The sequence below is a fragment of the Glycine soja genome, chromosome 2 (genome assembly GCF_004193775.1).
Source record: "Glycine soja cultivar W05 chromosome 2, ASM419377v2, whole genome shotgun sequence".
Lineage (NCBI taxonomy): Eukaryota > Viridiplantae > Streptophyta > Magnoliopsida > Fabales > Fabaceae > Glycine > Glycine soja.
Window position 1 is genome coordinate 47,606,111 of NC_041003.1, and position 54,222 is coordinate 47,660,332.

At 32.9% G+C, this 54,222-nt stretch overlaps 4 protein-coding genes and 1 pseudogene across 6 annotated transcripts; all 5 read left to right on the forward strand.

The window, feature by feature from the left end:
* Positions 1 to 11,089: 11,089 nt before the first annotated feature.
* LOC114400353 (lysM domain receptor-like kinase 3) lies at positions 11,090 to 16,170 on the forward strand. Of its 2 annotated transcripts, none has more exons than XM_028362796.1 (12): positions 11,090 to 11,958; positions 12,882 to 12,915; positions 13,014 to 13,021; positions 13,168 to 13,329; positions 13,777 to 13,967; positions 14,353 to 14,442; positions 14,554 to 14,647; positions 14,768 to 14,919; positions 15,007 to 15,101; positions 15,309 to 15,444; positions 15,568 to 15,666; positions 15,742 to 16,170. In XM_028362796.1, exons 1-12 carry the CDS (start codon positions 11,331 to 11,333, stop codon positions 15,904 to 15,906), a joined length of 1,854 nt encoding a protein of 617 aa, XP_028218597.1. In that variant the 5' UTR covers positions 11,090 to 11,330; the 3' UTR covers positions 15,907 to 16,170. The 2 variants fall into 2 exon arrangements, with proteins under 2 accessions (XP_028218597.1, XP_028218601.1); XM_028362800.1 differs by having other exon boundaries at positions 11,096 to 11,958; positions 13,789 to 13,967.
* A 1,767-nt stretch (positions 16,171 to 17,937) lies between these two features.
* On the forward strand, positions 17,938 to 23,397 carry LOC114400369 (lysM domain receptor-like kinase 3). Of its 2 annotated transcripts, none has more exons than XM_028362808.1 (12): positions 17,938 to 19,120; positions 19,451 to 19,484; positions 19,597 to 19,604; positions 19,733 to 19,894; positions 20,299 to 20,495; positions 20,896 to 20,985; positions 21,728 to 21,821; positions 21,913 to 22,064; positions 22,155 to 22,246; positions 22,625 to 22,763; positions 22,858 to 22,956; positions 23,057 to 23,397. In XM_028362808.1, exons 1-12 carry the CDS (start codon positions 18,505 to 18,507, stop codon positions 23,213 to 23,215), a joined length of 1,842 nt encoding a protein of 613 aa, XP_028218609.1. In that variant the 5' UTR covers positions 17,938 to 18,504; the 3' UTR covers positions 23,216 to 23,397. The 2 variants fall into 2 exon arrangements, with proteins under 2 accessions (XP_028218609.1, XP_028218614.1); XM_028362813.1 differs by having other exon boundaries at positions 17,942 to 19,120; positions 19,733 to 19,888.
* Positions 23,398 to 36,532: 13,135 nt separating this feature from the next.
* On the forward strand, positions 36,533 to 39,051 carry LOC114400382 (UPF0481 protein At3g47200-like). Its single transcript, XM_028362818.1, has 2 exons — positions 36,533 to 37,199; positions 37,566 to 39,051. The coding sequence occupies exons 1-2, from the start codon at positions 36,630 to 36,632 to the stop codon at positions 38,373 to 38,375; spliced, it is 1,380 nt and encodes a 459-aa protein (XP_028218619.1). The 5' UTR covers positions 36,533 to 36,629; the 3' UTR covers positions 38,376 to 39,051.
* Positions 39,052 to 41,639: 2,588 nt separating this feature from the next.
* LOC114400388 lies at positions 41,640 to 45,170 on the forward strand. Its single transcript, XM_028362829.1, has 3 exons — positions 41,640 to 42,070; positions 43,269 to 44,579; positions 44,667 to 45,170. Exons 1-3 carry the CDS (start codon positions 41,888 to 41,890, stop codon positions 44,892 to 44,894), a joined length of 1,722 nt encoding a protein of 573 aa, XP_028218630.1. The 5' UTR covers positions 41,640 to 41,887; the 3' UTR covers positions 44,895 to 45,170.
* Positions 45,171 to 46,848: 1,678 nt separating this feature from the next.
* LOC114372037 lies at positions 46,849 to 49,316 on the forward strand (annotated as a pseudogene).
* The last annotated feature ends 4,906 nt before the right edge of the window (positions 49,317 to 54,222 follow it).

Below are 54,222 nucleotides of genomic sequence, written 5' to 3' on the forward strand. Positions count from 1 at the left end.
GTTGAATGATTTGTGTGACAAATTAAAAAATTATGATGGTTTCTTACACATTCATCCTTTGTTTAAGAAGCATGTCTGCAATTTTTTTCTAAATACTTTCTAACATTCATACAAATATTTCTAATGTAAACCTCATACAAATTCCCATTTTTTTTAAAAAATAAACCAATAATTAAATTGATGAAGGTATTGTTGGTCAATTGATTCAACTAAAATTGAACCAATAATAATTAAATATTATTCAGAATTTAATTAAAATATATTTATAGTGTAAAGATTTTTCCTGTTAGGGTTAATTTAGTGGTGAGACTTCTGGTCATATGTATATATGTATGAGGTCATAAGTTTGATTCTCAAAATTACCGATGTATAAGAAAAATATTTTAAAGATTTTTTATACTATTGTTTGATCATCAACAATTATATATGATAAAATTATTATTTTATAGTTATTAATTTAAAATCACATTTTTATCATTTTTAATTAGTTGATACATTAAACTCATATTTTTAAAATTACATAATATTTTAAGAAATAAACTAATATAACTTTATAAGAAAATAACGTTAGGAAAAATTTTAAACTAACATAGATGATCGTATTATATGTCTTTAAAATAAAAATATAACAAATAATTAGATTATATATATATATATAGTATAATTTTTTATATATGATCCTTTTATTTTAAAAAATATTTTTAAAAACTAAATAAATTTAAAAATAAACACTAAAAAATATTATTTTTAAATTACTTGAAGCAGGTTTTTTAACATCTATTTTCACGTAATATTGATTAATTTTTAACTTAACTAGTTTGACTATTTTTTTGCTCTTCTATTTTTTAAAATTATATCGCCAGCACACAGTCTAACTTATGTTATTAAAAAATATGAAAATTGTAATAGAGTAGCAGGGATGCTCAAATTAAATGAAGGCATCTATTACTATTACCGTAGCGAGCGCGTAAATGGGTCACTAAAGCAATCATCAATATTATTTTTATGTGTTTAACAAGAAATTATTAAGTGGTTTAAAATTATTATAGATTCAATTAACCAGTGTATGACTTGTGATTAATTTTTTTTCTTATACAATGAAACACTTAAATACATGTTACAAAGAGATTAATTAAGAACATGGATACCTGATGATGTGATTGCCCAATAAATATTTTCTGGTTAACGGATGTTTAATATTAAAAGATGAATTTTTCAATATTTATCTTTGATTTTTTTATGAATGAAAAAAAGAAAAGAAAAATGCGGTGCTAGTATGGACAATGTTAATTGGGAAATGGCAATTGACACTACCTCTCATCGAGCATATCCAACACCAACATATTATGTTAGTATTATGTTACTACTTTATTTATTTATTTTCCAACTACACAATTATTTCACTCAACCATGGTGTTCAAAAATCAACACGCGCACACCAAAAAGGCTATAGCTGGAGCTGGTGGTGCCCTTGGTGGGCGTCCTGTGACCAGAATTACTATGTGCACTTATTCCACCCTTTGTGGACCACAAACCCCACCTTAATTTCACACCAAAACCAAAATAAATCCCTATGGTTTTTGTGTGCATGCAACTATGGAAGTGAGATACATTATACACTCACTGTACACTATATATACTTGTACTGCTTCTTTTTTTTCTTTTCTTTTTTATCCTAACTACCCTACCATTTTGGAGAAAAAACTTTTTAATAAATTGGATGTGAAAATAGAAAAAATGTACGAGAGGTTCTGGGACCAAAATGTTATGTAGGTAGGGTGAGACTAAGAGCATGTGGAGTCTATCATCTTCTGGCAACAAATATTCTTGTGTGTGCACAAGATGGTGGAGTTTTATTAATTATTTGCATGGTTGTTGTGTGAAGTAATGGGTATTTAACACAGTGCATTCAAGGTTTGGGGCCTATGACACCAGAGGAGGTATAATGACTTAACTGTTTGATCTTTGATGAGTGATGAGTCAGTTCATCCCATTTCATTTTCATATATTAGTTTTGAACCCAAAAAACTCAAAAGGGTCCCCCCTCCCCCCCCATCTTCTTCTTCCTCCCGGAAACAAAGCTAATTTGGTACAATTTTAGAACTTGAATTGATGCGAAACCCAAAAAAATCTGTTTAAACCTGTTAGTCAACCATGTGTTCTATATTCTTCTTCTCAACAGTTATTTTTCACGAGAAGACTTAGGCAGAGGAGGACCAAGAAAAAAATGTTTGCTAATATCTGATTGTGGATCCCAAAGTTTGACCAATGAAACCTCAAATCTAAGCAGTGGTTGGCCAAGAAATTGTAACTCGTTTGACATGCAACCGGCTCTGAATTTTTGACACCATTGTTTGATCTTGAGCCATGGAAGAAGCTAAACTATGATTGTATAATAAATAGAAGCATACAATTGTGATCTAAAAAAAAATGGCTTTCAATTGCAATGAAACAGGAAAATGTATGAAACTGCATACACAAACTCTAATTTTTATAATTTATTGTTTCATACTTCTGAAAACTCAAAAATCCTCTCTTTACCTTCTGTACAAGGACTCTCTACCAATCTAGCTAATTAATTAACAATCACCATTTCTAACATGACTTAAAAAATGCAAATTAATTTAATTCTGCTAGCATATATATATATATATATATATATATATTATATTTGTATTTCCCTGTATATAACAAAGAAGGTAGTGAATAAGAAAGAAACCATATCTGATTACACTATATATATGTTGCTGCTGCCACCCAAAATCTGATAGAGGTCAAGCTATCTCTTGTTGTGTAAAGGGTTGGATCCTGTTGGCACTCTGCGTTTCTCAGACATATACTCTCTTTCTCTGCTGCTGCTGATTGGAGAATTCGCCCACGGATGAAAATCTTGCTGGCTTAAAGTTGAAGGGCCTGAGTATTTGATCCTAATGGCTTGAATTCTTGGTGTAAGGAACAGAAGAGTGAGAAGAAAGAACAAGTGGAAATGCTTCATGTTCATAGTTTTTTTTAATAAGGCCTCGGAGAAAGAAAACACAAAGAGATGGAAAATTGGAAATGCAAAGTTTGGTGTAAGCTAGGCTTGTTATGTTGTGTTATATATTTATATGGACAAGGTTAGGTCCAACATGTGCATACTAAATCTGGTGATATTTATGAAAACACTTGTGGTGTTTCCGTGTGAGTTTGGGTGGTGGGGCATGGCCTAATTGCCGTTTGATTGTGATCAAATGGTCAATGATGGATATGGGGATCAGGGGGCCTAGAATGACGGTTGTGGGGTGGTGGTGTGGTGGCAATATTCAATGAGAGATAGTGACAGAGAAAAATGAACACGAACTCATGGGAAGTTCATACATGTGTGTATGTGAAAGCTTGAAAGCAAAGAGAAGGAGGGTCTTTGATTTTTTTTTCTTTTTCTGAGAGTCAGTGGAAATTGAACACGTTCTTCCGTTAAATAGATCAAATGCCGCAGGATATTACACCAGCAGTGTGCTAACCTTTGGGTTATATAAGGGTCTTTGATTTTGCTATGCTATAACTTTTAATTAATTAACTTCTTGGGAGGACCAAAATGGCCCTCTTTTTTCATTCTGAAGGAGTCAAAGCACGCGGCCACGCGTGGCATGCTAGGGGTGTTTTGGTCATGAAAAGTCAAAGCTCGCCGACGCACTCAATTGGCCTTGTAGGAACAGCAAACAATGAGAGGCATGTGGCATTGAAATAGGGCTCCTATCTAATTAATCAAATAGAATTAAAATAATAAACATGTTGAAAGGGACCATACTAGTTATTATGGTTATACACATACACACCTCCATAAGTCAAAAACATATATATAGTGGTGCTATAATAATATAAAAAAAACATACACACCTCCATAAGGTAGGTTAAGTAGATCCGAATTTGCTGGGTCTAAGTCAAAATGTCGATTTTGAAGATTGGTCGATTTTTTAGGGATATATATTGTTTTTGATTCCTCCATACCATGCAAGCTTGTGAAAGGAATTACAATTTATTTTTAAATGGTTTTTTAAATGTTAGAATGTTATTATATTAATAATTTAAAGATGTTTATTGTTAATTTACTCCTTCAAATAAATGAAATATATAGTTATTATATTTATCATTTTTTGTACTAAAAAGTATCCGTAAAATGATAACTACATTAGTCTTTCATGAAAATAAATGGGAGACGTTTTTAAATTTTTGGACTAAATTAATGGTAAAAAATATTTGTAATGATACCATAATCTCTTTAGGAATAGTTTACAAAGTTTGTTCGCAGACTTATTCAGCTAACACACCAATCAAAACCTCTCCCTTCTTCTAAATTATTCAAGATATAATAGATTATGGGTCTCGTAATGCTAATAGTCTTGTATTGAATCATTGTGCCATGTATAACGCATGTAATTAGTATCATATATTTAGACTAGACCCAAAAAAGTAACATTTATATATATATATATAAAAAAAATAGCATGTCAATAAAGAGGAGCACCGATTGTCAATGTTAAATCTAGTGGGTGATGTCTTGCACGGGTGAGAATAGGGAAAGGTCAAAAGGCTTCATCCTGAAGCGTCTTGGTGAAAACTCGTTTTTATGTGGCTTTTTAGCTTTTGGTATAGCAAAAGATGAAACCATATATAATGAGAAGAAGTACTACTTTTTTATGTTTTGTGTTGTGACTTAGCTGTTTTACACTCATAGCTGCAAGCATTCCTCAAAAGGGTATGTATATGCCTTATAGTTAAGGCGGTTAGGTTGGGCGTTAATTCAAGTTTAAATGTTGGAGACAAGTCAATAGTCAAGAATTCCAAAAGGGAAAAATAAAGTGATCGAAAATTAGTAGTTTAGAGAAAGGGATATTGATTTGAAGAAGAAATGCAAATTCCTTGGCGGAAAGTTATTTAGATTATCTAACTAACGAACAAAATGGTAATCCTTCTTTATTACGTTTAGTGGTTTATCATTCTCCAATATGAAGTGGGAGAAAAACGCAAGTCATATATTATGTTCATAAAGTTCAAAGAGAAAAAATATAAGAGGTCAATAGATGCACTTTTTAAGCTTGTGTACGGTTCAAAGCTATCGTTTTCTCATCCAACCAAAGTAAGAAATTGATAATGTGTTGTTGGCACTGAAATTCTGTGGTCGCCCACAAATGCAGATAAACTTTCAAATATGTGTTCATGGGGGCATATGCATTTTTTCACCGACTTTTGAAGGGGAATGACAAATTGCATTATAATATCAATTTTACCATTCTATAGTGTAATAAGAGTAATTAAATCTAACTATACAAGAGGCTACATACGTAGCACGGATAAGCCACGGAAAAATGAAATGAGGTGATATTCCAACTGGAATGACCCCACACAAGGAGTTAATCCATACCATATTCTCTTCTTTTCTTTCCAAATTTTAAGTTCATCGACATTTTTTATTCATAATATATATAACTACTATTCTTGTGTAAGGTCCATTTATGAGTATTATTAGGAACTAGTGAGTGGTTTCATGCTGATTCAAAGTATTATTTTCATAGCTGTCATGTAGAGAAGAATTAAATCTAAATTAAGATATTAATAATTAATAGCTTTCAAATGTATCGTTGACTATTATGGTTTATAATTAAACTTATGTCTCCTCTTGTACCTACCGTCAAAACCCAAGTAAAAAATGCCATTATACATATATAGAACAAATTGCTATCAGTCTTTGGAGTCAATTATTGAACATTTCAGATTTGTACGTAAGTTTAAACCCATCTTAATTTTATAATTAGTATAAGCATATGTGGAGATTTTGTTCTCACATGCAAAGTTAATCAAGTATATATCATTAACTAATATATACTTAAAAAGGAAACTGAAACACATGAATTATAATCTCTGTCTTTCAACCATCTTCTAGTAATTAGATTTTATATTTGTTCCTGTCTAAAAAAAAGATTTTATATTTGTTCATAAATAAGGTAGTACACGAGGTCTAATTTAACTAGATGAATAAAATGTATGAGGGTTATAAATTTTTTAAAATATTATTCACCTAAGGATAAAAAAAAATGAGATTGTACAAGAGTAGTTTAATAAAGAATTGATCTAAACAATCCATCGATGATAACCCTCCCGCTCACATAATAGCATTTCCTTTTTGACATTATACTAACATATAACAGTTATGAGAAGTTAGGAAAAACTGTGTCAATGGGAGGGATATATAGTCTTATGCTATATAAATTAAGGCAATCTTTGTAGAGTTTAAAAAAATAAGATGTAACACATGTAATGTGTTAAATCTCAATACAAGTTGCCTAAAGAACATAATTAATATTTAATACTGTTATTTATTACATGTATAATAAACAATATTTCAAAGGGTCAAAATTATAAAACTTTAAAAATAATTAATTATATTAAAATTCTACACTATATTTATTTGCATATAGAAGTAGATAGTATTATATTAAAATTTACTGTTTTTTTAATTACAATGTTTAGTGTTTATAAGCATAAAGAAACAAATAGTGTTATATGCGTTCAAAACGAAGGTGCTTAATTATAATGTAGGGGCAAAATGTGCAAAGTTTTAAAATTTGATGATAAAATGCGGAAAAAAAAAAAAGATAACAAAATGTGCAGAAAAAAGTTGATGACACTGCTGTTTAATTTCATTATCACATCAATGCTGCATCAGATGTCACATTTTCTAATATTTTTTATTTGCTTGAGTTGGAGATAAATTCGTAAAAAAATGAAAGAACCAAATTCACACAATAACAATAATAAGAGATTAAAAGTGATTGATATTAAAACAAAAACTTATTCATTCATAATCATAAAAAAAATCAAATTAAATCTAGATGTCATAGTGAAAAGAAAGAGAATAGAAAAGGGAAAAATAAAAGTTAGCATGTAATTTAGCTTATGTAAAGCTCAATATCAACTATTATAACTAGACAAATTAAACAAGTTTTAAATATCTTGGTTCATTCAATTTATTTATTCTCTTAACGGTGTATTTAAAATTATGTTAAAATATAGATATATTTTAATTAATAAGTTTAATAGTCATTTAGTGTAAAATAATTTTATATAATTATTTAATCACAATTCATTATTTAAAAGATTTTTAAAATATTTATCTTAAAGTAAATAAATTTATTATATTATAATAGATTATGATGGATAATGATATAAAAAATTTACACTAGTATAACTCTTTTTCTAAAAAAAATGTTGTGCTAGAGTTCCTACTCACGATAATATAATTTATTCATACATTATGAACATATTGATCATTAATCATGTACTCAAACTTCTAATAAGAATTAACTATTCTTTAGAACACATTACTAATATATATATATGCTAGAAAGATTTTAAATTTAAGATTATTCTTGTAAATATATTTTTGATGTAAAGACCAGAGTATTTACATTAATAAAATTTACATAGTTCAAAGAAATCACATTTAAAATTAATAAAATAATATATTTCAACATACTTTTTAATCACCACTAAATTAAATATTTCACTTATTTATCCACACATCACGTAGGTCCATATATCTAGTTATATTAATAAAGACAAACCTAACGTTAATTACTTGCAACTCACAGAAGACCATATATATAATACTTCAATAATTTACTAGTACCAGACTATATTTGATTGATATATTATGCCAACAGTTGTATGGAAAGTCTTATGATAAGATAGGCTGTACATTATTCATCTCGATCTCTAGCTTGAAAGAAATTGCTTTCCAATTATTATTGATTAAAAATTAATACAACCCGGGGCATATATAGTTCATGTCCTTTGAAATTGTACAAATAGTACTCATGTCTCATGCCCAAACTGAGGCACGTTGGCTCAACACTTAGAATACCATATACTTTTTCAATTAGACCTTGCATGATTGGATTACTTGCCCCGATATATATCTGCATCTGCAACAACGTAAAATGGTCCCTACTGTTTGGGATCACACTCTGGCAGAAATTTTAACTATGTTTTGAGTTACTCAATTTAACATTAATGTTGTAATATCTTGCTTCTGAACAACCTTTCGAACAATGCTTGCACAAGCCAGTATCCACAACATGAATTTGAAAGATCATCACATGGCTATTAATCTTCATAAGAAACCGAGAAGCACATAAAATTTTGTGTATTTTTCTTTTAAGACGATTTATTATATATGTAATGTTGGAATTTGAACTCTGAATCACTTTTGTTATTTGTATATTTAAATTCATTCTCAATAAAAATCTTCTATAAATAAATTTGTGTGTTATTATTGTATAAGAAAATCATTGAGAGAGTTTTGGGTGTGGCATCAAGTCCACTAGACCTGAAAGGCATCTTTTACTTAGTGCAGTTGTTTGTGACTGTGTGATCAGAAGTCACTCGAGTGGTTTGTTGAACAGAGTTTACATTCAACACTCTTCTTTAATCTTTATGATGCCAAATTACAGATAAGTCAACCCACTCGGATTGAAGTGCTATTCATATATTTAAGTTGCTGGTTGTTGGCTAGGTTATAAGTTAATTTAGGAGGAATTGCCATGAGTCTAGGCCTAATGCACTTTCACCTAAGCACCTCATTTCATGTCCCCGATCTTCACTATTTTTACTTAAATGGTAGCCATTTACACGACCAAAAAGACTACAAAGAAGATTACATAGAAGAGTTCTTGTGTGGTTAGGTAAGTTTTATCATATTGAATTAATACAATAAATTTGATTATCTAAACAAAATTATTTAAATGAATTCATATTAGTTTGAGCAATTGGTTGATTTTATATGTTTCTCTTGTAATACAAATTAAATCAATTTTTTTTTGCTTGATTCATATATTTATTTATTTATTTTAATCTAAATTAACTCAACCACCTAAACAATTACTTATTTGTAAACTTTCAAATTTATGTATTTAGTTTGCTTTTTTTTTTTGACAAAAACATTATGTATTTAGTTATGCTTACTATTTAGGTTTGTTTTATAAGGCATGTTTTAAGTATAAGGATTACTGAGATATAAAGTCATAAATGTAAAAAAGTTATAAAGTAATTAATAAAATATCAATAGTTGGAATTGATTTCATTTATTTTCTAAATTGAAGAATAAAAAATTATTTAATTTGCAGTGATATAAAACTTAAAGTTCTATTTAACAAAAAAAGATGTAAAAAAGTCAAAATAATATAAATTTACTTTTTTAGTTTTATTTGGTATCCAAACCAAACTAATACGATTAAATATCACAGGTATCATTATTAAATTTTATAATTTTGAGATTATTCTACTTAATTTAATTTTGAACTATTTATATAATTTTAATCAGGCAGTGATTCAAAACAAGGGCATAGACTAGGCTTTAATTTGGGGTTCCAAGTTTGGGCCACATCTAGCCCAACAAAAAGAGCAAATAGAGTTATGAGAATCTGAGAACAAAAGTACAAAACAAAACAAAAACATTTGGGCTTCAATTGGCTTGGATTATGTACTAGGTTTTTTTTTCAGTAATATAAAAATAAAAAAAAGATGTTTGGACTCAGTCCAGGGTATGTAAGTCATCCTTCGGCTCCTGCACTTCCCATATTACTTTTGGAAGCAATTCCGTGTGGTAAAGCGTTTGGGTTGAGTGGCTGTGTGTGTGCACTCTCTTTCACCACACCACTTTGTATAGACCTGTGTGTGGGAAGATGTATACAGTCAAAATGTTCCGTTTTTTTAATATATTAGATGTAAGAATTAAAATAAAAATATCAACTATTAAATTATGAATGGTTAACATTAAAATATGCAAGCTGTGTGAACTTTAATGGAGTCTTTTATGTGATACCATTTTTATTTGAGTGTAAGAACTAAAAGAAAAAGAAAAGGAAAAAGGGAAGGTGAGAGGGGATTAGAAATGTGTGGTCAGGGAGAGCAAAGTGAGTAAAGAGTGATGATGGATGGTTTGCTTTTAAAATGAGAAGATAATGTTGTGTGTATCATTGAATCTGGGATTGGAGAAATGACCTAAGTGTGTGCATATGAGAGAGAATTTTGAGAGTGTGTTGAAAGAGTGGGTGAGTGATGATTGTGAGTGAGGGGGTATATGAGTGAAAGAATATATGCAATGTGTGATGCTGTGGATGATGAAGATAAAATGAGAAAGAGAGAGATAGTTTCAAAATTAATTAATTTAAAAATATTAAAAATTAATGGTTTTACAATAATAAAATGTGGCTTTTGCACAAAAAATAATTGAAACTCATTCTCCATGTAAAAAATTAAGGCTTACCTAGCTGGCTAGCTAGAAAGGAATTAATATGTTCCTTTAAATTTTTTTAATTCAAAATATTGTATAATTTTGCATATGTTTGCAAAAAAATGGTTAAAAGATTAGTTGGTAACAAAAGAGTTTGTAGTTGGTATCTAAAAGTTAATTAAATTATAAGTGTTTGATAAAAATAAACTAGTTGATAAATATAATATTTTTTATATAAATTTTAATTTTATCTTACTGATAAAATTATATCTTGACATATTTATAATTTTGGATTTTTAATTACTTTTAATGAATAAATAAATAAGTTTATTGTTTATCGTTATAAAGATTTTACGTAGTAAAAGGATAAAAATAGCAGCAATTCCCGTGTTGTTTCGTTTTGTGACATTACCCACACGACACGCTCTACATGACCATTGACTCCACCACCTCTTCATTCTGACTCTTCTTCCTTCTTGATTGAATGTATTGTTGACAAACAGCATTCCCTAACTGTGCTTTTTCTCGTCTAGACTTAGATATTTCTTCGTGATGATGCATAGATAATAGACCTCATCCATCTTGGGAATAGTGAAGTACAAATTATGATAAGTGTTACACTCATTTCTCTTAAGTAAGTTTTCCGTTCAAATTTTGTAGATGAAAAAAATTGTGATTAAAAAAGAAGAATCACAATAAAAATGATCCTTGGCCAGCTAAATTCCTCTAAGATTAGTCATCGGCACAATCAATGATATTCAATAAGATGATAAAAAGAAATATCTACCCGTACTTGATACCTATAAAACAGTAAATACATCCTAACCGAACTATATAACATCTTTAAATCCAACATGCTCAATCAACAAGTTAGGCAAAACCACAAAAAGAGTACAAAGTTTGGTAACATTAAGACTTTGGTAAAATAGTACGAAGTTTCAAATTGCGTTTGTATTTATTATTCCTGCCCCCATTTGCGGGTTCAACACGCCCAGATTCTTGATTTTGTGTTCCTCTTGAATAGGCTTGAGTATTCAGAAACTTTGTATTTTACCACCCAATGGAACACAGTTTCAGATTACCAGTTTTCTTCTTGTTATGTGCCTCTATAGCGTTCAGTGCAGAATCCAAGTGTAGCAGGGGTTGTGATTTAGCTCTAGCTTCCTACTATCTATCACAAGGTGACTTGACATATGTATCAAAGCTTATGGAATCTGAGGTTGTTTCAAAACCTGAAGATATTCTCAGCTACAACACTGACACCATAACAAACAAAGACCTGTTGCCTGCCTCTATCAGAGTGAACGTTCCATTCCCTTGTGACTGCATTGATGAAGAGTTTCTTGGCCATACTTTTCAATACAACCTTACAACAGGAGACACTTATTTGTCCATTGCCACTCAGAACTACTCTAATTTGACCACTGCTGAGTGGTTGCGGAGCTTCAACAGATATTTACCAGCTAATATTCCTGATAGTGGGACTCTTAATGTCACCATTAACTGTTCCTGTGGGAATAGTGAAGTTTCCAAGGATTATGGATTGTTCATCACGTACCCTCTTAGACCTGAGGATTCTTTGCAGTCGATTGCCAACGAGACTGGCGTTGATCGTGACTTGCTGGTTAAGTACAACCCGGGTGTAAATTTTAGCCAAGGGAGTGGTCTGGTTTATATTCCAGGAAAAGGTACATTCTTACTTTGCTGCCATGCTTTGGGCTTCTGATATAAGTTCGTGAGGTTTTTGTACTCATTTGATGTTTCATATAGATTAAACTCTAGAGGTGTTAGGAAGTCTCACATTGCCTATCTCAATTCTCGTGCTATAACTTATGAACAAGTTCACTTAATATCAATTGGTTTTAAGTTGAAATCTAATAAGAGGGTACTCTATTTTTAAAATTTGATTTATAGGTAGAACTTAAATGTAGACTAATTATCCATAGCTATTCTAGAAATCTTGGCCTTTTGACCTTTATGTTCATCAGGCAACAAATCATGTCAAATGGGTAATGAGGCAAAAGTTACAGCTGATAGCTTTCATCTAGACGTGAAAAACCACGTCCTTGACGTGTGACCAAACAAGTTATTGTTTGGAGAAAATTTTCTTTTTTAGAAAATATCTCAAAAGCATTATTCACAAGTCGATTAACAAGATTTTGAATGAGTTGCATCCTCATTGATCTAAAGAAATAAGCTAAATTGCAATCTGCATATATCATATCAACGTCTATCTAAGCTAGGATGAACAGTTCATTCTTGACGTAGTTTCAAAGCCACTTACTCGTCTATCATAAATGAAGGAATGCTGTTATGTTGTCATTCTCTTTAGTTACTTTTCCTGTGATACTCGAATAAAGTTATAGTCATGCCACTACCACATTAACTATGGTTTTGGCACTAGTGACGGTGATTTCATTTTTAGCAGTTGGAAAATATGTAACACATTTTGATTTCTGATCATATTCCAAAGTAAGAAATGCATTCAAGAGTAGACTTAATTTATGAGCATCATGCTTATAGCAGTATGGCTGTACCTTTCAACTTGTTTTCAAGAAACTTTAAACTTTGAAACATATGCCTCACATTTTCTTGTTCCTTCACTTTCCAGACCAAAATGCTATCTATGTGCCCCTTCATCTAAGGTGATTCTTTTTACCTTACTGTCCATGCTATTTGACCAATTTTTCATTCTTTAGTAACTTGCCAATCTTAATGGCTGTATTTTCATTTTCCTTTTCAGCTCTGGAGGTTTGACCTTCTCACTCCCCAGAAAGTTGTTTTATTGATGATTGTTTTCATTTGAGTTTGATATTTAAATCAGACACAAGGTAAGGATATCCTAAAAGTAGATAGTAAACATACTTTCAGCTCATATATTGTTTCTACATAAGCAGGTCTTGCGGGTGGTGTTATTGCTGGAATATCTATTGGAGTAGTAACAGGACTTCTGCTATTGGCATTTTGTGTGTATGTTACATATTACCGAAGAAAGAAGGTATGGAAGAAGGATTTGCTCTCAGAAGAATCCAGGAAGAACTCTGCTAGAGTTAAGAATGGTATATGAATTTCTACTTATATTTCATTAAATTCTTCCTTCCCTCCCCCCACCTTTCCCCTTTAAATATAATGCAAAGTGTTTTGAATTGAACCTTTGCCTGATTTGAAATCTCCCCAACAAGTACTAGCATATAGCATCATATTCAGACTCAAATAATCTCATAGCATACTTGGTTATAGGTCTCATTTTTCTTATTCTGCAAGAATAATCTAAAAGAACAAAGTTTACAGTTTGATTCTGTCATTTACCATTTTTCATGAGGATCTTTTCCATTCCAATTTTAGAATTTCTAGCGGCATTAGTGAAGTTTTTATTGCTATTATGAAACCAGTTTTGTGTTCTGGTTGCTCTTGGTCTTCCTCTGCTGCATATAATGAAATAGAAGAAAATCACACAGAGAAAATGAAATTATAGTTAATGATGGGGTATAGTAATTCCTATTTAGTCCCTCTTTCAGATGAAGCCTCTGGTGATTCGGCTGCAGAAGGTGGTACTAACACCATTGGCATTAGGGTGAACAAATCAGCAGAGTTTTCATATGAGGAACTAGCCAATGCCACAAATAACTTCAGTTTGGCTAATAAAATTGGTCAAGGTGGTTTTGGGGTAGTCTATTATGCAGAGCTGAATGGAGAGGTTTGTAATCTCTTTTGTTAGTTTTGACTTTTGATTGCATTTATTTGAAAGAAAAGTTGCATATTCTTCTAGTTATCATGGCTTCATGGGGTTTTCAATTATTATGTAGCATTTATTCTCTGGCTTTTTTACCCCTTTATTTTTAGAGCACGTGCCTCACAAAACTTTGCTGGTTATTCTTTACATATGTGTCTTTTTGACTTCAAACAGCAAATGAATACTTTTTTTTTTCATTTAACACATACCTCAAGAAGCATAAATGTTATGTATGCTGCTAGAGTGCTAGGATAAATCTGCAATTGTTCATATTTTTATCTTTTCCAAGTTTCCCATTATAATAATTATATCTCATGTAGTTATAATGAAGTTCTTTCTAATTAAACAGAAAGCTGCAATAAAAAAGATGGACATACAAGCAACAAGAGAATTTCTTGCGGAATTGAAAGTGTTGACACATGTTCATCACTTGAACCTGGTATTATGTGAAACTTAGAGCATCTTTTTCTTTTTCCTCTTACATTCTTGTTAAATAGAGGATTTCTGCTTTAAAACCTAAATATCTTCCTATTGATAACACCATGTATAGGTGCGCTTGATTGGATATTGTGTTGAGGGCTCCCTTTTTCTTGTCTATGAGTACATTGAGAATGGCAACTTAGGACAACATCTACGTAAATCAGGTTATATAAGCACATAACATGACAAATATCTATGTTCAGCACTGGTTCATTAATTTGATGGATTAATGGTAAAGAGTAATGGCTTAGTGAGTTAACGATCAAGTCAAAGTGTGTTTACAGGTTTCAATCCTTTGCCATGGTCTACCCGAGTTCAAATTGCTCTGGATTCAGCCAGAGGTCTTCAATACATTCATGAGCATACGGTACCTGTATATATCCATCGTGACATAAAGTCGGAAAACATTTTAATAGACAAAAACTTCGGTGCAAAGGTACAGTCTGTTCCAATGACTTTGGATATCTTGTTATGTTTCTATTTGGGATAGTTTGTGAGAGATCCTATGTTATTTTATTTGCAGGTTGCAGACTTTGGATTAACCAAGTTGATTGATGTTGGAAGTTCATCACTTCCCACTGTTAATATGAAGGGCACATTTGGTTACATGCCACCAGAGTATGATGAATTATGTTTCTCTCTTTTATGTACTCATTTATGAATATTTAGAGAATATTTCTTCTTTTGCAGCTCCTTTTACTTTAACATCATTTTTGGGATAAGTTTTTCATTGTTAACACTTAATACGTACATTTCGTCTCCATAAACATGAAAATCAGTTTGCTTCTCATGAGACTGAATTCAATAATACCATAATTTCTGCAGATATGCATATGGCAATGTTTCTCCCAAAATAGATGTCTATGCTTTTGGAGTTGTTCTTTATGAACTAATTTCTGGTAAAGAAGCATTGAGCAGAGGTGGTGTCTCTGGTGCTGAACTAAAGGGCCTTGTATCTTTGGTCATTCTTCACACCCTACTGTTCATTATCTTCAAATTACAGCCTAGTGATCTTACATAATAAACAATTAAGAACTATATTTTCCCTTTCTTATTTTTAATTTGTTGGTGATATATATGGCAGTTTGATGAAGTATTTGATCAGCAAGATACCACAGAAGGTCTTAAAAAACTGGTGGATCCTAGGCTTGGAGATAACTACCCAATTGATTCAGTTTGCAAGGTATCAGTGATCACAAAGCATTTAAATTTTTTGTGTTTCTAATTTTAACAACTTAGGCCATTTTCCTGCTTGCAGATGGCACAACTTGCTAGAGCATGCACAGAGAGCGATCCACAACAACGTCCAAATATGAGTTCTGTTGTGGTTACTCTCACAGCACTTACTTCAACTACTGAGGATTGGGATATTGCTTCCATCATTGAAAATCCAACTCTTGCAAATCTAATGTCTGGTAAATAAGAAAAGGAATGTAGAATACAACTGTTACCATTTTTTTTATTTTTACAATGGTGTAGTGAAATTCGAACCTATGAACTATGCATACTATAAGGCCGACTTTAGTGATTTACCGTACACATGTTACCATTTAATTCTTCTGTTGCAAAACAAATTTATGATATGCCACCAAAAAAAGAAAACAAATATGCACCAAGTTCTATTGCTTGTAGTCTGATTTGCAACTAAGGGATTCTTTTGTATCAGTAAACAAACTCCGTTTCTTCACTGTGATTTTTTCTTGCTTTGGGACAAAATTGCTTGGGAAATTTGTGTTTTTTTATTTATTTATTTAATAGACATGCACTGTTACTATAAAATATTTTTACATTACCAATCAATTGAAACCGTGTTTAGTATAATATTTAAGATAATTATTACAAGCCATAAAAAATTGTTATAAAAATTAATAAGTTTACAAAATACAACAGTTTCTAATGAGACAAAAGTGTAAAAATGGTAAGTATATATTCTTTCTTTTTTATTTTTTATTATTTATTTATTTTGCATTTGCTAAACCTTTGTGGAAATACGACAGCCAAACAATCAGGCTAAAAAACGGTGAGTATTTAATTACTTACATTAATTTATAGTTTATATATTGCCTCGTTACCTTTTCATGGCAATCAATATGCATTTGCATATCAAATTACTATTTAATATATACCATCCGTTGGAAGGTAACACAAGTTCTTTTTTTTTTTGCTGAATGAAGGTAACATAAGTTTAAAATAACGACAATTCACTAAAGACTATTTCTTAATCGCCAAGAAGTATACGTCCAAAAAAAATCGCCAAGAATTAAAAAAAAATCATTGCAAGTTATAGGAATAACCAAACTAAATATAATACCATTAAATAAAGTATTTTTATATAGATAATTAAGAATCCAATGCTAATAAATGCTTTTAAGAGACTAAATTATCTATTGTTATATACTAAATTCTGTTGATACATAGTGATAATTGAGAATCTAAATTAATGATAAATAATATATATGTTAATGATCAAATTAAGTAAAATATTTATATTTTTAACTGATAAAACATGTATTTACTGTGGAATTAGCATAGATTAATTAAAATTTAAATTAGCTGATATAAATAATAGAGGAGGATACGTGCCTATCAATTTATTTGTCTTTGTCACGATCTTGTTGAAGGATATATAATTCCACCAAACAAAGTAACGATCTCCTCTCATTTTTTATTACTTTATATTTACTTCATCCTATCAGAGATTTTAACTTATTAGAAATTTTGTGACTACAAACTAGTAATAAAATATTAATTATGCATTTCAACTATATCAATATAGTTTATAGTATCTATATTAGGTGAAATGAAGAGCATTAACGAATCAAGAGATAATATAATTAATTAAATAAGTATATATTCTTTTAATTGATCGTGTTTATGAATTTATTCTATTTTTTAAACAATTGTATCCTTCACAAGTGCCGTGAAGCACTCTTTAGCATTTCTAGTAAAGCCAACAATAAATTATACAGAGATGTGCGACTATGCAATCGGTGATATCACACAGATTCCTTTTTGTTTGTTATTAGTGAAGTCAATGAAGTATATTGGGTCATAGCCAAGCTGCACAGGCGTGCCTCAAAATTTAAAATGGAAAATTGTTCTGTGTTTGTTAGAACAATGAGAAGACGCGATAAGAAGTGGTTTGTTGGCACATTGGCCGACATGGTTGGCATTTCGGATACAAAGGATTAAACAAAGCCAGCATTCTCAATCACAAAGATTCCCCTTGTCGTTCTGTATCCCTCTCTACCATATTCAATGTACACCAAATATGCCCTTAATAAATAAAATGGCATGCAAGTTGTTACCCAAGCATGCAATAAATAAATGACATGCAAGTCAACTACAATCATTTTCTAGCCTATCCTACTGTTTCCTTCCACACTCTCATTGAAACTGTTAAATGGTATAACCTATCAGGTGTTAGTTCTAAAACAGGCATAAACGTGTGCATATGAATTCATATACTCTAACACAAATTTCGGACACCACTAATATCTAAAATATAGGTATTTGGGTACCACTTACACTCACAAATAAAGAGATTCTAATCAAATGAAAAATTAATAACATATAATAAATCAAATATCTAAATTGATGTTATATTCATCTATTTAAACCAGTTTTAATTTTTATGTTTTTCAAGTGTATTAATTGTGTAAAGGTGACGCCTTAAGTGTTTAAGTCAATAAAGAGTAATTTTTGAACCAGACACCTAATAAGAAGTGTCAAACAAGTGTCCAGGTGTATCGGTGTTGAAAACATATATGAAACAACGACACTTCAAACAAGCAAGGCCTCCGTGTTTCATAGGTTTAATGTTCGCACGCATTCACTTAAGTTACCTACAACATTCTTTTATGTTTTAGTGATTAAAAGAGGAAGTGTGACATTGGTTTCAACTTTGAAGAGAAAAAGAAATGAAAATAATTATTGATTAAACCCTGTATAGAAAGTCCTAGAAATCTTGTTTTCTGATTTGGATTTCTTTGTGTTCCTCTTATTTGCTCCCTGTGATCCAATGGAACTCAAAAAAGGGTTACTTGTGTTCTTTTTGCTGCTGGAGTGTGTTTGTTACAATGTGGAATCCAAGTGTGTGAAGGGATGTGATGTAGCTTTCGCTTCCTACTATGTCAGTCCGGATTTAAGCTTAGAAAATATAGCGCGGTTGATGGAATCAAGCATTGAAGTTATAATCAGCTTCAATGAAGACAATATATCGAATGGTTATCCGCTATCCTTTTACAGACTCAATATTCCATTCCCCTGTGACTGTATTGGTGGTGAGTTTCTGGGGCATGTGTTTGAGTACTCAGCTTCTGCAGGTGACACCTATGATTCGATTGCGAAAGTGACATACGCCAATCTCACCACCGTTGAGCTTTTGCGGAGGTTCAATGGCTATGATCAAAATGGTATACCTGCAAATGCCAGGGTTAATGTCACGGTCAATTGTTCTTGTGGGAACAGCCAGGTTTCAAAAGATTATGGGATGTTTATTACCTATCCACTCAGGCCTGGGAATAATTTGCATGATATTGCCAATGAGGCTCGTCTTGATGCACAGTTGCTGCAGCGTTACAATCCTGGTGTCAATTTCAGCAAAGAGAGTGGGACTGTTTTCATTCCAGGAAGAGGTATGCTCTCCTTTTCGCATCATCAATGTATTTTTTGATGTGGACAAAACTTAGATACAACTCCTTAGGTGTTTTTGATGTTGTTCTCTAATCGGATTTGGTGTTTCACTTCGGTAAGCTATTCTAAATTTCTAATATTTAATGCAAATCTTTATAACATGAATTATCAAGATGAACCTGCAATTCTGAATAGAGAGCAATGCCTCTAAGTTATTTTCCTTTTGGTATTATCAGCATATTGAGGGTTCAAATAACTCATTTATTTTTCTGAGTGTTTGGGATAACATTTTATGTATTTGTCTAACGTTTCAATTTTATTTAACTTGCCAGATCAACATGGAGACTATGTTCCCTTGTACCCGAGGTGGGTAATTTTGATTGTATCACCTTTCATGCTGAATTATGCACTTACAATTGAATATAGCTACATGTTTGATTCTATCTTTTTAACTTTCATTTTCTTTTCCATCTTTCAGAAAAACAGGTTTGGATCTCAAACTTCATAGAGAGTTGGTTACATGAGGATTATTTTCAGCTTGATGTTCACATAAATATGAGAAAGAAAGAAAAATCAGAGCCTCATAGATTAAATTTGCTTCTGTATATAAGCAGGTCTTGCTAGGGGTGCTGCAGTTGGAATATCTATAGCAGGAATATGCAGTCTTCTATTATTAGTAATTTGCTTATATGGCAAGTACTTCCAGAAGAAGGAAGGAGAGAAAACTAAATTGCCAACAGAAAATTCTATGGCGTTTTCAACTCAAGATGGTACGGGTAAATTTTCGTATTCATATAACGCATTCCTTTCAAACTATTCACATTACATATTCCCAGATATGGGTGAAAGTTAGTACTCTGAATTTTCATGTCTTTAAGCTTTTGTTATACTATCTTTTTTTTTTCTTTCAAAGATTATCCTGTATAAACTTATTACCTGATTAAATTTTAGGCTGTTTTACCTTGTTTCAGAGGTAGAAAAATTAACCCTTATTTTCTTTTACACATTCTCCTCTTAGTCTTGTATCCCTTGTAAAAAAAAAAAGGCCAGCTATTTATCAACCTCTTCAAAGTTTACATGTCATCAACTCTGGCATATTCCTAGAATTTTATGTGTACTAGACTACTAGCTTAATGGCCATGGTAACACTTTTTGATTTTTCTTACTCTTCCGGGTAAAGTCTCTGGAAGTGCAGAATATGAAACTTCAGGATCCAGTGGGACTGCTAGTGCTACTGGCCTCACAGGCATTATGGTGGCAAAATCAATGGAGTTCTCATATCAAGAACTAGCCAAGGCTACAAATAACTTTAGCTTGGAGAATAAAATTGGTCAAGGTGGATTTGGAGCTGTCTATTATGCAGAACTGAGAGGCGAGGTATGAAGTTACATCTATATTCAGTTCTATAACATAAGCAGACAAAAAACATATTAATGGAAAGAAGGAAAAACAAAAATGGAGATGATAGAAGTTTTTACTTTTACTCGGGTGATGTTATTAGTGAAACATACGGCTTTCCCATGTTATTGCTATTTTACATCAGAAAAGTAGGGATATGCTTAAATTGTAAGGCTTTCAGTTCATTGTGTGGTATATAAGTTTTTACAGTAGACTATTCATTGAACTGAAAGGTACATATGGCATTGTTCACTTATTAGTGGATAATATTCTCAAGGGTGGATTGACAAGTTTCTGGCTTTTATGCCGTTTCAGGTTAACCGTTTACCTTTTCTACTCTATTCCTGGATTTCCTCTCATATAATTCATTTCTATGCAGAAAACTGCAATTAAGAAGATGGATGTGCAAGCATCGACAGAATTTCTTTGCGAGTTGAAGGTCTTAACTCACGTTCATCACTTTAATCTGGTACAGCATCCTTCAAACAACCCCAAGCATGTATATATCTGGGAAGGATAATTAATCATTTTCTGTATAGTTTGAAAAACAATAAGGCAGTTAGAAAAAAAAAAATATCCAGGGTGATTTTGTGAACAGAATTGCAAAACAGTCTATAATTATCCAGCAAAATTATTTCTGCAGATCCACGTGAAAATCCTACAAATTAACAAGAGATCAGCATTGCTTGTGTAAAAAAACATGCAATATCTTTATCTTACTTCTGTATTTGTTTGTGAGCATCAATGTAGTTTATTTTTTTGGCAAGAGCAGTTCGATGTAAGTTCAATATCATTGTTGTAAAGGAGAAGATTATAGGAAGTATTTGAGAAAAATGAAGGAGGAGAGAATATTTGAAAGAAGGCTAGTTTTTATGACTTGAGAAAAGCTTTTGTTTTGACTTCTTTTGGTTTCATTGATTTCTTTAAAAACGACAACCTCTCCCCCTTTTATAGACTTCAAGGGAGAGTTCTAGATACATCAAAAAAGATTCTACACATTTCAAGGGAGAGTTCTACATGCTTCTCCCAACTACTTAGTTCTACACATTCCTTCCAATTAAATATTACTTCTACTTATTTCTACACTTCTCTAGAAGTTTCTTTAGAGTAGTAGCACAAACTTAATTGGCCTAACACTTAGACTAAATCAAGTTTATATTATTCAACAATTTCTGTATTTATATAACTACCTTTTGTGAACAACAACACAGGTGCGCTTGATTGGATATTGTGTTGAGGGATCCCTTTTCCTTGTATATGAATATATTGACAATGGAAACTTAGGCCAATATTTGCATGGTACAGGTGAGAACAGCATACATTAATAATATTTTCCTGTGATGTTTCATGTTACCTTATTGTCAAACAATAAATAATGATGATAGCATGATTCCAGGGAAAGATCCTTTGCCATGGTCTGGTCGAGTGCAAATTGCGCTAGATTCAGCAAGAGGCCTTGAATATATTCACGAGCACACTGTGCCTGTGTATATCCATCGTGATGTAAAATCAGCAAATATATTAATAGACAAGAACATCCGTGGAAAGGTTGCATTGTTATCATTCTTCATGATCCTCACTCCACATCCTGATTTTTCATATTTTTTTAGACTAAACCGTGTAATCTTTTAATTACAGGTTGCAGATTTTGGCTTGACCAAACTTATTGAAGTTGGAGGCTCCACACTTCACACTCGTCTTGTGGGAACATTTGGATACATGCCACCAGAGTATGATTTGTTTATTGTGCTAAATAATCAAAACGAAATTTCGGTTTTGTTGGGAAAAAAAACATGTGTTCTCTGTGTTGTTAATAGTAGGCCCTCTTATTATTGATGAATCATTAGTTGATGTTATTGATGAACGGATCATAACGACGAGGAAAATATTGTATGATTAACTAGTAAAATCAAATTCAGTTTTAGTAACATATCATTGTTACTTAGTTCATTAATTATCTCTTTTAATTTTTGCAAGGATATTACTAGGTTTGTTTTTCCATGGATTAGAGATCTTATCTTAATCTTTTTAATTGTGGAAAACGAGCCCTTTAGTTTTAATTTTGTATGAACAAAACTTATTTTATTGATTACCTGGATTTCCTGCAGATATGCTCAATATGGTGACATTTCTCCAAAAGTAGATGTATATGCTTTTGGAGTGGTTCTTTATGAACTTATTTCTGCAAAGAATGCTGTTCTAAAGACAGGTGAATCTGTTGCTGAATCAAAGGGCCTTGTAGCTTTGGTGAGTTTGCATACTCCTTCTATGAACCAGTTTACTAACAAAACACTCTCAATTCACAGAAAGGAAGTTAAGGTTGACTTGTTTTGTATTTCAGTTTGAAGAAGCACTTAATCAGAGTAATCCTTCAGAAAGTATTCGCAAACTGGTGGATCCTAGGCTTGGCGAAAACTATCCAATTGATTCAGTTCTCAAGGTGGAAGCATTTTTCTGTGAAAATAATTTGAATATTTATATCTTATACAACTTTATCCCAGCCAAATCTTAAGGTAAGTTGATTGTTTGATGAGTTGCAGATTGCTCAACTTGGGAGAGCTTGTACAAGAGATAACCCACTACTACGCCCGAGTATGAGGTCTATAGTTGTTGCTCTCATGACACTTTCATCACCTACTGAGGATTGCGACACTTCCTACGAAAATCAGACTCTCATAAATCTACTGTCTGTGAGATGAAGGTTCTTTATAACGATTACACCATGTTTTTAATGACTTTTGGAAGCACGTTGTGCATTGTTTGACAAGTTTGTACATGCATGAATGGAGTTGAGATTTTTGTAAATGAGTTTTCTACAATTTTCTTCTATCTGATTTGAAAACCCCTGTTTTGACTCCTAATAGAAGGTTTTTTTTTAAGGCTCAACTTTTTTAGATCTTAATATTTAATCATTCAAAAGTTTTTTTTAACAAATTTTAGTTCTTGGTTAATTTTCTGAGTATTTTTTAGTTCCTCAACTTTTTTTTTGTTTATTTTTAGTCTCTCATTTATCTTTAATGCTTAAGATAAGAATTTGTTTTGTCCATCTTTAATCTCTCATTTTTATATATTTTGAATTAATTTTGAGTAAAAATAAATGAAGGATTAGAAATAGAAAAAAAAATTAAGAGACTAAAAATACACAGAAAATTAAGAAAGGACTAAAAGATCAAATAAATTTTGAGGGAGTAAAAATTAGAATATGAAAAAGTTCATAACTAAACTTAATTAATCTTTTTATTATTATTAGAAAATGTTAATGTATTAGAATGTTAATTTTTTTAAGCTGGATAAATCAAACTCGTGATCATTCTCATCTTTCTTTCTCGCATGACCATCAAATCCACCTTATATCTACTAACTCCTAGCTAATAGAAGTGACTCAATATCAGTCATCGATTGGACCCAATCTTCCATAGATCATCATGCACGAAGTAGAAAACAGAAAGCTAAAATATTTTACTATCTATAAACACTCCTATCACCAGGAAGAAAGAAAGCTTTAGATTGATTTTAATTCAGTTGACACACTCAAAGCAACATACAGTATCTGCTTTTTGTAAGAAAGTTCTCCTAAATAAACTGTTTCATAAATATAGAAAACCATCAGAGTAAGTAAACCAAAAAGGAGGCACCCACTGGAAAAAAGGCTCAACAATCATGGGTCAAAAGTTGTAACTTCACTGCAGCTGTATAAAACATCTGTGTAATGCTTCAGAGGAACATTCCTTAATATGAGATAATAATAATTATCGACTTTCTTAATACATCATTACGAACAAGTTGTATTCTCCTGACAATCGTTTCCAAGGATTACGGCTTGCATCAATTTATTGATCTGTAACCAAATCTCTAATGTTAACTAATGAATCAACAATTGCTTTATGCACAGAATATATTTAGATATAGGCCAAGAATTTTTCTTTCTATTTTTTAGCTATGAATGTAGTTGACACATTTTTGCTCTGAGGTGGCAGTAGTACGTAATACTTGTGTATCTTGTCTGAAAGTTACCAGGAGTGCTAGCTTTAATCAAGAACACGGGGAAGAATGGCCTCAAAGAGAACATTAGCACACCTAAAATTTGAGAGGCCAAAATTATACAATCACCCTTAAAAACAAGTACAATTAATTATTAAAATATTCCTAGACACCAACATGCGATTTTTATTTTTTTTTAGGGGACCATGTGATGGTGATACTATTTACTTCTAACAACGAGTTTCTTAATCCTTTACTTTGATATATCTGAAAAGAACCTTTACTTTCTACGTTTCATTTTAATCATCTTACGTTAGCTTAAATTAAGGGGTTGTAAACAAAATTGAGGTTAACAATTCTTAAGAAAATAATTGATGCAATTAAATAATTATCTACTTTAAAAAGGTTGGTACAATTTTCTTGAAATTAAATTTATTTTTAATCCTTACATTTTAATTTTTTTACTTTTTGTCCTTATAATTTTTATAAATTATGTTTGTAGTCCTTAAAATACTTTAAATAACACTTTAAACAGTGAAAAAATATTATATAAAGTGTTATAAAGACAAAAAACAAAATAAACCTAATTTATAAGAATTAAAAGTAAAAAAATAATTTTATAAGAACGAAAAATAAAAATATTAAATTTTAAGGGCTAAAAAAATATTTAAGTAAATTAAATATATATGCAATTAACAAGTGTCTTAAATACGCGTCTGACATGCTTCTAAATATATTATTTTCTTCCTGGAGAGGAGTAGTAGGAGTTCAGAAACTGCCAAGAAGAATTAGCAAGGAACGAGTGTTGTATATAAATTACAATTTGTTTACATTAAATTACTAAAATTTTGCTAAAAGAAGATTCTAATTAGGCAACAATATATCTTCGCGACATATCAACGTGAATATTTTATTTTTGCTATTCACTTGCTTAGATTACTATAAGATTTAGAATGATTAGCCTAGAATGTCATGACTCAAAAGAGAGTATAAAAGGCATACATGGAAGAAACAAAGTGGGTGGTCCAAATCAATGAGGAGCTCAACTTCAGTACCTGAGAAGAAGTGATGGGAGAGGCATTCCATTTACAAAATAGCCTCACGTGTCACTCATGCAGCTAAACAAAAAGGTCTACATACCCCAAGTGGTGTCCTTTGTGACACCCTCTACCCCTCACATATATATTAATAAAGGAATAAAAATTCAAATATTAATTAAAAGTATTTTTAAAACATTTTTAAATACAAGCTTTTCAAATGGGTAAAAGGCTCACATTCACTTTCTTCTACATCATATTCAAACTTGTCCAAATAAATAATAAAGTCATCTCGACTCAAAGAAAGTCATATAAGTCTCATACAATTAATATAGAACCTATATCCTAATGTCACATCCTATCAGAGCGTGGTGTTCCCGTGTCCTCTAGCATGATGTTCTTCATAGTCATCCACCTATTCATCTGCTCCCCCGAACACAAGTTCAAGATCATCACAGGATCCAAACACAACAACACACAGGGAGTGAGTTATCACATTCCTAGCTAATAGAGAAACAAGACAATTAAATATACATATTATATAAATGAGATACCACTTGCTTAAACATAGTTCACATAACTTCACCACTTCGTCATTCAAAATTCACTTTTCAATTATCAATCACATTACACAAAAATCCCACACTTCGATCAAGATATAATAACACATCAATTAGCAAGCATATGCAATAGTTATGCTAAGACTCAATTCTATATGCAATGTGGTACCATGTCAGTGAAAAACCACCCTGGGGCGCTTAGGAGTACATAACAAGACACACCACACAATGGGTTTGTCAGGTCACTCTCACTAAGTAAGATCATAGGGAGACCAGTCAGGGTCACGATGTTTTGCGAGAATGCTCCAACCATATGAGATCAGCATAAGCTTAAAGGAGCACTCAAACCCGGTGACCCCCAAGGCCTACACTCCGAAGAGTCCGTCAGGGCCTCTCCCTCCTGATTCAGGTCCAACCCCTAAAATAATAATTTTTTTTACATGCAGACACTGCTCATGAATTATACAATACCCACGACCTTACACTCGTGTTTTAAACACGTTCAACACAATTGCGCTACGATTTAACACTGGTTCCTAAATAGGAAACCTACATTTTCTCTTTAACACTGCGCATCAACGCTTTTCTCAAGATAACGCTGGTCGGGTATTGTACAATTCATAGCTTACAACACAATTAATTTCACATCAAGTGTTAACTACACACTTATCCACAACTAGAACTCATTCACAATTTCACTTCTCATAGTGTGACAATCCACCATCACATGTTTACACGTATCTCACAAATTAACACATGTTCAACTTTACACTTATACTCAATCTCAATAACAATATTATAATCTCAAAGCAACATATTCTTCTACAATTCATCACATACTCACAATTTGAATCATCATTTCATATCCTCAATATAACAATTTATATAAAACACTATCACAACATTAGGACTAAAATCCCTTAATTAATATTACACAATTATATCAAAATCATAGGTCGAAATATACAAATATCAAGAGCACAATTTATCAAGCAATTTTCATTAGAACATCAATATTTTATTTATAATCATAAAGGAAAAATTGCAATTTAATAAACATCTCAAAATAAAACCTCAATTTAATCCTCTAAGGATCCCTACACATGTTCTCACTAATCCCCAACTGTGAATAACTCATCCCTTACCTCTAAGCGGGCTCACGTGTCTTCAGCCAGCGATAGCAACATCTCTAGCGGTTCCCGCAAATTCTTTCAATTATTCATCCGACTGCTCCAATAGAATTCCCAAACGTCAGAGAGACGGAGAAGAGATTGAAACCTCCACTTGTACTGTCTTCATACGATTCCTTTTTCTCCCTCCACGAATATTATCTCGCAAATCCCAACGGTGGAAGCATGCGGAATTGAATTTCGAACAACATATCCAAATTTCACAATAATCCAACGGTTCACGAAACCGGGATCGTAGTTTTACCAAGACAGCTCTGGGTTTCTGCGGGAAAGAAAAAGACTACAATGCGAAGGGTTTTTCTCTCAGTTCAGACATGATATTGAAATTCCCAACGGTGAGAATGCTCGGAATTGTGTTGCGAACATGATACTCAAATTTCACGACGATCCAACGGTGAACGGGTTCGAGATCGTCGTTTTTCTGAGACTGGTTTGGTGGGCTGCGGGAAAAAGAAAGGGTTTTGAGAGGAGAAGGAGAAAAACGAAAATGAGGCCAAAAAGGAGGCAGCTGACTTAACATAACTATTTATACCTAGGGTACTCAGCCTATTATTTGCTCTATATTTATTTATTTATTTATTTATTACTAAAAAACTTTTTAAATTTATTTACGAAAAATTGGGATGTTACAATTCCACCCCTCTTAAAAGAAGTTTCGTCCTCGAAACTTGCCGAAAGATCGAGAAAAATATATCACGCGTATGATTCTCAATATCAAGATGTGTGTCTAGTTGAAACTCTTTTTCTGTTACTCTGATCACAAGACTCCTCTGCACTTAACTATTAAATCCGGTGATCCTCGTTTACTCAATGATAGTATTACATAAGTAAGTCTTCTCACGAGAGTGACATCTCAACTATAATAGAATGTGAATGACATACTATTTGGAGTAGAATAATATCATAGGAGACACTAATGACAAATTGAAAAGAACAAACAAACACAAGGAGACGTGACTGATCACATGGTCGACTCTTTTTCGAACATCGGACGGTTCAAGAAAGATAATGAGTTTCGAGACTCTCACACTCTACCAATCCTAGTTCACGATGACTATCGAGAATACATGATTTGCCTACCCTTGAGTCTAAGCCTCTTCCTTCAACATGATCTTTCTCACTTTCGTATACTTGACTCATAACTCTCACTTAGGTTCAAGAATGGTAACGATTCAACTCTAAGGTTGCCTACTTGATACTAACTGGGTGCTAATTAGATAAGCAATACAGATTACTCCCTACTTCTGTAAGTTTGTTCACCTTGAGGTAATCTTCACACATTTATGCTCATCATGTCACCCTATAACTTTGCACTTGAAGTTGAGATTTCAACTGTTGTTTACGATATCTAACTCTATAACTAGGACACTAGTCATATCATCGGTTTCCTATTCAAACTCTAACTACTAAGCTAGTTCTAACGTTTAAAACTAAACTCGCAACAAGATTCTTGAGAATTTTACACATCTCTTTTATCTCGGATTCAGCTCCAAAGATCCTCACAATGTATCAAACTAACGGTAATGTCTCCCAAAATATTATGGTGAACCCCATGGTTACCTATTCTAACTCACATATAGGATAAATCTTTTCATAAGTCTTAAGTTATCAAGAAACATTGATCACTATTTGTCCTCCTACAAGCACTCTTCTAAACTTAAAAATTATTTCAAATATTTTACTACTCCAATAAGGACCTACGCGACTAAGATAGCACTCAACAATTTACAGTGGTCGACTTCTCTATGAACTTATGGCTTACTCCTTACAAGGATCTCACTCAAAAACTTAAACTTACTTAAGTCATCTCCAGCAAGCATTAAGGTTAATCCAATGAGTCCTAAAATAACCTTTTGGTTCGACTACTAGTTAAGAGCATTTCATCTTAATCTTAGGTTTCCTCTCATCTCAAAACAACTTCTGCCCAAGAAGGATTTGTAGTTATCTTTCACCTAGACGTAGCATACTTTAAGGGTCATCTTCATCTAACTAAAATGCATAACAAAACTCTTAGCTCGGAACATGATGTCCAAGGGTCTATAACAACCTTATAATGCACATCATAATTCAACTTAACTGGAAACATACTAAACACTAATCATCAAAACCACAACAAGAGCTAACTCAGGGTGAGAGATCCTATCACGCATTCCACAAACACACATAGACATCAATCATATTATGACATGACCAGGTACACATAGAGGTCACAATAGGTACTAAGGTATTTCTTAAAGCATCAACAAACTTTTTCCATATTAAGGTAAAAAGAACTAATATTTATCTTGCTAATCATACAACTATCATCAATAATCTTTTAGGTCACCTACCTTACGCAAGAACACTCACTCTTGAATCCTTCTATGCTTAACAATTAATGTCTTACTAACTACCTTACTCTTTTCTTAAGGTTCCACATTAAACCTCTTAACTATACTTCATAACTTTTCCAACTAGACTATGTTCTCCAACAACTCTACACTAGATATTTCCCACGAACTACGGTTACAAGTTTCTATGGGTACTACACTTATAAGATTCTCAATCTTGCACTTAGGTGGTAACTAAGCATATCCTCAAGGAACACAGGTACACGTCTTACTAAGTTTGACTTTCGTCTATAGGTAACAATGATCATGTCTACTCAAGTATTTCCTCTCAAAACATCTTAACATGATTGTCAAAGGCGAAGTCTCTCTTTATTCGTATTAGAAGTAACAACAAGAAAGATTATCAAGCAGTTTAACTAGACATGATTGGAAGATGAGCAGCCAATAATAAGATGAACACTCGATTGATTAGGAGACAATAATTTTAAATCAAGAAGGATCACTCATCTAGAATCAACAGTAGATACTCCAAATGAATTCTAGAAACGAAAACATAATCACAGTGTACGCACATATGGAGATATCAACTATCACTTGATCGTGACAGAAACATCAATAATCCAATTATTTGATGTAGGCTCATAACACAAACAATGAATTATACTCAAGCTTGCAAGTGAAATCGAATTACTCGACTTAAGTACGCAACACAAAGAATAGTTTACACTAGAATAAAAAGGTATGGTCAAAAGAGTATTCTATATAAAATATATCTCGATACGAGTCCTCGAACTATAGAGTATCAACATTGCTAAGAACAAGAAATCACGAACAACCATACTATCTATGCAATTAAGGCAAAACACCATACTACTAACATACCCAGAATTATAAGGTTCTTATAATAAGTATACAACGTACATATAAGAAGTAAGAATTTAATAGTTAATAAGGATGTATTAAAGAATCACAAACTTCAACTACTACATTCACGACTACACACAAAATAGAGTGAGTTAAGTAGTCATGCATTTACACATCAAGAAAGACATACTCATCCAAGACATATATATGGTTCAAAAGGTTTTCACAACACTAATCCACACATCAAGATAGAAATAAGTTTATTAACAACATACAAGCAAGAAGATAAGGGCTCATTAAAGCATTATCCATTAGTATCAAGGCTTCTTGCATCACCTAACGGCTTACCATAATGTCGAACCGCACTTCACAAATTATAGAGATGGCCAGTCTCATAACTCATGACTCAACAGTGGATTTATGGTATAACAGACATTAAGGATGCAAGGCACATACAAGCATTATTATTAAGTCTTATTTAATCATGTAGGAGAAAATACAAATAAAAATTCAAGCATGCTCAACAAAAGTACTCATAAGTAACCACACAAAGTGCACACCAGAATAAGGTAAGCACATAACACACTGGCCGAAAGGTTCAACCTGGCTCTGATACCACTAAATGTGACACCCTCTACCCCTCACATATATATTAATAAAGGAATAAAAATTCAAATATTAATTAAAAGTATTTTTAAAACATTTTTAAATACAAGCTTTTCAAATGGGTAAAAGGCTCACATTCACTTTCTTCTACATCATATTCAAACTTGTCCAAATAAATAATAAAGTCATCTCGACTCAAAGAAAGTCATATAAGTCTCATACAATTAATATAGAACCTATATCCTAATGTCACATCCTATCAGAGCGTGGTGTTCCCGTGTCCTCTAGCATGATGTTCTTCATAGTCATCCACCTATTCATCTGCTCCCCCGAACACAAGTTCAAGATCATCACAGGATCCAAACACAACAACACACAGGGAGTGAGTTATCACATTCCTAGCTAATAGAGAAACAAGACAATTAAATATACATATTATATAAATGAGATACCACTTGCTTAAACATAGTTCACATAACTTCACCACTTCGTCATTCAAAATTCACTTTTCAATTATCAATCACATTACACAAAAATTCCACACTTCGATCAAGATATAATAACACATCAATTAGCAAGCATATGCAATAGTTATGCTAAGACTCAATTCTATATGCAATGTGGTACCATGTCAGTGAAAAACCACCCTGGGGCGCTTAGGAGTACATAACAAGACACACCACACAATGGGTTTGTCAGGTCACTCTCACTAAGTAAGATCATAGGGAGACCAGTCAGGGTCACGATGTTTTGCGAGAATGCTCCAACCATATGAGATCAGCATAAGCTTAAAGGAGCACTCAAACCCGGTGACCCCCAAGGCCTACACTCCGAAGAGTCCGTCAGGGCCTCTCCCTCCTGATTCAGGTCCAACCCCTAAAATAATAATTTTTTTTACATGCAGACACTGCTCATGAATTATACAATACCCACGACCTTACACTCGTGTTTTAAACACGTTCAACACAATTGCGCTACGATTTAACACTGGTTCCTAAATAGGAAACCTACATTTTCTCTTTAACACTGCGCATCAACGCTTTTCTCAAGATAACGCTGGTCGGGTATTGTACAATTCATAGCTTACAACACAATTAATTTCACATCAAGTGTTAACTACACACTTATCCACAACTAGAACTCATTCACAATTTCACTTCTCATAGTGTGACAATCCACCATCACATGTTTACACGTATCTCACAAATTAACACATGTTCAACTTTACACTTATACTCAATCTCAATAACAATATTATAATCTCAAAGCAACATATTCTTCTACAATTCATCACATACTCACAATTTGAATCATCATTTCATATCCTCAATATAACAATTTATATAAAACACTATCACAACATTAGGACTAAAATCCCTTAATTAATATTACACAATTATATCAAAATCATAGGTCGAAATATACAAATATCAAGAGCACAATTTATCAAGCAATTTTCATTAGAACATCAATATTTTATTTATAATCATAAAGGAAAAATTGCAATTTAATAAACATCTCAAAATAAAACCTCAATTTAATCCTCTAAGGATCCCTACACATGTTCTCACTAATCCCCAACTGTGAATAACTCATCCCTTACCTCTAAGCGGGCTCACGTGTCTTCAGCCAGCGATAGCAACATCTCTAGCGGTTCCCGCAAATTCTTTCAATTATTCATCCGACTGCTCCAATAGAATTCCCAAACGTCAGAGAGACGGAGAAGAGATTGAAACCTCCACTTGTACTGTCTTCATACGATTCCTTTTTCTCCCTCCACGAATATTATCTCGCAAATCCCAACGGTGGAAGCATGCGGAATTGAATTTCGAACAACATATCCAAATTTCACAATAATCCAACGGTTCACGAAACCGGGATCGTAGTTTTACCAAGACAGCTCTGGGTTTCTGCGGGAAAGAAAAAGACTACAATGCGAAGGGTTTTTCTCTCAGTTCAGACATGATATTGAAATTCCCAACGGTGAGAATGCTCGGAATTGTGTTGCGAACATGATACTCAAATTTCACGACGATCCAACGGTGAACGGGTTCGAGATCGTCGTTTTTCTGAGACTGGTTTGGTGGGCTGCGGGAAAAAGAAAGGGTTTTGAGAGGAGAAGGAGAAAAACGAAAATGAGGCCAAAAAGGAGACAGCTGACTTAACATAACTATTTATACCTAGGGTACTCAGCCTATTATTTGCTCTATATTTATTTATTTATTTATTTATTACTAAAAAACTTTTTAAATTTATTTACGAAAAATTGGGATGTTACATCCTTTGGTCCTTACCATTTGAAGGCCAATGGAAGAGCACAAGCACCGAGCTCTTATCCATTTTCTAAAGAGGTGCAAAAAGCCTATTGAGCTCATCTTCCATTGCATGGATCAAGTGGTTGAAGAGTTGAGAGACTCGTACAGTCCACTAGATCCAATTTGGATGCAGGAGACGCCTAGGTTCCAACAACTGATGATTATTTTTTATGGCTGTTTCATGTTGGAGATTTTGAGAGCCTATATGATAGTGTTCCGGATGACTGTGCTCATCACAATGATCCTGTCTATGGTAAACCCGGGAAACTGTATTTCATGCCATATATCAAAAGTGACATGCTTATGCTTGAGAATCAATTGCCCATGAGGGTTGTTCTTCACACATTGATTGAGGTTGAGACTGACACAGCCCAGGTAATTCTCAAATTTCTTTTGCACGTCCAAGACATAAATGTGAGAAAAATAATATATATTAATTAACTGCATATTCAATGAATCAATTTTATGACTTACCTATACTTAATTATACATTTTATGTAGATATCAAATTAATGCAATCCCAACGAACTAGGTCTAATTAATTGGGTCATGACTTGTATTTTGTAAGCAAAATGATGGACCAAGTTCATCACCCGCCAAATATTAATTAGTTGCAGTAACCAAATCAACCACAAACTCCGTGACATGTCCTTCTTCGATGGCGTGCTTAGGCTCCCAACCTTCGTGGTGGGCGACACCACCGAGTACATGTTGTTGAACCTCGTTGCCTTCCAGCGTCTCCACGTCGGAGCCAGCAACGAGATAACGTCGTACGTGTTCTTCATAGGCACGGTCATCGATGACGGCATGGACATGGCAATACTTCACCGAAAGAGAGATCCTGATCAACGCTCACCAAAGATATCACCGTGGATAGTGATGGAGAACTTGAAAAGGTACAGAGGTACATGAACAAGTGCAGGAAACGGTGGAACAAGTGACGTGCTAATCTCATGCACACTTACTTTAGCAACCCTTGGGCTATTGTGTCTTTTGTTGCACCAATCACACTTTTTGCTCTCACTCCCATTCAGACAGCATTTACTATTAAACAAGCTTAATCACACTGCCTCCTCAGGCTTCTCTTCCTAGTTTTTCATCTTCATTTTCTGTTCCTTTCATTTGAGCTTTATTTTGTCATTGTGAATTGGTGTAGATTTGTTTGTTATTCCCACATACCCACTATAGTTGGATTGCTTACTTGCCTAGCTCGTACCAACACGACTCATAATTATTTGCAATTCATTATCAATGTACATTTCCACCACGGATCCAATCATCCAAATCACCACTCCCAAAACTGTGTCTCCTTTCCTGTCCCACGAACAAAAATTTAACAGTCATTTAATTTTTCAATGTGTACATTTTAGTTTTTGTGACAGAGAGAGAAGTTTAGAACTTTGAAGGGGGAATTGGTGCGCAGTCCCTTCTTTGCAGAGAACAAGGGAAATAGTAAATCCGACGAGATTGGAACCACCACCTACGACCGCGGCCAGAGCAGGGAAAAAAATTCCGTCCCCTAATCCAGCAAAGTTGCAATTTTTTCTCAATATTGAAAAACTAGTCTTTTTACACCTCAAATTCACAAAATATTAGTTTTTAGTCTCCAGGAGTGAATTTAAGGAATTAGAAAAACAAATTTTTAATAATCCAAAATAAAGTTAAGGGACCGGATAATATAAATGTTTCAAATTTAAGAAACTAAAAATATATTTAAGCTAAGTAAGAACATAGTTTTAGCAACAACACCCTTCTATCCTAGTATTCTTTTCAGAGTTGTTATATTCATAAAATGATTATACATTAATACTATTATTTCCATTTCTTTCAATCGCATCATTTATTGTACGCTATATATCTCTATCCTCTCTTGTAAAATTTGTCATATAAATAACATTATTTCTTGATCTTATTTATATATAGTCATATATAGTAATGTAATCAATAGTAATCTTCATACAATACGTAATTATGTATTATTATTTCTTTCTTAAATTGAAAATTTTATCTACATGTCATATAGAATTTAGTCAGGCCCATGGACCGCATGCATGATATTCCACAGCTACCTAATAATTTCTTGTGTGATTGGTAGTGATGTTATATGTGTATTAAATGTGTTTATATTAATCATATGGTCCTTAATTATATGCGCATATACTTTTTGTTTTAATTCCTATATCTAGAAACTCTATGCTTTAGTCCATGTACCAACAAATTTTAGATTTAATTGTATTTTTTATCTTCAATTTTTTAATTATTGATGAACTTTACTCATAACTTTTAATTTGATACATTTTATCCCAATTTTTAATATACTTACAAATTTTATCTCCTGTCACATTTAACCATTAATAAGCATTAAAATTGTGAGTAAAATTTGCCAAAAAAAATAAATTAAGGGTAAATTTGCCAAAAAATTAAAAAGTGTGAGTAAAAATTGCCAAAATAATAATAAATAAGTTAGGTGTAAAAAGTGTTATTACATTAGTACATAAAATTTGTAAGATTTTTAAAAATTTTGGATAAAATATATCAAATTAAAAAAAATGAGAATAAAATTTGTCAAAAATTAAAAAATTAGAGATAAAAAATATAATTAAGCCTAAATTTTATGTTTTAATTCCTACTGCCAGTTGCAATGTAACGTGTTTAAATTTATGCCTTGCTGGCATCATAATCCGCAAATATATTTGCTTGCCCCCCTACATGTGTGAACAAGTCCACTCTCTCAATCCTTCAACCACCATTAATCATCAAAATCTTAGTTTCTTATAATCCTTTACTTGATTTCTGGAATGCAGTTCTTTGTTTTCCGCGAGTTTTTTCTTAATCTTCTTTATCATATCTGTCATGTTGGTTTATATACGCAAAATAATAATATAGCTGTCCCATTTTGAGAAAAGTTAATAATATACCAATCCAATCTCTAACAATTGAGTTTTAATAGCTGTCGACAGCCTTATACACATTCTTTTCTTCATAGAGAAGAGTACTCCGTGGGAGGTGAGAATCCAAGAAGAAATTAGGAAGGAAGGAATATGTTCAATATAAATTACAATTTCTTTGCACACTATAAATTGGTTAATATGGATAAAGTGAAGATTCCAATTAGACATTGACATATCTTTGAGGCTTATGATCGTGAATATTTTACGTTTGCCTTTCACGTGCATGACAGTACTATATCAAGAGAGACCATGTAGAGATATCAAAGCTATTACGCATACATGGAAGAAACGAAGTGGGTGGTCCAAATCAATGAGGAGCTCAAGAGTGATGGTACTTCTGTACCTGAGAAGGAGCAATGGAAGAGACATTCAATTTACAAGATACCCTCACGTGTCACTGCGTTGAACCAAAAGGCCTACAAACCTCAAGCGGTGTCTTTTGGTCCTTATCACCATGGAGAGGAACATCTGAAGGACATGGAATATCACAAACATCGTGCTCTGATTCATTTTCTCAAGAGGTGCAAAAAGCCCATCGAGCTGATATTCCATTGCATGGATCAAGTGGTTGATGAGTTGAGAGGCTCGTACAATCCACTCGATCAAATTTGGATGCAGGACACGCCTAGGTTCCTGCAAATGATGATTCTTGATGGCTGTTTCGTGTTGGAGATTTTACGAGCCCATGATGGTGTGCCTGATGACTATGCTGACAATGATCCTGTCTTTGGTGAACACGGGAAACTCAATGTTGTGCCATATATCAAACGTGATATGCTTATGCTTGAGAATCAATTGCCCTTGATGGTTCTTCGTATATTAATTGAGATTGAAACTGACACAACCCAGGTAATTAATTAGTTAATTTCGACTGTTTAATGCCCAAGGCATGTAAATGTAGGGGGGGGACATTTGCAGATTCAAATTTCAGAATCTCTTAATTCATCCATTTCTTCTCTTACATGCTTATAGAGGATATATAGTGTTTGATGAACACCCGAAATATTCATGTACACACCTAGAGAGGAAAATAATTAATAAAAGACAGAAGTGATATATTTATAGAGATAAAAAAAAAAGGGGGGGTGTGAGAGTGTATGGTGCTCCTCTTGACTTACCATAAGTATTTGTTATATAAACCGAATTCATAATTAGCAAGTTATTGAAACATATTTAAACATGGATGACTCACCGTGAAGCCGAATTACATGGCAGGGAGATGAGTTGTTGATCAAACAAATCCTCAAGTTCTTCAGCCCAGGCACCCCAGAAACAGGAACCAATGGCAAATGCATGCACGTGTTAGACGTGTACAGAAAAAGCCTGATTCAGCAAGGACCCACAAAGCGAACACGCGTGTCCAAAGCAAAACGAAGAAGATTATGGTTGAGTATTGAGGAACACGACGATGACGAGATCATCCGCTCCGCAATGGAGCTCCAAGATGCCGGAATCCGCTTCAAGAAAAGCCGAACCCACAGCCTCGGCGACATATCGTTCGTCTACGGCGTGCTCCGGCTCCCAGCCCTAGTGGTGGACGACACGACAGAGTACATGTTCCTCAACCTCATCGCCTTCGAGCGCCTCCATGCCGGAGCAGGCAACGAGATCACCTCGTACATCTTCTTCATGGACACCATCATCGACAGCGAGATGGACGTGGCGCTTCTTCATCGGAATGGGATCCTTGTCAATGCCCTAGGGTGCGACAGGGCGGTGGCCAAACTGTTCAATTCATTGTCGAAGGATATCGCCGTGGATCGACAAGGAGTGTTGGATGTGGTGAGGATGAGCATGAGTAACTACTGCAAGAAACCCTGGAACTTGTGGCGCGCTAATCTTATTCATACCTATTTCAGGAACCCTTGGGCTATTGTGTCGCTTGTTGCTGCCATTTTTCTCTTTGCTCTTACTATTGTTCAGACGGTTTACACTATTGCTCAATATTATCAACCCCCAACTACTCCTTCTGATTCGTCCTCACCGTTTGTGATACCTTCTCCAAGACCTTGGTTTCGTCCCTAGCTAATTAATTAGGTAAAATTATATTTTTGGTTCTCCTAGTTGTCTTTAATTTTCAATTTTGATCTCCCTTTCAAATTATTCACGCATTTTGTCTTTTTTTTATACAATCACTCAGTCTTAATCTCCAAATCTAGATCTAGACGTTGACGGTTACAAATGAATTTTGACTGTCACGTGTCACGTTCTGATTGGACGATAACTGTCACGTGTCATGAGATGTTGACTCGATGGACGATGAAATGCATTCTTGTAATCATTGGTCAATCAGAACATAACAAGTGGCAATTATCGTTCAATCAAACGTGACACGTGACCATCAATATTCTTTTGTAACAGTCAATATCTAAATCTGGACTTGGGAACTAAGAGTGCGTGATTGAATAAAAAAGGAAGACAATGCGTGAATAATTTTAAAGAGAGATCAAAATCGAAATTAGAGACAACTACGAAAACTAAATTTACAATTTTGCCAATTAATTACGCCACCCTAATTGCTTGGTTTTCATCTTTTCTCCCTCCTGGCTTAAACTTAATTTGTATTCTGCTTTTTGTGTTGTGTTTGATTATTTGTCATTACTCACTGTGAGTTTATGTATTTGATGCTCCTAAATCCTACTAATTGGATTGCCGGGCTAGTACCAAATGCATGATTGTTGTGAATTTTCTTTGGAATTTAGTAGTTCGTTTGATATAATTAAAGCGATATACATATTGGTTGCTGCTAATTAAGTTAAAAAAATAAGTCTGCACGAGAAAGACTTTTATCATTTAGGGTTTTTTTTGTAATGAGACACAGAATATGAGTGTTTTTAAAGAAAATTTGGTATAAATAAATAATTTTTACTCATATGTCATTTTGAGGATTTGTGCTTTAATGTGATTTTCATGAGGTATATAATTATAATGGAAATTAAAATGGAATCAACCCTTATGAAACTGTAGATGTTAGGAGAAGGGTCCTACACTCCTACTTTTCTAATCCCTTGGGATAAGCTTTCATTTCTTATCAACCAATTATTAAAGCGTTCACAAGCAAGATAGGGAAAATACTAAATTTTTTCCTTGATGATAGCAATACTAAACAGCTAGATGTTTGATTTAATTAATTAAGTTCAGAGAGTTTGGTCTTGGTTGTCAAACAGAAGGAAGGATTTTCATTTTTCCTTTTACAAATTATCAACAAATCCCATGATATGCTTGGGGAACCTATAGATGTATAGGGTCTGTACAATGATGTGGCTAATATGGTTTGGGTACATATTGTTGTTTGTTATCGGCTGTTTAGGTATGTTTGTAACCTTCTTGGTAGGTGGGTAAGCTTGAAGGGACGAGGGATAGGTTGTCTGGTTTGTGATATTCATGTTATTAATTAAATTTGATACACACTTTCACGGGTTCTTTTCATGTTATTTTTAATTAAAATTAGAGTTTCATATCACTAATTTGTTTAATAAAGGTTTCTACGTACTAATAAAACTCAACATAAATTACTAAAATGAAATTTCACTTCTAACTGAAGAACAATACTAAAATCATTTATAAATTATATATATGTTTTGTCTTTAGATTAATCATTGATTCGTTTAATTATTAAATTATTCATTTTTCTAATTGATACGATTAACAAATATCACTTAGATATTATTGTTGTGTTCATGTGGTTTGTGAAATCATTTGTGAATATTGATCACCAAACTGGTTGAGGTATGAGAACGTGTACTTGAGGATGAAGAAGAGGCCAAGTGAATAACAAGTTTATAAATTTATAACAATAAAATATTATATATATATATATATATATATATATATATATATATATATGTAAGATTTTATTATTTAATTAAAAATATTAATTAATTAATTTGATAGTTAAATAATTTAAATAATAATAATAATTAAATAACAAACTTAAAATTATACAATTTAATTAAAAATACAATTTATCTTTTTTATTTTTATCTTTAATTTCTTTGTTATTTATTATTCATTGTTTGAATTATAATATAATTAATAATTTAATATATAATTTTTTTAAAAAAAAAAGTATACCAATAAATTAAAAGTATAAAAATGGTGTGGCAGGATGGAAATAGGAAGATGGGAATTAAAATTTTAAATTCATCTCTTTTATACTTAAACTCATGCTCTCCCCCACTATTTCCATTGTCATGCCTAATGGGAGAACGAGGGAGGAAAAGTGAGGATAAAAAAAGAGATAATAGTTGTTTACTTATTTATTATATCTTTGGTATATTTTGTATTTGGGATAAAAAATGTTCCTTAATCGAGTGAACAACATTTTTTTAGTTTAATGTTTACGCACTAACGGTATAAAATAGTTTTATACAGTTATCTAATCATAAATTACCATTTAAATTATTTTAAGATAATTATTTTAAAAATCAATAAACTTATCATACATAATTTATTATGATTGAATGATTTTGTAAAATTTTTGACACCACATAAACTTTTTTTTATATTTTTGTTCTGTACTCCATATCTTGTATTCTGTTCTATAACAAATTTTAGATTAAAATATGAGATAATAAAAAAATTGTGTTATCTGGTACATTTTTTTAAGGCTAAATTACTTTGTTGTTTCCTTTTCTTTATTTTTATTGTAATTTAGTCCTTTATTTTTTAAAATTTATAAAATATTTTCTTAACTAATTTTTTTATAAGAAGTAATGTCTCTTTTAGTTATTTTGAGATAAACATGCTATATAAAAAAATTGCTTAAAGAAACATTTTACAACTTTTGATAAATAAGGGATAAAAAAAGACTCATAAATCTTCTTGACTTTTTAATTATTTTTATTTATTTATATTTCTCTTCTGTATTTTCATCTTTTTATTTATTTTTTTCCTCCAATAATACAAAAGGAAATTGTGTTTTTTCATCACCAAACAAAAGAAGCAAAATCAAATTTTTACATGTTTCATATAAAAGAAGAGACGCAGTCTATGGTGCGAAAGCAAAAGATCTTTTACACCGGGTGGGAGAACAACTTCTCCTTTGAGCTCCCGTAGAACTTGGGACAAAACGGGAGGCTCGAGTTCTTCAACGTCACAGAATATAACTTCACCAGGTTGATCCCTCGGGATTTGTGCAAGAGTGGGAGGTTATAAATCTTCAATCCAATTTTCATCATCAAATCCTATTCATTCAATTTTTTATTATTAAATCAGATAAACCCAAATAACTATGATCCTTTTGTTCAAAGTTACTTAGGGTGCGAAAGGAGTTTAATATTTCACCCTAGTATTCGTCAAAAGATAAAAGGGGGGCTTAAAGGAAACACCCCATTGGGCTATTAAGTTGATCCAGAAGAAAGGCCCAGACTTTTCTATAAGAAATTAAATATTAAATCCCTAAATTCATCTCCGAAGGAAGCCAACCGACCAACAACAATAAAAGGGGAAAACAAAAACTGTGCATTCAATTCGATTGATTCACAAATAGCAACTCCTTTTCCTAATCAACACGAACACAACACACACAGAGAAAGATGGATTTTGAACTGAGAAGAGCGAGAGAGAAGCTTGAGAAAGAGCAGAGGGAGAGGAAGGAAAGAGCAAGATTGAAGCTTCTGAAGGAAAAGAAGGCCAAAGAAGAGGCTCAGAAGCAAAAAGAAGCCATCGAAGCTGTTCAAAGATCTCGTCGTATTGATGCCGCCCAAGCTCAACTCAAGGTATCCATCCATTTCCTTCTCACTCTTTTCTAAAGGGTGATCTCTCATTATTATGATTGATTTCTCTGTATTGAATTTGTTGAGGATATGAGATGTACAATTTTGATTGTTCCCCAAAGATATTAACTTTGAAGAAAACACATGTAGGGTACGTGAAATTGATGACTTGTGTTCCACCCCTTTTGCCATCTCCAACTTTTTTTTCTTTTTGGCTGTTCAGTATGTTCTGTCTACCTTTTGCAACGATCAGACCACGTAAATTGTCCGATCATGCCCTGTTATTGTTATGAGTATCTCACTCAGCAAACTTATTCTTCAGTTTGTTCTTGTTGTGTAAGGGCAAGTGTAATACAATTTCTCCTTTTTTCATGGTTTTGATGTCTATGCAGCAGCACCATCGGTTTTATGATTCCTGATTTACTACCTTTGCACCTTTTTTTTCAGTGAATAACTTTTGGACCCTTTAAATTATATGGTTGTTAGAATGTTTTTCTTTATCTTGTATACAACGTGATTTGGCAATTGTATTCATTGAGAAGTTCTAATTCTGGACTATTAGAAATGGGCAAGCACCTAAATAGGGTTGTGATGTAGTATTGTGGTTTGATGGTCAAGTCTTCAAAAGTTGTGTATTAAGAAAGAGCTAGTAGGTACCAAACAACCTTTTCACTCAAAAGCTTGAGATGTGAGGTGATGGCCTAGAAAGAGTTTAGTGTCTAACATTGCCCTTCAAGCAATAACCCTTTGAGGTTGAAGTAAGGCATAGGATAGGTCCATCATATATTGTGCTTGAATGTAATTTGGCTGGAATAATGGGGCATTATATTATCAAGCATGGAACTCTTGATCAGTTTATCAAAGAGTATTCAATACCATGTTGAGTAACCATAACCAAAAGGATTAAAGCTATCAAGTACATGAACATGAATGATTTTTAATCTGTAACAATCAGTTGCAATGTTACCAAGCAACAACCAGTTGGTGTGATGTTTATTTTAACCCTTAAATGATATTGAAACTTAGTCTTGTAATATTTAATCCCACTACTGTCAAAAATAAACTTGCTAATCTTCATATACACAGATGTTTACCATTCCTTCCAGCACAAAATTTGTGGCTGCAAACACTTCCTTTTTTGTCTATATTATTGATGTGAAAAATAATAAATGATTCCCTTCATTTACCTTGCTAAATTCAGGCTGACCAACAGATGCAAGAAAACCTACTTGCTGGCAGAGGAATAGTGTTTTACCGACTACTAGAGGCTTTTTTTTATGAAGGTGCTGGAGATAAGATCAAGCTACCTCCTTCTTGCTTTGCAGAACTGTCTGAGCAGGGTACTTTTGACAAGGGACAGGGACCCTTATACTTTCAGTTGTCGTTAGTTCATGAAGAAAGCACTTCAAGCATCCAAACTACTGATAAAGAGAAACAGGGGAGGACCACCCATTCAGGAGTTTTAGAATTCACTGCTGATGAAGGTTCAGTGGGTCTTCCTCCTCATGTATGGAATAATTTGTTTTCTGAAGGCACTCTAAAAGCTCCATTAGTTGAAGTCCGCTATGTTTGGCTTCCAAAAGGGACATATGCAAAACTTCAACCTGAAAGAGTAGGATTTTCCGACTTGCCCAATCATAAGGCTATCCTCGAAACATGTCTTCGGCAGCATGCTACTCTTTCTCAAGGTGACATTTTAACTGTAAACTATGGAGAACTTGCTTACAAATTAAGGGTCCTTGAGTTAAAACCTTCTTCAAGCGTATCTGTTTTAGAAACAGATATTGAAGTTGACATAGTTGATCCTGATACATCTTCAGAAAAGACAGATGAGCATGTTTTAATGCCACTTGTATTCGGAATGTCACAAATTGGAACAGTAGAAGAAGGAAAGTTTGTGTATTACAAATTTTCCGTAGACAATGTAACTTGGGAGAAACTTTCTTCTGGGAATTCTTGTGTTGAGTTAAAATTAGAATCAGAGACAGATGGGGGGGACACTGATCTTTTCATCTCCAGACATCCTCTCATATTTCCTACACGACACCAGCATGAGTGGTCTTCTCATGATATTGGCTCAAAGACTTTGATTCTTAGCTCTAAAGATAAAAACATGGGTGCAGGGACTTACAGCATTGGTGTATATGGCTTCAAGGGAATTACCAGGTATAAAATATCAGTTGTGGTCCAGGATAACTTCAACCAAAATGTTGGTCAGCAAGCATCATCTTCCGTGTCATCTATGGAACTGGACACTGAACAATGTAGGAACTGCAAGCATTATATACCCAGTAGGACTATTGCACTACATGAAGCTTACTGTAGCAGGCACAATGTTGTTTGTCAGCATGCTGGCTGTGGAGTTGTTCTTAGGATTGAGGAGTCCAAGAACCACATTCACTGTGACAGATGTGATCAGGCGTTCCAGCAGGTAGAATTAGAAAAGCACATGAAAGTTTTTCATGAGCCACTTCACTGCCCTTGTGGAATAATCCTCGAGAAAGAGCAAATGGTGAGTTTCATGTCTCCTACCCTTTCTTGCTAGTTTTGTGTGTGCGTGTGTTTCTTTCTGAATAAATTGTTTTAACTTTTTTGGTAGGTGGAGCATCAAGCTTCAGTTTGTCCCCTGCGTCTTATTACTTGCCGGTTTTGTGGTGATATGGTTCAAGCTGGGAGTTCTGCCATGGATGTCCGTGACAGATTAAGAGGATTGTCTGAACATGAGAGTATTTGCGGTTCTAGGACTGCCCCCTGTGATTCTTGTGGGCGTTCTGTGATGTTGAAGGACATGGACATTCACCAGGTTGCTGTTCATCAAAAAGGCTAATTCTGATATTTTCATCTTAACAGCAACTTGTGAAAGATTGCATCTAGGTAATAAATAGAAAATTAAAAGAAACTGGAGGAAATTGAAAGATACAAGCAGATTGATGGTGGAGCAGAAACATCTCTATGTTCTACTGTGGACAACTGGCTGGATATATCACCCTGTTGTTGATCTTGTCATTCATTATGTATGAAATTATGATTATGAATTTAAGATTGTGATTTACCTCGCTATTTCGTTATGGAAATTGTTTGGTTTGTGGTAATTTTTACATTACGTTTTTTTGTGCTGATAAGAAGAAAAATTACAACTTAATGAATATTTAGGCAAAGCAACCACTTGCTAGTAGGTTTGTTGTGCAAATAATAACCAAGGAATTGTTGGACCTCTCATGGAACCAGCTGACAAGTGAGATTCCTATGGCTTTGACAAATTTGAATTTTCTCGCTGTCTTTAACCTTTCACAAATGTGTGGACAGTTTAATAATACATATGGAAATGATTCCTATGTTGGAAATCCATAATCCAACACTATGCGGATTCCCTTTTTCAAAATCCTGCAATGAGGATGGAGAATGGCAACCACATTCAACACCTGACAAAGGAAAAAAAAAAGATGGAGAGAAGATTGTTTTCGGTAAATTTTCGTAGAAAATGGCATGAAAGAATAAATGCATGCTTGGAATTACAGTATTCAGGTATGATTAAAGGAGAGACAAAATGTGAAGGTACCCACATGAAGCGTACCATTAATAGTGTAGTAGCCCAAATGTGAAGGTATTTCTTTCTTTCTAACACTTCCCGACAAAAGAACTTTCAAAGAGAGTGGGAAGACTCCGTTTTGGTCTGGGTCGTGTTGCATGCGTTTCAAAATTAACGACAAGACATTTACGCGGTTAGATTGTGGAACCTCGAATGTCCTGCATGCATGCATAAAAGCTGTTTTGTGCACTGCATGCACGAGAGTCACAATGATAGATTTTTAATTTTTGACAATTTACAATTTATCTAAGGAACAGAAAATTGTTTTGATAATGACTTACAAATGTATTATTATATTTGATACTATCAATTAAATAAAATTAAGATTAACTAAAATATTAAGAAAATGAAAATATATTTCGATTGAATAAGAAGAAAAAAGAAAATGCTAATGGATATGATAAGATAAATCATGGGATGAAAAAAGAGAAAAATAAAGAGATAAAGAGGAAAAAGAAGTTATCAAGTATTTTAGTTTAGTTGGTTGAATGTTATAAATTATATTACTGTCTTCCATCCTTACAGATAAAAAAAAAATAAGTGTAATTTATAATTTTTCTATACAAGAATTTGTTAACGAAAGTCATTTAAATTTTGATTGCAGTGGTGAAAGTCGAAGGAACCAAAAGTTTAAATCAAAGTCTTTGAAGCAGCGTAGCCTATGAATTCAAAAATCCTCTACTTTCATTCATTCAAGAGCGAAGTTAGTTTGGCGGCGGCTTCTACTGCCATTTTTGCGCATTTGGTCCCCCAAATGAATCCTTCAACAAACTCCCTGCAAAACACAAGCAAACAATCCAAGATTAAATGTAAAAAACAGAGATTCCTAAATAAATCAAGCTTTCATTCAAAGCTTAGAGTAAATTTCCTGCAAAAGACAAACAAACAATCCAAAATCAAGCGTAAAATGTAAAAAATAGTCCTAATAAATAAACCAAATTTTTATTCAAAACTTAACAAAATTCAACACAAAACTAATTGATAATGTCTATTTCAAGAAATACTTTATCATTTCATTAATTATAGAGATGAATTTTACTAGTCATTAAAATTTGGTGATTCCCTCCTATATGTGTCCAATTGGAATTCATCTTCAATTGGTCATTCTTTTATTACTCATATGGGGTGGCTTCTACTGCCATTTTACATTGTTTCTTCTTTATTTTCTCTGTGCAACCTTCATGACAGCTCTGCCACTCCAAATGATTTTCCGCGGCGGCCTCTTTGTTCATCTTTTCCTCCCAAAACAGAATCTTGGAAAAAACGGAACAGATTGTTGTGAGTGGGATGGAGTCATGTGCGACACAATGTCAGCTGCAGTAATCTTGAAGGTCAACTCCATCCCAACAGCACCATCTTCAGCCCACAATTGTTTTTATGGCTCTTCAATATATTCTGCAATTGGTGATTTCGTGAATCTCACGTATCTAAATTTGTGATACACTAGAATCAGTGGTGATATTCCTTCCACAATCTCTCACTTGTCAAAATTAGTATCACTTGATCTCAGTTACTAATGGACAGATGCTGATACCAGCTCCCGGAGAATGACACTTGGACGAAACTCATTCATAACGCAACTAGTTTAAGAGAGCTTCTTTTAGATGGGTTGGACATGTCTTCTATCACTGAGGTACTTGGATCTCTCTAACATCGCTTTCTCAGGAAACATTCCCGATTCCATAGCCCTTTTGAAGTCTCTTAACAGACTATTTCTTGCGGGTTGCAATTTGGATGGGCTGCTTCCGTCATCATTGTTTACTCTAACTCAACTCTCTGTTTTAGATTTATCAGGTAATAAATTAGTTGCCCCCATTCCAAGCGAAATCAATAAACTTCCAAAACTTTCGGCTCTAGATTTGTCTCATAACATGTTAAATGGAACAATTCCACCTTGGTGTTTTTCTTTGCCTTCCTTATTGGTCTTTGATCTTAGTGGCAACCAGCTCATAGGGTCAATTGGTGAAATCTCATCTTATTCTTCATAACGTTTGGATCTCTCTAATAACAAACTGCAAGGTGATTTTCCAAATTCAATATTTGAACTCCAAAATCTTACTGATTTGATATTGTCATCAAATTACTTGAGTGGTCAAATGGACTTTCTTCAATTTTCAAAGCTTAAAAATCTATTATCCCTCCATCTTTCACACAACAGTTTTGTCTCTATTAACTTTGATGATAGTGTTGACTACTTCTTACCCAACCTAAATTCCTTATTTTTATCTTCATGTAATATTAATAGTTTTCCTAAATTCTTAGCACGAGTTCCTGATCTGCTACAACTAGATCTTTCTCATAACCACATTCGTGGAAGCATTCCTAAATGGTTTTGTGAGAAGCTCTTGCACTCCTGGGAAAACATTTATTCTATTGATCACAGTTTTAACAAGTTGGAAGGAGATCTTCTAATCCCACCCAGTGGCATTCAATACTTTTTAGTCTCAAATAATAAGTTGACTGGCACATTTCTTCAACAATGTGCAATGCAAGTTCCCTCCTTATACTCAACTTTGCTCACAAGAACTTGACAGGCCAGATTCCACAATGCCTTGGAACATTTCCTTCTCTTTATGTGTTGGATTTGCAAGTGAACAACCTTCATGGAAACATGCCTTGGAACTTTTCTAAGGGAAATTCATTTGAAACTATAAAGTTGAATGAAAACCGGTTGGTGGGACAACTACCACAGTCTTTGGCTAACTGCACAAAACTCGAAGTTTTGGACCTTGGAAACAATAACATAGAGGACACATTTCCCCATTGGCTAGAAACTCTGCAAGAGTTTCAGGTACTCAGTTTACGATCAAATAAATTTCATGGTGTCATCACTTGCTTTGGTACCAAACATTCATTTCCCATGTTGAGAATTCTTGATGTCTCAGATAACAATTTTAGTGGGCCATTGCCAGCATCATGCATCAAGAACTTTCAAGGAATGGTTTGAATTATATGGATAAGAGTTTATATAATGATTCTGTAGTGGTTGTAATGAAAGGCCAATTCATGGACCTGGAAAGGATATTATTTGCTTTCACAACCATTGATTTGTCAAATATGTTTGAAGGAGAAATTCCGAAAGTCATTGGAGAATTGCATTCTCTCAAAGGGCTTAACCTTTCACACAATAGTATCACTGGTACCATTCCACCATCATTGGGTAATTTAAGAAATTTGGAATTGTTGGACCTCTCATGGAATCAGTTGAAGGGCGAGATTCCCTTGGCTTTGACAAATTTGAATTTTCTGTCTTGAACCTATCACAAAACCAGTTTGAGGGTATCATACCAACAGGTAGACAGTTTAATACACTTGGAAATGATTCCTATGCTGGAAATCCAATGCTATGCGGATTCCCTTTGTCAAAATCCTGCAATGAGGATGAAGAATGACCACCATATTCAACATTTCAGTATGAAGAATCAGGATTTGGCTGGAAAGCTGTAGCGGTGGATTTGTATGTGGGGTGGTCTTTGGAATGCTTTTGGGATATAATGTTTTTATGACTGGGAAACCACAGTGGCTTGCGAGACTTGTTGAAGGTGTCCTTAATTAATGAAGAGTGAAGAAGGACAAATCATAGAGGAAAGAAATGTTTACCCTTAGTTTAATATGGTCCTTTTGTGTGTGCGTGTTTTCTGTAATTTTAACTTCTGTCTTTGTGTAAGAAACCTCATGTCTCTTGAGTGATGTATTTCAAGTTGTTTGCAAATAAGAAAAAAATATGATGAATGCTTTTGTTTTAACTTTAAGTAATTAATTTTTGGTAAATTGTCTAGGGTAACCTGCATAAGCATCAAGGAAAATTTGCACATTCAAACTTCAACACAAAATTGGCATTATTATTTTAGGAACATATATGTACAGTTTGCTGGAAGAATTTAGGCTAACACAATTAAATGTACAATTGTATCATTGTATTTTCAGATGTAGTTAGTTCATGATGAATGTTGTTCAGGCATCAAAGCTACTGAGAAAAGTAGAAGACCAACCATTCAGTAGTTTTAGAATTCACTGCCGACTAAAGTTCGTTGGGTCCTCTGTCTTCTTAATGTATGGAATAAATAACTATTTTCTTTACTAACAGCCCTACAAAAAGGTCCATTACTTTAAGGTCGCTATGTTTAGCTTGCTGAAAGGACTTTATGCCAAAACTCCAAACAGAAAGAGCAAGATTTTCTTATTTGCCAAAACACATGGCTATCCTTGAAACAGATATTGAAGTTGACGTAATTGATCCTGATACAGCCTCTGGAAAAACTGATCCATATGCATTGCAAAATTTCCAGACAAAGGCGCCAGAGGGTAAGCCTCAATTGTTTTTTAAAAAAAAATAAGATCAGAGGCAAATGTTAGTGATCAGAGTATCAGAGGGATACATATCATAGGCACAGGCCAAGTAAAGCAACAAATCTCAAGAGGTTGCATATTGATTAATAAAAAATACAGAGAAGGTATATGGTGCTCTTCTTTATACTATCTATTAAGCACTAACAAGTAACTAGCTATAATAAATTAAGTGATTAACACATGCGGGAGGCGATAATCTTTTCATTCCTTGAAGATATCATAATGAGTGATCATCCCAAATTATTGGCTCAAAGACTTTGATGCTTATCTCCAAAGATAAGAACTTATTAGGCACCTCTTGTATACATACAGACATATACCGTGTCAAATATGCCATAGCACGGTCTATCATTCATTAGCGGACTGGCTGTTTTGCCTTTTTGCCAAGCAATTGTTAGCATTTTGTTCATGACTGACATTAGCTCTACGGTTTGCTTTCTCCAAACAACTATCCCTAACCAACTCAGTCCAATTATTGATCAACTTTGCTGCATGATGATTGCAGATGCGCCCAGGCCAATGTGTACCATTGGGAGATTCCTTGAGTGAAAATAAATAGATAAATCAAAGTCACCACTACTATGGCCTATTAATGCTCTAAAAACTGGTATATTTGATATTTGAAAGTTGAAACGATATAGGTAAATATTTGGACAAAAAAATGACACAATATTGATTATACTAGTATTCACATAGCAAATATGTGGCTCAATTATTGTTCTTGTAAAAAACGTAGTTCTACTTCTGAAATTTATATACTCTGGCAATACCCAAAGATTGAAAACAACTTTATATCCTGGCAGAGTGTTCGAATTCTGGGATTGGTTTGTGTAGGGAGGTTATAGCTTGTTTACGTGTTGGGTGGGTATTTTATATGTATCCCTAAATTGTATTTGATGGGTACCCCTTGTATCCATATCCTCTTTCTTTAATGAATATTCTCTCTTTTTTGCTGAAAAAAAAAAGAGAGTATTCGGTTCCTATTATTCAGTTTTTCATTTCAAAAAATATAAGATCCCAAAAATGACAGCAAAAAAGGGTGACGTTTGAACAGTAATCCAACCAAATTTGTGTTTATATTTTAATGTATGTGAGGATATTAACTGCTTAACTACCTTCATAAATCACAACTATTGACTTATTGCCACTTCTTATTAAGGTGACGAGTTTTAACAGTAATCCAATCAAATTTACACACAAATTAAGGGTGCTTGAGTTAAAACCTTCTTCAAGTGGATCCGTTACAGAAACAGATTTCTTTTATCAGCTTATAGAAACAGATATTGAAGTTAACATAGTGGTCTTCCCATAATATTAGCTCAAAGATTTCGATTCACAGCTCTAAATTTAAAAATTTAGAAGCAGGGGCTTACAGCATTGATAATTTGGTATGAATGGATTTAAAGGAATAACTCCATTCATGACTAACGCCTAAGGGTAATTTAACCTAGTGGATCTATAAGCATCATCATTATTGGTGTCATATGCGGAAAAGAATACCGAACAATGCAGGAATCCCAAGCATTACATACGCGTAAAGCTTAGAGCATGTTTGTATAGGAGTTCAATTTAACGCAACCAACGTTCACGCAAAAGTTTCAGTATACCTGCGTTGCCGATTTTGCTTTGTAAAGCATGTTTGTCTCGTTGAACGTGGATACAACGAGTACCCAAACACAATCTTAATCAAGAAATGATGTAAAAGGGATGCACTTTTTTTTTTTAAATGATGTTTTATAGAAAACTAAACAACAGCCAAAGAGGCTAGAGCTAAAAGGTTACACAAACATTACATGAGACTAAAAATGTCATTTTAGAAGAATCAATTCTTCTTAAAGAGCTTAAACTAAACTTTTAGGTGAATGCTAATGAATGATTTCATTACATTTCTAACACTTTTCTTTCCCTGGTTTGTTACCAAATTTTCTACTCTCAAACACATTATCAATACAACAAAGGCACTCAAACTTGTGGGGATGCAATTGCCAATGAGTGGATGTTGTCAGATTACTCAAATTGCATAATTTGAGTTAGTTTGCTTGTGGGGTTCCTATATGGGGCTATAGTTGTGTCTTGTGACTCTTAAATCTTAATCATGTTACCCCTTCTTCTTGGTTACAAAACAACGGACAATTCAAGAGAAAGGAATGGTTAAGTCATCCATTCAATTTTCTTGTCTCTATGTTACGGCTCTTTTATCATTTCCTTTTCTACATTCAATCATTTCTTCAACAGTTTGGGCCACGGTGGTCCACAACTTCTCGACCACCTCCGTTTATGTGACATTGGGCCTCCAGAGTACCAACTACGTAAAAGGTTGTCTCCTAGCTAATATATATAAATCTCATTTGAAAGACTTCACTCAAAAACCAGTAATTTCTAAAAGAAGTAATATTTCTCTAAATCAAATAGCACACCACAATGGACAGACCAAAACTTTAAAAACTATCCGAAAAAATTTATTAAAAAAAAGGATAAATTACACTTATGCTCCTCCTATAATTCATGATTCATAATTTTGTTCTTTCTTTTTTTTTCTCTTGCAATTTTAGTTTCCACGTTTTTGAAACTTCATCATTTTAGTCCAATCTTCAATTTGACATATGTTAGGTTTAATTTAATGGGTCAGTATTTTGATGATTAATTCAAACAATTATTATTTGATATCACTGTCAATGATGTAATCATTTGATAATAATTACACCCGATAACGTTATTATTTATTAGTTATGTTAATGTTTTTGTAACGGAGTTAAACCATAAAGACTAAAAATAAATAAAAAAATCAAATTTATAAAGATAAAAAATAAAACAAAAAAAAAATAAAAAAAACTTATAAGAACTAATGAAAACATCATATTTAATTAGTAAAAAAAAATGTATCTAACCCTTTTGAATTCAAACAGAGTAAATGTTTTTTTTTACTCTATCTTCTAATCATGGGATGTGGTATATGGTAAGATGATTATTTTCAGTAATAATTAGTTTTTTTAGATAACTTTAAAATTAATTATATGATTTTTAATTGATTAATAGTATAACTTTTTACACTGATAATATAATATTTTAAAAATAAATTCAATTTTTATTTTGAGAAGGCATGAAAATTAAACTCATGAACGTATTACCTTCATATACAAAAAGAAATATATAACTGTTTCCTTGTTTGTTAAGGGTTTTTTTCTTAGCCGATATAGAAATGCATTTACATTATTAATTGTCGAATTGTGTGTTCATAAATTATTAAAAAGATAACATTGCAAACAATTAATACAATTAAAATCATTTTAATATCATAGTGTTTTTTGTCGAATTTCCGATCGTTAAATTAAAATCAAATCCTCATGTTCATGTAACGTCCATTATTTAACAGGCACTTGACGATGGAAACAATAAACATGTTCATTAAAAACTCTAAAACTTATCTGAAAAACTGATTCGGAGTGTTATACCGCGTGGGTCCGCGTTTAATGGAAACGACATTGAAACGTATTTCAATCGCTAAAGCTTATACCAACTATTAAGGGATATGTCACTGCACAATCCTCTATTGCCTAAACTAATTCAAAAAAAAAACTCTAAGCTTCTTTATTTATTCTATAAATAAAATCAACGGAAAAATACTTGCATAAATTCAGATAATTGTGAGTGTTGTAACCCTTGTTCAATTTCACAGATAAAAAAGATGGTTCACAACTTAAATTAATTAAAACTACATTAAAGTTAAAGTTACTTCAATAATTTATATTAATACACGTCGGAAGAATGTTCAAGAATAAAATTGTATGCGTATTTTTATTTGAATTTAATTGACATATACTGTTTTGGTTTAATAAGTATATATTATTATTAGTGTCAAAATGTAATCTTAATTAGTATTTTAGTGTAAACAATGCACAGAATAAATATTCATTTATATAATTAAAAATTTGTAATAAATAAATATTTTAAATATATAAATTATATTTTAGATTATGATAAACAATTAATATTTTAAAAATAATATTCATGTTATAAAATATTATATTTAACTATATATATTTTTTATAAAGATATTAAGAAAATTCTTTAAAATACTCTTTATGAATAATAACCCTTAAAATACCTTAATTTGAAATAATTATTCTAATTTATATTGAGAAGATATTTTTTAAAGCTGCTATTATAAAATTTAACATGCTTATCATGTGACGGTTGTGATTGACTTTATTTATTC

Excerpts from the sequence above, each read along its gene's own strand:
- LOC114400369 (XM_028362808.1), top strand. The coding sequence starts at position 18,505 with ATGGAACTCAAAAAAGGGTTACTTGTGTTCTTTTTGCTGCTGGAGTGT. Across the intron at positions 20,496-20,895 it reads ATGCAGAACTGAGAGGCGAG|AAAACTGCAATTAAGAAGAT; the intron begins GTATGAAGTTAC and ends ATTTCTATGCAG. Across the intron at positions 20,986-21,727 it reads ACGTTCATCACTTTAATCTG|GTGCGCTTGATTGGATATTG; the intron begins GTACAGCATCCT and ends ACAACAACACAG.
- LOC114400353 (XM_028362796.1), top strand. The coding sequence starts at position 11,331 with ATGGAACACAGTTTCAGATTACCAGTTTTCTTCTTGTTATGTGCCTCT. Across the intron at positions 14,443-14,553 it reads ATGTTCATCACTTGAACCTG|GTGCGCTTGATTGGATATTG; the intron begins GTATTATGTGAA and ends CACCATGTATAG. Across the intron at positions 15,102-15,308 it reads TTTGGTTACATGCCACCAGA|ATATGCATATGGCAATGTTT; the intron begins GTATGATGAATT and ends TAATTTCTGCAG.
- LOC114400388 (XM_028362829.1), top strand. The coding sequence starts at position 41,888 with ATGGATTTTGAACTGAGAAGAGCGAGAGAGAAGCTTGAGAAAGAGCAG. Across the intron at positions 42,071-43,268 it reads CCGCCCAAGCTCAACTCAAG|GCTGACCAACAGATGCAAGA; the intron begins GTATCCATCCAT and ends TGCTAAATTCAG. Across the intron at positions 44,580-44,666 it reads TCCTCGAGAAAGAGCAAATG|GTGGAGCATCAAGCTTCAGT; the intron begins GTGAGTTTCATG and ends CTTTTTTGGTAG.
- LOC114400382 (XM_028362818.1), top strand. The coding sequence starts at position 36,630 with ATGGAAGAAACGAAGTGGGTGGTCCAAATCAATGAGGAGCTCAAGAGT. Across the intron at positions 37,200-37,565 it reads TTGAAACTGACACAACCCAG|GGAGATGAGTTGTTGATCAA; the intron begins GTAATTAATTAG and ends ATTACATGGCAG.